At 38.8% G+C, this 72,089-nt stretch overlaps 2 protein-coding genes and 1 long non-coding RNA gene across 4 annotated transcripts; 2 read left to right on the forward strand and 1 right to left on the reverse strand.

The window, feature by feature from the left end:
* Window positions 1-9,439: 9,439 nt before the first annotated feature.
* LOC131230752 (small ribosomal subunit protein eS4z) lies at window positions 9,440-15,377 on the forward strand. The gene is made up of 5 exons (XM_058226711.1): window positions 9,440-9,576; window positions 12,960-13,037; window positions 13,131-13,311; window positions 13,433-13,530; window positions 14,711-15,377. The coding sequence occupies exons 1-5, from the start codon at window positions 9,574-9,576 to the stop codon at window positions 15,143-15,145; spliced, it is 795 nt and encodes a 264-aa protein (XP_058082694.1). The 5' UTR covers window positions 9,440-9,573; the 3' UTR covers window positions 15,146-15,377.
* A 4,689-nt stretch (window positions 15,378-20,066) lies between these two features.
* LOC131231205 (uncharacterized) lies at window positions 20,067-20,537 on the reverse strand. Its single transcript, XR_009164244.1, has 2 exons — window positions 20,276-20,537; window positions 20,067-20,228 (listed from the first exon to the last, which is right to left on the reverse strand). It is a non-coding gene; the product is annotated as an uncharacterized LOC131231205 (long non-coding RNA).
* Window positions 20,538-48,904: 28,367 nt separating this feature from the next.
* LOC131231230 (probable protein phosphatase 2C 40) lies at window positions 48,905-58,589 on the forward strand. 2 transcript variants are annotated; one of them, XM_058227363.1, is made up of 6 exons: window positions 48,905-49,065; window positions 49,227-49,287; window positions 52,289-52,513; window positions 52,786-53,971; window positions 55,434-55,698; window positions 58,219-58,589. In XM_058227363.1, exons 4-6 carry the CDS (start codon window positions 52,793-52,795, stop codon window positions 58,344-58,346), a joined length of 1,572 nt encoding a protein of 523 aa, XP_058083346.1. In that variant the 5' UTR covers window positions 48,905-49,065; window positions 49,227-49,287; window positions 52,289-52,513; window positions 52,786-52,792; the 3' UTR covers window positions 58,347-58,589. The 2 variants fall into 2 exon arrangements, with proteins under 2 accessions (XP_058083346.1, XP_058083345.1); XM_058227362.1 differs by lacking the exon at window positions 52,289-52,513.
* Window positions 58,590-72,089: the final 13,500 nt, after the last annotated feature.

The raw sequence follows: 72,089 nt of genomic DNA on the forward strand, positions 1-72,089 counted from the left end.
GAGATAGGTTTCAAGGTCTTGGGGTTCTGGTTAGTTAGGTGTGTACTATGAATGGCCAATCCATGTCCAGCTAAGGGTGTCGATCATCATGTACATAAGCATAGAAATTAGTACGAAATGGACAGGGTGTTACATCCATGCTATTAGATTTGGTATATCCACAATTGAGGATTAACCCTCATATTATGGATCTGTTGTCCATCTATGGACCCCACCATGTATATAAGCCGATTATTGATGTCGACTATGAGCTTCTACCTCGCCCTGTAGGATTACCCAAACCTTAGAGTCCACTTTGTGTTCCTACTCGACCTTTTATAGTAAATGTGGTCCATGATTTTCTCAGGTTCGATGATTGCATGGGTGACGAGCCCACTGTCTGCATGGATGAGCATCCTCGGGGCAATTATTGCATTCCATATATCCATGCACTTAATAAGACTGCATCTACTGTATTTTGGATTACCGGTATGTTTTATGCTATCCCCTTTTTAGGGCGGCGGTGTGAAATCTTGAGGGGAGATCACACTGAGCTGACTACTATTCATCAATGTTCAACCGTAAAGAGGATGTAGGTACAGGAGCTGATGAGTATGCGACAGACGTGGAGGGTGTGGCAGTCGAGGAAGAACTCTACGACGAGGAGCCGTTGCAGGAGGTGGCCGCCTATTTTGGGCTAAACCAGTAGATTAATTCTTTATTTTATTTTCAGTACATTTAAAAACTTGAGAAACTTGAGGCTATGTAATTTGGCCTCCAGCTGAGTCGGCCAGAATATTGTTCGTATGTTGGTTCAGATATATATTATGTTTCTTTTCCCACTATTTGCACTTTGATTTACTCGTCGATTTCCATTATCTTTAGCTAACTCCTGGGTTCTTGGAACTCGAGTCGTGTACTCGAGTGCTGAAAACTGGGGCGTTACAGTCAGCAAGGTTCATTTGAACCTTAGCCAGGAGAATTCAAAATCAAGACCAATGTAGTGGTTTAAAATTCTTCAATTGTCTTTTTGATTTTGGATTTTTTCCATTTTATTTATCTGCTAAAAATTTGTGTACGGAGTTCCATTAGTAGATCCTCGAATTTGCTGAACGCAGATCCACACCCAGGCTCGTTGTATCCTAGAAGTTGTTTGCCTGGAACCTTTCAACATTCTCAATCTAATTGAGAATGTGCAAATAACGCTTTAATGACAACGTTCTCATACGTGCTTCAACCTATCTTGATATTTTCGGTTTATCCATTTACAGAAAATATTATTTTTGTATTCTTTTTTTAACAATCTTAAAGCGTTATTTGATGGAAACTGAAAGCATATTATCCATCAAACCGATGAATCCAGATTTGATTCGTGTGACAAGACAATATCAAGTTTCTTCTGATGGCCTTAAGGATCTTTTACATCTTAGATCCAAATCTGCAACCGCTGCCTGAAGCTACTAACGAGGACACACCTGAAGTAATCACTGCATGCAACAAGTGAGCTAAAGATGAACTTCTGTGCCATATACAGATTCTGAATGCACTTTCCGACCGTCTGTACAATCTGGACACACAAATGTCATCTGCTAAAGAAATTTGAACTAGTTTGAAGTTCAAATACAAAGCTAAAAAAGAATGTACCAACAAGTTCCTGATAGCCAGGTACTTCGACTATAACATGGTAGATAATAAACCGATGCTGCCTCAAATCCAAGAATTGTAGCTAATAGTGAATAAAATTAAGGCCATTAAAATTGATCTTCCTGAGTCATTCCAAGTTGAGGTTATTATCGCAAAGTTGCCCCTGATGTGGAAAGATTATAAAAAGAAGTTGTTGTATAAGACTGATGACTACACATTGAAACAAATCAAAAAAATCTCTAAATTGAGGAAGAATACTGCAACTGCGATAAAAAGAATGAAAATGAAAATTCCTCGCCCAATGTATACGCAATAGAAAATACTAATAACAAGAATCCCGATAAAGGCGATTCCCTGAAATTCAATAAAGGAAAATTCAAGAAAACTCAGAAGAAGAACGAAAAATTCAAAGGCCTTTGTCATGTCTTTGGAAAAATTGGGCATTATGCTCGAGTTTATCGATATCGCAAATTGAAAAAATAAGCAAGTGAAGTAGAAGGCAATACAGTGGCAATGATTACTAAAGTGAACACAATCTAAGAAAAAGTTTCCAGTTGGTGGTATGATACTGTTGCTACTGTACATGTTTACTCCGATAGATCAACCTTTAAAACTTATGAGAAATTAACCATTAGTCAATAGGTCCAAATAGGTAATAAAGTTCGATCGAAGATTGTCAGTAAAGGAACCATTGAACTGGTTTTTACTTCTAGGAAGAAAGTGATTCTAACAAATGTACCGACGTCCCAGACATGAGGAGAAACCTAGTTTCTAAGGATCTTCGGGGTAAACTTAGAATAAGGGTTGTGTACGAGTCAGGAAAATTGATTCTGTTTAAGAATTAGAATTTTGTCGAAAATGGATATGCTTATAACGATATGATTAAGTTCTCATTAAATGAAAGTAACACTTTTGCGTATATGTTTGAATCTTTAAGACTATAGCATGATAGACTAACCCATATAGGATATAGTACCTTAAAATTCATGGTTAAAAATGGTTTAATCTCATACACAGATAATGAGAACGATAAATGTGAAGTGTACATATGATCCAAAATAACAAAGATTCCTAGTGTCAAGGGATCATCTCAAGTGTTGGATCTTGTGTATAGTGATATCTGTTAATTAAATGACATTCTTACTCGTGGAGGAAAAATGTATTTTATAAATTTTATTAATGATTGCTCTAGATATGTATATGTATACTTATTAAAGAGCAAAAACGAAATACTAAACATGTTTAAAGTATATAAAGTAGAAGTAGAAAATCAATTAAATAAAAAAATAAAGATTCTTCGTAGCGATAGAAGGGGGGAATACTTTTCAAATGAATTCACTAACTTCTGTGAAGAACATGGATTAATTCACCAATGTATTGCACTATATACACCGCAACAGAATAATATAGCATAAAGGAAGATTAAGATGTTAGCGAAGATGGTCAGCTCAATGCTAATTCATGCAAAGTTGTCACTCAGTTTATGGGGTGAGCTACTGCTTGCAGCATGTCACATATTAAACAGAATCCTCTCTAAGAAGTATAAAACATCACCATATGAAACATGGAAAGGTAGAAAACCTAACCTAAGATATTTTAAAGTGTAGGGGTGTCTTGCATATTACAGAAGTCCTGATCCCAAAAGAACCAGGTTATGACCCAAAGTTATAAGGTACGCATTCGTAGGGTATGTACAAAATAACAAAGCTTATAGACTATTAAATCTAGAGTCTAACACCATTATAGAATCTAAAGATGTTGAGTTCTTTGAGAACTCACTATCCTTTGAGTCAATGAATAATGACGCCCAAACACCTAATAAAGAACTAGTGAGTATAACTCCACGGGTAGTGGAAGCTCTAAGTGAACCTCGCGGGAGTCAAAGGATAAGAATAGAGAAGAGCCTATATGATGATCATATAGACTTTCGGTGTTCTTTTTTCATCTTGTTGAAGGAGATAGAGAAAATGTTATAAGAAAAATCCCTATCATAATGACTATAGAAGATGACTCCAAAACATATATTGAAGATATGTCTTTTAGAGACTCAGCTTTCTGGAAAGAAGCTATTAATGATGAAATGGAATCTATAGTGTTAAATTAAATATGAAAATCAGTTAACTTACCTCTAGGTTCTAGACCCATAGGTTGTAGGTGGGTATTTAGGAAGAAATATCACGCTGATGGGACTATCCAAACCTTTAAAGCTAGATTAGTAGATAAGAGTTTCAGACAAAAAGAAAGATGGTAACTGTATAATTATTATTTGTCTATATTTTGATGACATATTAATAATTAATAATAAAATAGAATGTATAACTGAAACAAAGAGGTTTCTATCTTCCGTATTCAAAATAAAGGATATTGGATATGCTTTGTGTTAATCTCATTGCATTGAGAAGATACTAAATAAGTTTAACCATCTAAATATAAAAGAAGCAAAAACCTCATTTAATCAAAATATCAAGTTGAAAGAGAATAACGGAAGAGCACTTGCACAACTAGAATATGCGAATACTATAGGCAGTCTTATGTATGCTATGTAATGCACTAAACCAGATATCACATATGCTGTGAGTAAACTTAGTAGGTTTATTAGTAACTCCAGTGTGGAACATTAGAATGCTATCAATAGAGTTCTTGATTATTTAAATGCAACAAAAAAAAGCTTATGATTATTTTAATCAGAGTTTCCTGCCGTATTGGAAGGATATATCGATATGAGTTGGATATCGAGTGCAGTGGACAACAAGTCTACTAAAGGGTAAGTATTCATCTTAGGAGGTGTAATTATATCTTGAAAATCTAAGAAACTGACCTGCATAACACACTCGACTATGAAGTCTGAATTTATAGTCTTAGCTGCAACGGGCAAAGAGGTTGAGTAGCCAATGAATATTTTATTAGAAATCTCTTTTTATACAAAGCCTATAGCGGCTGTGTCACTACATTGTGATAGTAAAGCCACATTATCTAGAGCCTATTGTGACACTTATAATGGTAAGTCTAGACATATTAGTTTACGACATGATTATGTGAAACAAATGATTCAAGACAGAATCATTGTCATTTCCTATGTGAAATGAAATAATAACTTAGCTAACCCTTTTACTAAATCTCTAACAAGAAAGGTAGTAAAAGCAACATCTAAAGGGATGTGGTTGGAATTCTTTAACAAAAGTTTCAACAATGATAGTAACCCAACCTAAAATAAGAAAATCTCTAATTTTGGGTTCAATGAGTAAAAACAAATTACTGATATGTAGAAAGTTTTCAGCACTAAAATTATATACGACTCCATTTATAATAGATAAGTGTTGAGCATTATAAATGAAGGTTGAGTCTTAGAACTTTTAACAAAATCCAGTCTAAAGAACAAGTGTCTTAATAGTAACGAAGACACTGTAAGGATTTTACCTATGTGAACGTAGTAGATATGGTGCCATCTCTCACGAGTTGGAGTTTTTATTGGAATCGTTCATGAAATAAAATGAGCACATGACCATTAATTGTGCTGAGCAAAATTGTGGAAACTCTAATAAACACAAAAGTGAATATATGTGTAGTTTCTTTGGCTTTGTTATTTAGAAATAACCGGTTTAACGCTGCGACTACCAGTAATTTTGATAAAGCTTTGAGATACTTACACTGAGGAAAGATTTAAATCGAAAGTTTTTTTTTTTTTTTTTTTTATGCATATAAGTTGTTTCCATTTTAGCATATATTTTTTTCAAAAAAATATATTTTCAATCAAGTGGGGGATTGTTGTAAAATGTTGATTAAAAAATATATTTTAATATATATATATATATATATATATATATATATGTATGTATAAATAGTTTTGCAAAAAACTATTTTTTGGTGTTTTTGAGAATAGTCTCACATTGGAAAAGAGGAAGGAAAAAAGTGGATTTATATGAGAAAGGTGGAGTACCTTAATGTTTATTTACTGCGCGTGCTCGGGCACGAGCTCTGTCTTCGTCTCGATCACGGTCGCGATCACCGGCTTGATGCGAGGGCGTGGGCATGTGAGGTAGTATGGCTGTAGAGGCGCTGGTGGCGTACTTCGCACATACGCATCGTGTCATAAAGGGTCGCTCCTTCGCGACCTTACACGAATCGGTGCGAGACGAGTCTGACAGAGAGATAGGTCAGTTGGCTGGGATGAGTACTAACGGTCTGAATGAGACCTGTGTGACTTTTATAGAGGTTGAAAAAACTAGCCGTTAGAATGAGGTATAACTTCTCATGCATATTAAGTCTGACCATGTAAAAACTGATGCATATGGCTAGTCCAACAGTTATAAACGGCTTGCCAATGTATCTAAACGGTCAACATGCAGCAATTGTTACACCACATGCACAACGGTCAAAAACTGCCAATAACGGCTAGTTTCTCACCAACAGATAGAAACAATCACATTGATTAATGACCTTGGATCGAAACGGTTAACCACCCTAGCCTATATATACAGTGCCTGAATGGGTTTACAATCCATCACAAACACTCAAACCATACTCATATGAACCACCAAGAAGAGCAACCGGCGTACTCCAGCAATCAGCTAGGTCCATTTGAACCTTAGCCAGGAGAACTCAAAATCAAGACCAGTGCAGTGGTTTAAAATTCTTTAATTCTCTTTCTGATTCTGGAATTTTTTCATTTTATTTATCTGCCAAAAATTTGTGTACAGAGTTCCATTAGTGAATCCTCGTATTTGCTGAACGCAAATCCACAACCAGGCTCGTCGTATCTTATAAGTTGTTTGCATGGAACCTTTCGGTATTCTCAATCTAATCGAGAATGGGCAAATAATGCTTTAATGACAGCATTCTCATACGTGCTTTAGCCTGTCCTAATATTTTTAGTTTATCCATTTACAAAAAATATTATTTATGTATTATTTTTTTAATAATCTTAAAGCGTTATTTGATGAAAATCGAAAGCTTATCATCCATCAAACTAATGAATCAGGATTTGATTCGTCTTAATCGGTTCGATGGAACCTACTTTACAAGGTGGCAAGACAATATCAAGTTTCTTCTAACGTCCTTAAAGATCTTTTACATCTTAGATCCAAATCTGCAACCGCTGCCTGAAGTTACTGACGAGGACACACCTGAAGTTATCGATGCCTGTAATAAGCAAGCTGAAGACGAACTTCTGTGCCGTGGATACATTCTAAATGCACTCTCCGACTATCTATACGATCTGTACACACAAAAGTCATCTGCTAAATAAATTTGGACTGGTTTGGAGTTTAAATACAAAGCTGAAGAAGAAGGTACTACTAAATTACTGATAGTTAGATATTTTGACTATAATATGGTAGATAATAAATCACTGTTGCCTCAAATTCAAGAATTGAAACTAATAATATATAAAATCAAGAACATTAAAATTGATATTTCTAAGCCATTTCAAAACGAACGTGCATACATGACAGGGAAAGGAGAAAACAAGCGCCTGCCAGCGACGGAGAGAGGAGGTTGGGCCTGGTTCGGAGGCTTCCATAAGTACCCAAGCAGCACATGAGTACGATGTGGGGACGTTCATCAAGTGGACCCCCACCATGATGTTGCCCTTGCCTAGGTCAATCAGACCTAACAAACGAGTGTGAGATGTGAACCATTCATCAGATGGATCCCATCCATCCACGCCAGCACATGCCATGCTTTTCGATTCTCACATCATCTCATCTTCACATCGCCACACGTGCTTATGTGGCATAAATACATGAGATCTAGACCGTCAATTAGGCAATCACAATCTTTTGATGCTCGGTCACAAAATTCGGGGGATCAGATTAGACCGCAATTTACAAAATAAAGAAGCAGACACAGAAACCTTAAGCAAGTTTTTCTAGGCCGTCCGATTATTTCTAATATTTTTTCGACTCCACCAATCAACGGACCATCTTACTTCCAGCCAGGCGCTTTACACGTTTGGGCCACACTATCAACGACTCGGATGTAATGCGTGGTGTCACACTTGCCACGTGTACATAAATTCACACGGGAGAAAAACTTTCACGTGTAAGTGTGCAATGGGCTCGGTGACCGTCTAGCCCATGAGCCCGACCCAACCTTGGACAGGCTTGGATCCATTAGCTGAGCCCGTGGGCCGGGTTTGGGCCTCGCATGGATGGACCACTTAAGATTTCGGTCCGGGCTTCCGTTCAAATCATCTAGCCTGGCCCACCCCGACCCAGCTTCATTTGATATGCTACTGTAATCCTTGATTAGGCAAACCATGCATCTTGACCGTAGATAGTTGATTTCATTTCTTTGTGCATGTGTGGCCCACTTGATCATGGATAGATTGGAGATATTCATGCACGATGGACATAAAATCATTTCCCATGTTAGCGATGGGATTTTTGTACCGGCACGTAAGGACATGATACAGTAGAGCGAGGAGAACCGCGGAATGGTAGAGCCATCTCCCCACAGGACACGTGGCAGAATAATGCATGGATTGGGTCCACCCATATACTCAAACCAGTATGGATGGCTTGCGATTTAAAAAAAAAAGCTCATCAGACAATCCTATCCCTTCTTTTTCTATCTTTAATTGTTTTTGTTTATCACCGTCAATTTAATGGCTTCACACTAGATGAATATGCTTGTCTAATGAGAGTTATTTTTGATACACAAACAATTCATGATAGGACCCTACATATGGACGGACCTGATTTCCAGATAACCCTCCACGTGTCTTGTGGAAAGATGGCTCTACCATAGTAACAGCAGAAATGAAGTTGGCTGAGACCGGATTTTAAACCGGTTGGGTCACGGCCCATTTAAAATGTTGAAATTACCTGCTGGGCCACCGGGCCCATTGCAAATATTTTCTGATACTCTGGCGGAGTGGGATGGTTGAGACGCAGGTACTTAAGAAAGTACATACGTGAACCAAAAAAAAATAATAATAAATCAAATAAAACCGTCCAAAATTATGGATGCCGGTATAGACATATGATCGACTAAAATTCCAGTTTATCTGATTATCTGTTAGCGTGCATGTATTGGACGGTTGAAATGAAAAGTATCCAATGGTCTTATTTTAACAAATAAGTTTTCAAAAATCAGAGATTAGAATTGTTAAATAAAATCTTAGTTTTGTATGTTAACTTAGGGAGAGTGGGTTCCACAATTTAGCCCGTTTAACGTGAGTCAATATATGCTACGTGTACGATTTCTAAGTGCCTGTGTATCAACCTCCGAGCAGCCAGAGTATCAAACATGCCTGTATATATATGTAAAGGAAGCGGATTGGCTGGTGTACCACACACCAGCAATATAGCAGGTGTATTGACGTCAGCAAGTTCTGTGGGTCAAATCATGACGTATGTATTATATCCAAACCGTCCATCCATTTGATGAGCTTGTCTTAAGGCTTGAGCCGAAAAATAATACGGATCTAAATATCAATTGGACCACACTGCAAAAAACAGTGGGGGATTGAACCTCTACCATTGAAACCCTTTTGAGGGTCACAAAGTTTAGGATCAATATGAATTTGTTTTTCCTCTTCATCCATATATTTTTAATCTTATTAATAGATTGGATGGAAAATAAACGTTATGATGAGCCCTACAAAGTTTTTAACGGTGAAAATCATTGTCGTCGCTGCTATTTTTGGTGTGGTCCAGTTGAGATTTCGATATGATACGTTTTTTTGTCTAATGCTCTAAAATGATCTCCAAAAATGGATGAACGGTGTGGATATAATAAATACTCGGAGCTCGAGGCGCGTCGGTGCTCGTCTTCGCGCGACACGTATCTACACTGCTATGTAGCTGGTGTGTGTGGTACTCCAGCGAATCCCCTTCCATATATAATGGCTCTCAGCTAGGGTTTTTGAAACCCTTAGCAGCGAGCAACCGAGAGAGAGGAGAGCCTCTTTTACGAAGGAGGAGATTTCCAGTCCAGAAAAGTAACAAGATGGTCCGTTTTCTTCCAGTTTTTCATCATCATCGTCTATCTCTCATTCCTCCAAACCCTAATTTTCTAGGGTTTTGAGTAGATCCATCTCATTTTCTTCTTCCTTTCGATTCTCTTTAATATGAACTGACTGAAATGCTCATGCGTAGATATTCATATTCCTGCTTGTAGATTAGCACGAAGAATTTAGTTTTTATAGCAAAATCTCATGTGTTGGAGATGATATAGATGTATGGTGTTTTGTGAATTAGATCGAAGGTAAAAGAGTCGCTCTTTGGAATCTTGGAGCGATTTAGAATGTGTGTAGATGACGTTGATCTGTTTAGTCGACAGATCCAACGGTGGGTCGTTATGGTTGTTTAGACATTACGCTTTGTGTGGGGCCCACCGTGATGCGTGCATGATATCTAATCCGTCCATCATGTGCGCCTCCTCATGTTCTCATTAGCGCCCAATTCGGGTGGGTCACACCCCAGGGAATGGTTGGGATGGGGACGCCTGGTATTAAAACCTTCCAGTATGTTTGTGGGGCCTACCTTGTTCTTTATTTACCATCCTATCCAGTCAGAAGATGAGCCCCGTCAGGATGAATAAACACCCTCAAAAAGTCAGGCTGATCCAAAACTTGGATGGGCTATGCCATGATTTTATCATGTCGAAAACCTTAAAAATCATGTTGGGGCCCTCAGGATGAATAAACACCCTCAAATTTGAATCTGACTGATTTTTTTTTTGGGTGCCAAGGAGAGCATTAGGAAATGCATGATGGGCAGATTGGATATCATGGCTATGTCATGGTGGGACCCATGAATTGTGCATACGTTAAGCTTTTAACAAATGAAGCTCTCTAGTAGATTGAGATTCTTGTTATCTTCGTGATTTTTTCTTTGTATGATCTAAGTTGGTTATCTAGCAGTCCGAACTTGCATATGTGGCACATTTATACAAGATCTGGACCATTCATTTATTGGGCCATAGTGTGGATGGGTTCACAGCAGATGTTGCTATCTCTAGCTGCTGATTGAGGATTTTTGCCACTGAGTGTCTAGTGTTGTATTGGACTTTTTCCTAATCGTTCATTTGTGGTCCTTGAAATTCTCCAACTGGTGGATTGATAGCTCTGTTGATTGGTGGCTTTTGGGAGACTCATACCTCATCCATGGTAGAGCCCCTCAGATAACTGGCAGCGTTTTACTAAAGATCAATATTAACTGTGCTGCTCAGTAGTTGATTGTATGATTTTGTCAAAATTGGATGAGAAGTACTTTCAAAGATCAATTTTCTTGGGTGATTTTTTAAGTTTCTCCATCTTTTTGTTATTTCTATAAGTTGCATGTTTGTTTGTCTTAGTGTGATAATGTTGTAATCCATGAGAGGCTAATCTCTTATGCTTCGAGGAGAAAATTTTGATGCACTTGCATATTGATTCCAACTCCCATCGGTCAAATAGCTCACTGCCTGATGTCCTTTGCATGGTAAGTGGTGTGGGTTTTTATTGTACTTTGACAGAGAAGGGTGGGCCATGCTTACACTCTGATTAGTTGGTCTGTTTAACCGTATTGTCCATATTTAGGTCCCCATTTTGGATGGCTATTTCTCAAAATATGCTGTTATTTGAGTTTGGACTATTGACCATCTTTAACTCTTCATTTGATGCGGATTGGTAAAATAGTATAGACTCTAGATGCCTTTCTTTGTTTGATTATTGGGACATGTCCTCTCCGCTGCTTAGCCCCCAAGTTGTTATCCCCTTTAAGCAATATTCTATTGTTGATAGAGGTGTTGTTCATGGTTCTTCTTGGTATCACGAAACTATACGTGATGGTATGCGTATGGCATACCTGGAGCCATCCTTAAGTGACATTGTTTTCCAAATGCTATGGTCTTGAGGTTGGCGGCGTGAGGCCTGTGATTCAGCAGGGCTTCATAGGAAAGTGGTGTGCCTCAAGCGTATGAGCTTTATACTGTGGAATGGAACTCACATTTCCACGAATTTCAATTCCCTTCCTTCTGGACAACTCTACCCATTCTAAGTTGATGAAACAAAAGGAGTTCTGATGGGAAATTGCATTCCTTCCCCTGATTGCTTTTGAATTTTGCATGTTACACTTAATGCTTCAGTGGTCTGTTAATTATTGTCCTTTTGTTTATTTAATCAATTCTTTTTCTTGATTTGTTGAATATTCATCATTACTTGAACCCTTTCAAGACAGGGGAGTCTTTATCTCTCTCTCTCTCTCTCTCAATGTATATGGAGTCTTTATTTACCTGTTTCATTACATACTCTGCATTCTCAACATTTTAAAGGTTTGCACTGTCTATAGTAATGTTGTCGAATCGCATATGCGATCATGTGCGATCACACACACACACACACATATATATATTGGGGAAAATTCAAAAAAAAAAATAATATAAGAAACTAAGGAGAACTTTTCCAAGTTAATATATAACTAATTTTACATATTTAAAATACATTTGAGAGAGATAAAATCAATAAAACAATGAATTAAACATCAAGTCATCCACATTTAACAATATAGTTAACAAGAAGTAACAACAAAATCAGCAAGCTATTTATTTATTATTGTAGAAAATCAACAAGCTATCTTCCTTGAAACTTGAAAGTGCTTGAATCTTGATCTACCAACTTCCAAGAGAGAGAGAGAGAGAGAGAGAGAGAGAGAGAGAGAGAGAGAGAGAGAGAGAGAGAGAGAGAGAGAGAGAGAGAGACCACTTGTAATTAAGAAATGTAAGAGGAAAATAGAGTAAGAGAGTTTTGGAGTGAGAATATTGCAAATGAAGGAGATTTGGAAGCCTTTTTATAGGCAAAATGTTATTTTTTTTGCAAAAAAATAAAAATAAAAATTCAATGTGCCATGGCCAATATGTGATTGCATATTTTCGCATATGCCACATATGCGATCGCATATGCCACATATGCGATCGCATATGTACCATGATCGCATATGCGATTTGCATATGGATATGCGCATTTGCGATCGCATATGTGCATATGCGGTCGCACATGACAACAATGGTCTATAGAGAAAGGTTTAAATTTTGGTGAAGCAGCAGCAATTCTCTAAGCAGTTAAAATTTTAGCCAATTTCAACCCCTAACCAGTCATTTTGGCTGACCTTAAGCCATCTGATAGCATCCATTAGGTATGTTCAGATTGGATTGAAAAATTGCTCTAGGTGCATGATGTTGTGTGCAAGCTGCAAGGCACAATATGCCTGCGATTTTTGAAGCCGGGTTTCATTGTGAAATATAGACATGAATTTGATATGGTGATCCATGTGTTGTATTTTTTTTTTGTCCTGGTTTTGTGGCTTTATGTTGATTTCTAAACATTTTCCCCATATTATTTGTCTGCAATTCAGGCTAGAGGACTGAAGAAACACTTGAAGAGGCTCAATGCCCCAAAGCATTGGATGCTTGACAAACTTGGTGGTGCATTTGTAAGTTCTGAAATTTCTCATGCTCTGCTCTTCTGCTTGGCCGTTTTGTCCATCTTAACTTGCGTTATTTGTGTAATCTGATGGCTTTTGCAGGCCCCCAAGCCATCATCTGGCCCTCACAAAGCTAGGGAATGCTTGCCTCTAATTCTCATCCTACGAAACAAACTGAAATACGCACTTACGTACCGTGAGGTCATATCAATTTTGATGCAAAGGCATATTTTGGTTGATGGAAAGGTTAGAACTGACAAGACGTATCCAGCTGGTTTCATGGGTATGCTCTCTAACCATTCTTTATTTTTAGTTGGTTTTGTTTAATATTCAATTTGATACCCTGGACAATGTTATCGGCCTTTTTGCTGAATCCTAACAATAACCATTTGAGTCTGTTGCAGATGTTGTCTCTATTCCCAAAACAAATGAGAACTTCCGACTGCTCTATGACACCAAGGGCCGCTTTCGTCTGCACACAATCAAGGATGAAGAGGCAAAGGTCAGTTCATGGCCTTTTAATGTGGTCTAGATATCTCTATCTCATACGTTGGAAAGAATTACTGTGTTCCATGTTTTCTTCTATTAATTCTTTTTTTTTTCAACTTTATTTCTTTTATTAATTCATTCAAACATTTATCATTCCTTCCAGACCTGATAATGATTAAGACAATCAATTCTGTAAGATTCCAAGATCATGAATTGTAGATTTTTTTTTTTTTTACAAACCTTGTATAGTGTTTGCTTATGATAAACAAATTGAATAGATTTTTTTTTTCCAAACCTCTCTTGCCCATTCACCTCTTCGATTTGGGACAGCATCCTTAGCTTGTATGACATCGACTGGGTTTATGCCCAATTCCTTTGGAGGGTTTTTTTTTTCCCCGAATCCTGGCATGTGGTTATGCCAGCTTCAGCTGTGAGAGGGAATTGGAGGAGAGCTATGCTAGCAGTTCTTTGGACAGTTTGGGAAGAGAGATGCGGTCGCTGTTTTAGGAACGAATGTGGGTCCAGTTCAAAAGTGATTAGTAGGGTTTTGTACCAAGGGATTGGGACCCTGGTTAAGGGTCTGTCAGTAGTGGACCTTCTCTGTAATTGTTCTCTCTGTTTGTAGCTGTCTTCCTCTGTTTGTATATTTCTTTTTCTTGAAATGAAATTCTTTTACTTAGAAAAGAAAAGATCACATATTAGATGCCCATCCCAACCTGTTTTATAATTGGATCTGAATCATTGGACTTGAATCTAATCTGATTATCAACCAGGTCTGAATTTGGGCCTAGATTTGATTATATTTGGAACTGTAAGTGGCTCTCCTGGTTTCCTCTGGCTAAACCATTCACAGTTCAGTGTTCTAAGAATCCAGCTACAGCCTGCCTGACTGTTGACTTTTCGAACCCATTAACTAGTTTTCATACGGCTTAAAACATTTTTAGTGGCAGAAAAGGCCAGAATTATAAGTATTTGGTCTCTCTCAAATATAGCATTGTAGCATTGATTTTTAAAAATTGAGAAGCATTTTAAAACAATATGTTTTAATTTTTGGAAAAGAAAAGGCAGGTTTTGGTCCTTTTCAAGGAGCAACTCCAATGTTTTACAAGTAGAATTTCGGTGCTTGTATTAACATTCAGTAGAACAGAGTATCGGTTGGATCAGCCTGTTATAATTGTGTTTATTCTCTGCAGTTCAAGCTTTGCAAGGTCCGGTCTGTGCAATTTGGACAGAAGGGCATTCCCTACCTCAACACCTACGATGGGCGGACCATCCGCTACCCAGACCCACTCATTAGGGCCAACGACACCATCAAGCTTGACCTTGAGACGTACAAGATTGTTGACTTTATCAAGTTTGATGTAGGGAACGTTGTCATGGTGACGGGTGGTAGGAACAGGGGACGTGTTGGCGTGATCAAGAACAGGGAGAAGCATAAGGGCACCTTTGAGACCATCCACGTTCAGGATGCCACCGGCCATGAGTTTGCTACCCGTCTGGGTAATGTGTTCACCATTGGCAAGGGGACGAAGCCATGGGTCTCTCTGCCCAAGGGCAAGGGTATCAAGCTCTCCATCATTGAAGAGGCTAGGAAACGCCTTGCAGCCGCATCAGCCACCACCGCATAGGAAAAGCTCTCCAGGTAATCCATGTTTTGTCTAGAGGGGCTGGACTTTGTTATTCGGCAATGGCTGTTTTGCTTTTTAATAGTTGAATTACGAACTCCTTAGGACTTAGATTCTGCATGTTTTGATTGAGATTCTGCACTATCTGATATGGAATTTTTGTAGTTTGGTTGTATTTTTTTTTTCAGCTATAAGACATGGTGAATTTAAGCAAGTTTTAAATTTACTTTCTTCATCCAATGTTTGGACATCTTTCTTGTTTGCTGTTTGTATTTACGGCGGTTGATCTCTGGCTGTTGATTGTCCCTTGTTGTGAGCCCCGTATTAGTTGGGTGGGAAGAGGGCTAATGCACTTATTTTCCCAGTTTGGGAACAAGTTCAAGTCAATTTTGATTTTGAGCATATATGATTGATCTATTTTGGATCGAATTGCTCTTATCTGTAGAAAAGCTCTGAACCTCTGATGGGAAAGGACCATATCTCACCACATCCAGACGGGTTTATTGAAAAGGACGACCTCGGATACTTTTCCTTGTGTCAATCTTTCATTTTCATTTGGGCCCGAAAGCGACTTGCTAAGCACCTCATCTTGATGAAACGCAGGCTGCACAAATGCAGGTAGACAGATCTGCTATGAGAGTTGGTAAATGGGCCCTCCTTTTTCTTTTCTTTTTTTTCACTTCTACACTGTAGCATGCCTGTAAATGTGGATCGTCTAACCTATTGGCGACAATCTGGATGTTATGGAATTGGATAATATATAAGAATTATGGCTTCCCTTAGATGCTCTGAAATTGCTGTGGACAATGGTGCCCGGTTGTCCATTCATTTTAGATGGTGCTTATTGAGTTGTCTACATGTAGTTGTAGAGTGCATTAATTTTCAAGTTAATGGTAGCCCTGAATTAATCTAAAACAATGAGCATTGCTAGGCCCGCACCGTGTATATCATGCAGCTCGTGTGCATGCCACACGAGTAGACTTCTCAGGTCCGTCAGGTATTCAGGTGTTCACAGTTCACAACGAACACGTGTGGTTGAATGGGTACGGCCACAGTCCACAACGAACACACATGGTTGAATGGCTGGCTACCATCTGAACGGATCTTAGTTCTTGCGGTCCAACTGATTTGAACATCATGACTACCTGTACAATGTCAGGCGAGATCTGCTGAATGGATCAGATTTATTTCTGTGAACATGTATAATTTCATACGCACCTGATGGACGACTTGGATTTTGTATCTATAGACCTCGTTGGCATATATGCTCGTGAGCAAATTAGCTGCCTCGGGTACCAGGGTACCATTGGACCCGTAAAAATACCACCTTTTGACGACATACCAAATGGCTTTTGGTTGGAGCAGTTCATGGCTCATGGCTCATTGAATTATATTCTTAATAAGATTAATATCACTAAGATTTGAAGTGTAACAAGAGAGATCTGGTTCATTTGCTAAAGTCGCGCTAGTTACGTCATTAGGAATTTTAGGCCTCTATTTTGACAGGTCAAGTTTCTAAATAAGGAGATTCTGGTCTTAGTTGAAAGTTCATTAAAATTATCTTTCTAATGATCTCAAGATCACTTTAATCCAACTTTTAACAAAAGAATTATGGGCATTTTCATGAAATTGTTGATGTTGAAAATATTAATGATTGCGATAACACAAATTAGCAATTGCAATTGTTCAGTAACTTTTCCAATATCACACAATCTTATGAAACACTATTAACTCCTTCACAAGTTGGATTTGAGTGATTTTAAGCTCGTATGGAAAAAAATAATTCAATGAGCTTTCAATTAGGATTCATTAGTCTAATTCATTAGGAGACTGTTTGACCTTTGAAAAGCATGTGGGCACCGTTGGCACAATCAAAACTGCACAACTTTAACAAACGAATCAAATCTCCCTCATTGTACCTTCAATTTGAGTGGTTTTAGACTTGTTAGAAAAGTAATTAGATTAGTTTCTAATGAGCCATATAAAGCCTTGATTAAGAATTGTTTGGTCTATCATTTCTAACTCAAATCATACCTTTGGTAGATTTAGCCACTAAACAAAGTTCTTCCCAAAGAGAGGCTCCTTCATGAATTAAAGCACAAAAAAAAACCCAAAGAGAGTAGTACGGAAACATAAAAGATGGTCAAAGAGTAGTTGAAAAACCTAAAAAATCGTTGAAGAGCACAATAAAAATAAATAATGACACACGAAGAAAGATGGTCCAATGGTACCTTGGTTGTTCATGGGGAAAAGAAGAAGAAGAAGAAGGAGAAAACTCTTTATTATATAAGCTTTGATGCATGCAATTTGAAAATGAAAATTTTCAAATGTGAATGTGCTCAAAAAATCTCAGTGCACAATGTGCTGTACAACACCCGAGATGGTGGGCCCCATGAGTTTTGTATGTGACATCTGCTCCGCTAACGAGGTTCTCACCCTTTTGCTCACCCTATCTCCTAAAATTCAGCTCAACCTAAAACTCAGGTGGGCCCCACCAAGGGGAAGAATGTAAAATCACACCTAAACCCTTGATTGAAATCCTGATTAGGCGGATTTGATGGATGGGTCTTGTGGCTATACGCACCATGTTGGGGCCAGACACAAACCTACGGTGGACGCGGATTAGCTACCGACGGCTTCATTAAAGACACTTGCTCCTGAAGTGACATCACCAAGTTCTGTGGGCCCTACCATGATCTATGTATTGTATCCACACCGTTCATCCATTTGGGGAGATCATTTTAGGGTATGAGCCAAAGAATGAGGCAGATCCAAACCTCAAGCTGATTCCACCACAGAAAAAAAAGAAAAAGAAAGTGGGGATTGAACGCCTACCATTAAAAACTATTTGGGGGCCATATAAGTTTTCGATCAAGCTGATATTTGTGTTTTCCCTTCGTCTATGCATGTGTGAACTTATTAACATGTTGGATCTCAAATAAACATCATGATGGCCCTAGGAAGGTTTCAACGGTGGGCGTCACTCTCTTCAGTAACGGGGTCCACTTGAGCTTTAGATTTGCTTCATTTTTCGGATCATCCCATAAAATAATCTTTCCAAATAGATGGACGGTGTGGATACAACATATACATCATGGTGGGGCCCACAGAGCTTGGTCACGTCACCTCAGTATTGAGTCTCGCTACTGAAGCCGTCAGTAGCTAATCTGCATCCACCTACAGTTGGCCACCTGAGTTATGGTGGGATGGACGGATCAGATGTAATAATACACACAACAGTGTGGGCCACGCAGATCTCGGTCGTTGCACCCGCTGCGTACAGCGGGTGTTGGAGAGGATTCCAGGTCCACGAACAAATAATGTAATGGCGGGCCCAGACTTCTGTAATATCGTCTGTTCATCTGGTAACCCTTGATGAATGGACCTTACTTCAAAATTTTCAGAAACAGTTCTCCTCCCACATGAGTGGTGGGCCTTTCTCATTGAATGTGCAGCGTTGATTAAAGTATCCATTTGTGGACGAAGAGTTTTTAGGGGCATGGCCTATCTATTGTAGGGCTAACCAGATGAATGGTTAGATCACCACATGGTGGCTCCACTTCTACTATTGCTGGGCCGTTCAAAAACGTTGTGTTGTTCGATCGAGCTTCATATCATACCCGAATGCAACATGGCAAGAGCAAGGTCCATAGTCCAATCTGTACGCGTTAACACCGTGAAATTTTATTAGTTGGGACCATCTGCGTCCACCTATGATCATTATGGACCGTTGGATATGAGTGGTCCATGATGGATTGCACATGGCTCTAATATCACTCTGATTGGATCATAACTGACGTACAAAAAAGGACCTACAAAATGGACGGTAACATCATTTTTGCTCCTGCCGTGCGTTTCGACGGAGATTGCGGAAACGGATTGGCTACTCCCCCTGACACCAGCCCCGTCGCTGATGGTCGGTGCTCTGTGGGCCCCACCATGATGTAAGTGTTTCATCCTTTCCGTTCATCCATTTTTACATATCATTTTATACTTAATATAAACAATTGAGAGGTATATAAATTTCAGGTAGACCACACCACATGAAAACAATAGTGATTGGATATTCATCATTAAAATCCTCCTAAGGCCCACTGTAATGTTTATTTGACATCCAATAGGTTGATTAGGTCATACAGTCCAAGATGAAGGGAAAAAAAATGATCTTGATCCAAAACTTTTATGGCCCCAAATTGTTTTTTAATGGTCGACGCTCATTCAACACTCTTTCCTGTAATGTGGTCCACTTAAGATTGGGATATATCTAATTTTTGGTCTCATACTGTAAAATGATCTCTAAAAATAGATGGACAGAATGGATGAAACACACACATCATGGTGGGGCCCACGGAGCACGGCCATCAGCCATTGGCTGGTGTCAAGGGGAGTAGCCAATCCGTTTCCGGAGATTGCCTGCACCCTGACGCAGGAAGTTCCTACGTCGGGAGCTAGGTGGGGCCCACCCTAATGTTTGTGAGAAATCTACCCTGTCCATCTGTTTCTTCAGCGCATGTTAGGACATAATCTCAAAAATGAGGCAGATCCAAAACACAAGTGGGCCACAGACTGGAAAAAAGTGGGGACGGAAATGCCTATCGTTGAGACCTTCCCAGGGTCCACCCTGATGTTTTCCCTTTTAAAACCATCCAGATTGTGTGCTGGACCCACAGTGTTTCTATATGCCATCCGATCCATTCATAAGATCAAACCCATGAGGATGAATGGATACCCTAAAAACAAGACCATTTCAAAACTCAGATGCGCCACATCACATTATTTTATAGGTTTAGGTCTGATTTAAATGGCGTGGCACACCTGAGTTTTCGATCAGCCTGATATTTAAGATCCAAGAAGACATGAGTAAGGTCCATGTGATAAACGGAGTGGATGTATCTTCTACATAACAGATGGCCCACACACGTAATTATAGAATAACCTTGTTCTATACAAGTTGTAGAGGAACCAGCCTTTTACCATACACATGATATTAAATGATACAATGAAAATAATGTGGTGTATAAACCGGGCCCACTATACAAATATTCAGACCCAAAATCCCAATCTGGCCCCACTGCATCGCCCCACCCTCCATGCTACACATCTGTATCGGTGTCCACTGTCCACCTCTACGACAATTTGCTAATACACGGTCCGGATTGGATCGGTGAGTCTTAGGTGTGGCTCCAAGGCCCTAGAAACATGACCCATCTTATAGGGTCTTCAACGGTCGGATTTGGCCGGATGAAGGATTCTTTTGAATCAGGTGGGAGGGTTGGCGATTGCCCCACATTCCCAACGAACATGATCGTCGCTGCATCGTAAAAAATCTTCAATTTCTCTCCGACCGTCGGTTTGCTTTGGCAGGTTAGTGGGCCTTGGATTTCCATATTGCCTGGCCAAGATATTGGGATGAAGGAGCGTCTAGTGAAGATATTTATAATCGTAGATTGATGAATTGGGGGAGTGAATGTGGTCCACTTGAGGTAGGCGAATCACCACATGGACGGTCAGGACGTCATGGCCTGTAAAGATAAGGTGGGCCCATCATTGCTGTGGATGCCACCTCAGCGGGAATAGATGCAATGGTGGTCCCAAGATTCTTCTTGCTCAAGTGTTATTGGGTAAGCCGACGAGGGACTTGAATATCCTACAATCACTTGCAGGAAGACCGAGAAAAATGATGTCTGTGTGACATCCACTCCGTGCATCAGTTGCATCACATTATTTTAGGATGTCAGTTAAAAATTCAGGAAGATCTAAGACTCAAGTGGGCCACACCACAGGAAACAGTAGGGAAACGGATGAGCAACCTAGAAATCTTCTTGGGGCCACTGTGATGTGTATATGCCATCCAATCTGTTTGTAAGCTGAATCTCACCAAGATTAAGGGAAAACACGAATATCAGTCTGATCTAAAACTTAAGTGGGCCCCAAGAAGATTTCAATGGTGGGCCTCTCAATCTCCACTGTTTCCTTTGGTGTGGTTTACTTAAGCTTTAAATCTGCCCTTTTTTAGCCTCACATCCTATCGTGCAACTGATGGATGGTGTGGATTTGTCACAAAGTCATCATGGTGGGGCCCACAGCTTTTTGTTGCATGGGCTCCTACAACAAGCGTTTTAGGAAATTCGTGTCCGCCCATAAACAACATACAAAAGGACACACGTGCCAAAGAGGTGATCCGGACCATCCAATCCATCTATCACATGTTTTCACACTAGATATGTAGTTTTCAAGCTGTGGCCCATCAAATGGACAATCAGCATCAGTAATGTTCTGAGCCAAGTCCAGCCCATGATATAACGAATTGGGCTCAGGCCAAGCCCATCCTACAAACCACGATACTCCCATCCACCGTGTTAATTAAGCTTGACTGGACCAGGCCTATTTGTGCGGCTTAGATCAACGCAAGCAAGCCAGCCCAATTTCCTGTTGGGCGTGAAACTCAGGTCCAAGCTCAATCAACAGACTCGAGGCCCAGGCCAAACCCAGTTAGACCTGGGCCAGAATCATGCCCGCTCAGCCCATCCCAGTCTAGCAGCCATCCTACTCAAAAAGAGAATTATCCAATGGAAAGGATAATCTCTCACATGAAAGTGGAATCATCCCAATCCTTCCAAAAACACCATCCTTGAAATCGAATCTCCTTTGAGAGATGTGATTCCAGGCAACATGGTTTCAAGATAGTGAAAATATAAAACCACTTGCATGTATATAGATGGAAGGGAATATACAGGTGTGTGGACATCCTAGCCGTATATCAAGTGGGACATGCCTTGTAGATGATCTGACTGAAAAAAAAAAAAACTTAGGCAATTAAATCATATCATACCCAAAAAAGACTAATTCATGAAATTATTACGCGAATTATTGCCAAATAATAATTCATCGCCATACCGACTTAATTCCCAAATCCGAATTTTGCAACATTTGATTAGTTAGGTGGCACTATATAATACTAGAAATCTTTTTTTTTTTTTAAATGAAAAAATATATTTCAAAATCAATTCGCTAATTTGAAAAGACCCAAGATTACACATTTGTTTATAGATTTAAGAAGAGATGATACTGAATTCTAATCAAACTCAAAAAAATATCGGATTGACATTAAGACTATAAGCTACTTATATTTGCTACTTTGTACATTAAAACTACAAGCTAACTTGATTGAGATTACCCTAATTACATAATAATATCGGATAAGAAATGAAATATCTTTCTTGAAATCTTATGAGAAGAACATTTATTGGTTGAAATCCTACTCTATAAATTAATTTCTTGATATTATATTATTGAAATCTTATTCCACTTAAGAAATTATTTCTTTGAAATCATATGCTAATGGGAACACTTATAGATCAAAATCCTACTCTATTTTAGTCATAGTTGCTTGAACTCTCCCTACCCAAGTCAACTTGGGGTTGAAACTTGTTGATGAGGATCCCTTACTCTTTACGGAGTCATTTAGGAGGATGTAATCAAGAGTAATTGCTTTGAATCAATAGAATTAGTGCATATGGGAGAGTATTTGATGCGAATTGAAGCCTAATTCACATCAAATACAATGCTCCATTTTTAAAATTATAGAAGAACCATGTGATTGCATTTTATGTGGATTTCAATTACTACCAATTCACAAGTTATAATAATCTTTCTCACACTTCATCTACCAATGTATTCTAAATATAGGTTGCCAAACACATTCACATAAAATTACAGTAAATTTGGCACTATCATAAAAATGAACAAATATTACGAACTATAGGAATATTTTGCTATCGATATAAACCATAACTATATTGCTACAACTTTAATTCATAGCTAAAAGGTACTACCCCACTAGGACTAACTAGAGACTGACAGTCCTGTAAAGAGCTTTATGAGGCCCACCACAATTTATGTGTTTTATCTACGTCGTTCAACCATTTTTACAGCTCATTTATGGCATAAGCATAAGCCCAAAAAAAAGGTAGATCCAAGGCTCAAATGGACCACATCGTAGGAAATAGTGGAGATTAAGTGCCTACCGTTCAAAATTTCTTAGAAGCAGTAGAAGTTTTGGATCAAACTGATATTTATGTTTACCCTTCATTTGGGTCTATGTGATCATATGAACGGCATGAATAAAGCACATACATCACGGTGGGCCCTACAGAGCTCCTGATAGGGCAGTCCATCTCTAGCTCTGTTAGGTAAAAAAAGTCGCCCATTCTCATTTCTCTCCTCTTGTTCCCTCCTCTTGTAAACAAAACCCTAAAAGCTTACTCCTTTTCATTTCCTTTTCGTTTCCTCTTCTTGTAAAAAAAAAAACCCTAAAAGTTCGCTTCCTCTCTCTCTTTGTGCAAAAGGGGAGAATGAAAAACATAATCTCATTTTTCTAATTAAAATTTTCAAGGGTTTGTTCTTGTCCTCAGACGTCATCCAAATATCTCATTTGAATCTCTCCATCGACTCATCCCTTTCTATGAATTTTCAAATCTAATCTTCTTTTGGTTTTTTCAAATCTTGCAATGGAGTTTTAAATCAATTTGGGAGATGTAATTATACATATTTATTTATTCCTCAGATTTCACAATTGATATTGGTTCAATTTATGTGTCTTTTGATTTTTGTTTTCTTTAATAGTCACATTTCAATTTGTGTGATTATGATAATTTTAACATGAAGAATTTTGAATTGGTTGTGAAAAGATAATAGCATCAGCAGTGGCAGTAACATTCAAAAGGATTGAAAGAGCACATCAACTCTACAAAGATGGACGACATGATGAGGTCTTGGCGTTTTACACTGAAGCGCTGGCGATGGTAAAGACAAAAGCACAGAAGCTTGTTCTTCATAGCAACTGGGCAGTGTGCTATTTGAAATTGTATGATTTAAAGAGGGTGATGATTCCAACTATTTAAAGAAATGATTAATAATATATTTGTTTCTATGAATATTTTTTTAATATTTTTTTTATCTTATCCTTTGTCTATTTAAATGAGTTAAAATGCTGATTTTATTACGCTACATCTTTTATATACAGTCCTCTAACTTACATGAGGCCCACCAGCACTTTCATCTAGTGTTTATTATGTGTGTGTAAGAATTCTATAAGGTGGGCCTTATTGATTGACGGTCTGGATTGTCCTAGGGTTGGATAGTGTGTTTGAGAATACCAATGGACCCCATTCAGTTGTGATACATTTAAAATAGTGTGAGGGGTGGTGCACTACAACTGTGTCACACACACAATGTTCTCGTGAGACTAGGATTACCAAATTTGTGTGGAGCCTTAGGGAGAGGAGTTTCGGTGGGTTTCAAACTCCTCAACCCTATAAACTATACTAACAGGGCCGAGTCCCTAATCCTATATACAACAAAAGCTTCCATTCCTATCCATATGCTTCTCTAAGGGTGCAAGGTGTGGAAGACTATAGCATCAAGCCTACAGCGATGATGTTTCAATCAAGAACCCTATTTAGTTTATTTGATCTCCATATTTGATGCATAACACGATCCTTTACAATTCTGCATAAAGTTTTTACCATTGGTATTATGGGTGCACACGGAATCGGTGGAACCGATAAACTGGATCGGAACCGACCAGACCGCATGGTTTAGTCCAGTTCTGAAACACACTGGATCCGGTTCCAAAAATCAAAGAACCGGTTAATTTGGTTCGGTTCTAAAGCGCACCGGTCAGTTCAGTTCTGGTTCTGAAAATTAAGTTTGAAATTATGGTAAAAAATCTATATGATACAAGGAGTTAATGTACAATTCCATACAATTTATCTCAAATTTGAATGAGTACTACATGCCTTTTTCAATGACTTGTAGTAATTTGTTCATAGCACATGATGCCTATTCAAATTTAATGTTACAAGTATGGGTGGATAAAAACTGTTAATATGTTCATGGATCGGATCTAGCCTATTAGCTTTCCACATTATTGGCAATGAAAGTTTAGATCTTAACTGACCATTTAGATGCTTATACAAACAAATATAGACAATCCATCAGATGTTTACTTATCTAGACTTATACCATCCATTTGGATGCTTATTGAATCATATTTGGACCATTCATCTGGACACTTGTTCTTCATAACTAGAACATTCATATAGATGCTTGTTTAACCAGATCCGAGCCATCCATCTTAATGGATTACTGAGAAAATCTAGAGCATTGATTATGGACACTAAATTTTAGACAATGTAATCTATGGTGGATGTTAATCTAATTAGATTTGGATTATCCATAAATTGAGTAGTCAATTCCAATATTAAGGACTCATGAATGATATACACGTTAGATCTGGATTATCCATTTAAGGACGTTAAACATGAGATTTGTAATGTCCAATAATAATAAGATTTAATTTATTTATTTTATAAACATGATGCATATCATATATGAGGGGATCAATTATATTTTGGACGTTTCATACAACTAGGATTTAAATATATTATTAATGATCTTCACCATCAAATGTGTAGATGGATTAAGGATTGGATTTGATAAATTCATGATCAAGCATGTGTGATCCCTGTATCAAACTATTGAATGGATGAGTCCTCTGAGACTTACATGTTCACCTATAAATTCTTCGGACACCAGTCCACTCATATGATTAAAGGATAAACTCCATAACTGTAAAATTATTTTAAGGAAATAAAATTCTTTACATAAGATATTTAGATTGGATGAATGCATACCTCAGTGTCAGTTGAACTGATCATAAACTCTAAAAAGAGAAGAAATAATTTATTCCATTGCTATCAATAATGACTTAGAATTTAAGATTTGGTATTAACGTGGTGGCCAATAAAGTGCTCGATTACTATTAAATTAAATTTTCTTTGTATTAAATTAGTGTGACTTGACACCATAATTTTAGCTACCTATTATGGAAAGAAATTATTGGCATAAAAGTGTGATTGATATATTTTAAAAAGGTGACTAACATACGGTGTTTTGATATACACCTCAACTTAGATAAGCTTATGGGCTCAAATGTTCAGTCTACTGGATCTGAAGTATATTATTAAGGTAGTCTCATAGGGTGATTAATTCGTTATCGAGTAGATAATCAATGTGTCACCATTTCTACAAAAATGAAAAATTATGATGGCACGCCAATTCGTTCTCTAAAGGTATTAGTGAAAATAGTAATTTATCATTTTAATTCTCAAATGACTGAACTATGTGAGTTATATATATAAATATATATATATATATATATTTATATATATGTATTAATTTCTGCACTAATTTTATTGCATGCGTATATGTCAAATATTTTGGTCCTTCAATAATTTAAACTTTCATTATTAGGTAAAAAATGCCTAGTTTTCATTAAGAATCCAAAGCATAGTTCTTCATTTTAGGATTAACCCCCTCCTTATGCCGTCTAATTATACAGTGCTTTATATTAGATAAAGCACTGTATAATGAGTGAGAGTAGTTGAATTATTTATATTTGATGTTTTGAAGATGACCATTGTAATGAACATTAAGAACTCAACAAATAATTTCTCTCATGAAAAGACATAGGTATGATTTAATTTAGTTGAGAAATTATTGGTAGCCACCTTCATGACCCAACTTACCACTATCAAGTATGATAAGTTCCGTGGTATTCATAGTCATATTTTAAAAATAACAAATATCGTTGCCAAATTAAATGATTGAACATGAGTATAGGTTAAAATTTATGGTTCAATTCATTATAACATCATTGTCTCCACAATTTGGTCAATATGCTTGCAAAAAAAGGTTACTTAAAACAAAAATAATAACTTTCTCTATATATGATGATTAGAGAGTTCATAAAACACAATAAAGGAAATGACAATCATCAAACAAAGCATCCTCTTCTGTTAATGATTTCCAATCAAAGAATAAGAAATGACAGCTCAAGGTGTCACTTCTGTAAAAAGATGTGAAGCATAACATTTTATGAAAAAACACAATGAATAGTTTTAAAAGAAAAATAAATATTCAACTTTCGTATGTTTCAAAACTAATCTTACCGGTATATCTTTTAATACTTTGTGATTGACTCTAGTGTCATGGTACATGTATCTAAATCCATAAAAGGATTCTTTACAATATAAAGTCTGATCAATTCTGAGTAAGCTATCCAAACGGGGAATCAAACTAGATTTAAATTAGAAGCAATATAAACTTATCAATTAATTTTGAGTATTGGATATAACTTAAATTTAGTTATTATATTTGAGTTACAACTATTTCATTTAATTTAGTTTCTATTCATAAACATAACACATAAGGTTATACATTTGGGTTTAATAATGGTATATTTCATCTTGTTAAGTATAGTTAAGTTGTTAGTTTTGACAATTCATGTGATTGTTTATGTACACTAAATCTAAATATTTAGTTTTCGTAAATCTTACTCTCTTTACTTGTGAATTATTGAGTAAAATGTGGCAGGTTAAAGAAAAAAATTCTATATAATGGTATATTATCACACTCCGAAATCTGACACCTCGATATATCCAATCCGATTCCGTACCCAAAGGCATGACTTATGTTTTGTATGTTTACATTTCATAATCCATGCAGCTATTGACAAAATGATTCTTATTTATAAAGTATAAATATCCAAAAATTAAATAATTAAACATTTATTTTGATAAGAATAAAATATTTATGTTCCAACTATTTAAGATTATCACCAAACAAATGTTATTGCCATATTAACATATTATACTTAATATTTATCATAACTTATTTAGAAAATATTAAAGAACTGAAAAATAAATCTAAATATAAAAGCAAATCTCTTTAAGCTCCTCAACGAGATCCCGATTTTGAAATTTTAAAATTTCAACAGCGTAAGCTGCGAAGTCTAGTAAGTAATCTCAACACAAGTTTCAAAAATAACATCATATAATCTAAATAAAATATGCTTAAAAGATACAATACCTATTTGGGTAAAGTAACAAATAAAGATATTAATAAATAAAAATTTTCAATGTAAATTCCATAATGAATGAATGCAATCAATATATATTATAATCCATAATAATAAGTGCAGTTTATTCTTTATAACACCAGAGCCAGTTTATACCGGTTGACCAACACCTGCGTTAATACAATACCTAGTCTGGCAATGAAAACCTTTTACATGACATGCTCACCCATCCAAAGGGCACTGGGTAAAGGACCCATTTGTGCGTTAGCTGGTCAAACTACTACCTTACTAAACCTGACAAAAGGAACTTTTTTGCAATCCTGACATGCTCACCCCCTCAAAGGGTACAATAGAGGTTTCAAAAAGTACCAGTTGGAATTCTGAGACTTTTACCTCATAGTCATGTTTTTCTTTTTTTTTTTCTTTTTTTTAAATTTTTTTTTTCAACGTGGGTTGGTCTAGTGCACCGTGCATCTCATGTGTGCCGCATGCATGTACCACTTGTGTTCATGCAACACGTGTGATAGGTGTGTGTGCATGCAATATGTGTGAGAGGTGTGTGTGCATGCAATATGTGTGAGAGGTGTGTGTCCATGCATTTGTTGTACATAGTATGAAATTTGTGATGCATGCATGGACGGATGATATAGATGGATGGGCGGATCAATGTATACATAAATGGACGAGTAGATATGTGGTTAGATGAGTTAGTGTGTGATCGGTGATTGGACTCAAAGTTGTACATATGTATAAAAGGTGGGATTGATTGGTACAATATGAGGATGAGTTAAATGAAATGGTGATCAACGGTGGTTATTGGAATAAGTGACGTGTACACCTTTAGTATGGACCTCACATTAATTATGTGGTTAAATAGAAGGGTAAGATTTTAGGTGGCCACATGACCAGCAAGATGGACGGTCAATTCAGATGCAAGGGCAACTGTTCCGATGATTTTCAACATATGGACGGTTAGATGGGTGTATCTTTAGATGTATGGTCAGATGTATGGTTAGATTTATTCTTTAATGGATGATTAGATTCAGATATGTTCAAATCAATGGTTGAGATTGAATAGGTTGATCATATAGATCAATGATTATATTGGACTAATTGAGTACGTCAATCAATTATTGAAAGTAGATGGTTAATATTAATTTGATTATTACACATATACCCCGGGATATGTTTATAAGGAAAGGATGAAGAGGTTAGTGAATGATGAAATCCTTAAATCTTGAAACTTTATTGGTTTTAGAGAGTGTGTGTGTGTGAGTGTGTTGTTAAAGAAAAATAAATCAAATATGTAAAGAAATGTGCCATAAAGAGTTTTAAGCTGTTCAAAATTATACACATAGATATATATATGGTGTTTTTATTGTAGTGAAGGACAAAGGTTCTTTACAAATTTCATATATAATTATTCATGATATGGGTACGTTTATTTATTATGCGAGAAATCTCATGCTCTTGAAGCATTTAAAGTGTTCAATGCTTGCCCTGCCCTTACTTAGGGGGAACGAGAATTTTATTTTTGTAATTGCATCAGTCCTTAAACTTCAAATGAGGCTAATTTGACTATAGCGACTAATGCTTGTAAGCCTTCACAGTCCCTTAGAGTTGTTAGTAGTATGCTTGCTTTAGAGTTGTTAGTAGTATGCTTGCCTTAGAGTTGTTTACAATCTATCTGATTTCTTCTGTTACTTACGATACCACTTTACTGACTACATTCAATCCGCTACAAAAGTAATGATCTCATAGTACTATCCAATACAAATACTAGACCTAATGTTAAAGTTGAAATTCAACTTGATTATAAGATCAAAGTTGACAGCTCGAATAGAGGTGGCGACTTTTATGGTAGATATGATAAGATCAATCGTAATTGAAGGCCGTTTGCTAGATTTTAATAAGAACATGAAATTATTGTTTAATAGAGAATGTTTAGAATACTATAGCAAAATAGTATGGTAAAAAAGTATAATAGTATATAAATGGACATAATTAGGAGCATAATTAATAATTCTACCTCAATTGATTTTGGTAGAGCATTCTCAATGGTTATGTATATCCCAAATCATATTCCAGTAAGATCGTTCATTAAACTCTTTCTGAGCTATGAATAAGTTGAATTTTGTGGTGTGTGTATATATGAAAATTATATTAACATCAATAAAAATAATCTTTTTATATTTTCTCAAGTTGTGAAGTATCAATATTGTAACGCTCGTGAAATTTATTATTATTATTATTTTTTTTTTTTGAATTTGGAAGAGAGATTTCGCATCTCATCTCTCACACTTATCCAAATCTAATCCATAATTGCTTATCTAATATCCTATCTTATCTCTATCCATTTTATCTCTCTAACTCTCTCCTTGTAGCTCTCAACCTCCCAATGAGCCTTTTCTTTTAGGGCGTGTTTGTTTTTTTTGTTTCATTAGGAAATACCGTCTCCCTGCGTATTTATTACATGCTCAGGGAAACGCTATGCGTTTGTCAGCGACCATCATAACGGTTTTCATTGTTTGAAAAAGTTGGGCGGGAGTGCAAATTTCTCTGCCCGCATTTATTTTTTGAGGATGTGGCGGTACGTTGAAAAAATCCAGCGGCAGTAGCTACTGACTCTTTTTGATGTGACGTTACCAAGTTTTGTGGACCCCACCTCCTGATGTATGTTGTGTATCCATACTGTCCATCCATATGGAAAGATCATTTTATGGGTAATATCCAAAAAATGAATCTCATCCAAATTTCTAGTGGACCCCACTATAGAAAACAGTGGGGAGGCTGACAACACCATTAAAAACTCACGTGCACCAGAAAAGTTTACGATCAAGCTGATATTTGTATTTTCCTTTATTCAGTGTCTTTTTTAACTTTTGAACAGGTTGGATTTCGAAAAAACACCAGGGTGGGCCTTAGGAAAGGTTTCAACGGTGGTCATCAATTTCAACGGTAAAAAAAAATCCAAATTTATATATTACCTCTCGTGTGACCCACTTTGGTAGCTTATCCGCCTCACTCTTGGTCACATGTCATAAAATGATCTCGCAAAACTGATGGACGGAATGGCTTTCTTACATACATTGCAGTGGACCTCACCACCGCAATGTGACCCCGCCAATTCCTGTGATGGGTCCACTTGAACGCCAAGATCTATCTTAATACTTGTCTGATTATATAAAACAATCTCTATAATGGATGGACGGTATGAATACAACACATGCATCATGGTAGGGTCCATTCATTTGTCGCATGTTGGCTTAAGCTTGAGAAGAAAAATCAGACAGAATTTCCTATCAAATGGACCACACTGCAAAATCCAGTGGGGGATTGGACGTTAGGATGGGCCCTATGAACTTTTTTAACGGTGAAAATCACCATCACCGCAACTAATTATGGTGTAGTCCAAATGATCTAAGCTTATGATTCATTTTTTTGAGAATGCTTTAAAATTATTTCTAGAGATATATGAATGGTGTAGATATAATAAATACATCACTTTGTGCCCACCTAACTATGATCTCTTTTGAGGAAGCGGATTGGCTGGGGTGTACCTCACACTATTTCTGTAAGTACGGTTCAAAGGAGATGAAAATAGCTCACCCCAAGTTATGAATTGTTAAGTAGAAAGTGAAACTATTATAATAACTACCAAACAACAAGTTGTCCTTCCAAAAGAAAAATACCAAAAAAAAAAACAACAAAAAGATAAGTTGTTCAACAATCCAAAAGACCCCGATATTCACCACATATATATCACCAATATAGAACCATCAACTGAAAAAACGTAAATATGACAACAACACGGCAGATCGTGACTCGGGTAGTAAAAACTAGACGCATCGGATACACCAAGGTTTGCCTCATTGGGCATGACTGTGATGTATGTGAAGAGACAAATTCTACTCTCATGAAGTCTCGTGTGGCCCACCTGACGATCAGATCAACCTGTATTTTGTACATGGAACATATCTTCTCTGTCCGACGTAGTGAATTGCAACAAATCTCGTACACGTTCCACGTTGGCGCGTGTGGGAAAAGAGAGAGTACAACCATTGCATTTTTTTTTTTAAAAAAGAAAACCATAAACAAAGGGACAACGGTACCACAACTCGTGGCATCGTACCATCCTTCCCTCCAACATACCACTAACAAATCAATACCATGAAAATGGTAGGCCCCACCACGAAAAACACTCATCTCGAAAATCAGACTGTCCCGATCAATAAGTCGTCCACACCTGCATATCGAGTCAATCAGAGAATATCCATTGATTCTAACGCTGTTCCCTATATAATGAAATAAATATTCTTATTTTTGTCTTAATTGATTTTCATGATAAGAAGTACCATTTCAATGGTCCTGATTCGCTATAAAGTGACACTTTATCAAGAAAGATAGCCAAGTACGGTAAGTTATGATATCTGGTATTAATAAGTTTCTGTAACAAAACAAAATACTCATCTTCTTGAAGAAAAGAACTTCATACTCTTCAAGAGTATGAAGGATGATACGCATGCATTAAAAATTATTTAGAAATTGCACACGGGGTATACGTTTGGTCAAAACAAACTGTTCAAATTATGGCAATCTAGTGTAGATGTATCATGAAAAAATTAATCTTAATTCAATTATCTGACCATTGGATTAGTGGACTCAACATCTAAAAATGAAATATATCCAATGGTCTAATTTACACAAACAATTATCCACAAATTAAAGGTTAGAATCATTCAAACAATATGAAATTCGGATCGTGAATTGGAGACAGTGAGACGCATAATTTAGTCAGTTTATTTGATTTAATAATTCCACGTGGACAATTTCGGGTATGTTTTTAGTATAGACCCGATGGAGCACCCACCTTTTTTTACTCGACCCGAACAAAACCTACTAAACCAAACTAGACCTCTACCTGTACGGACGAACCCATAAAGTCGAAATTATCCCCACTTTTTCCAGCTACTTTACCCTAAAGACCAAGGGTATTTTTGTCAATAACCCTATTTCCGTACCCTAAAAAACTCCCTTAGTAGCATCAGTTTTCGGGTGTCGAAAAAAAAAAGGTATCGTACGAAAGAGTCTACAGTGCTAATTTTTTCGCTGATATTTTTCCAAAGACGAGAATCGGACGGACTGAGCAACGTGGATTCCCGAGTAACTAATCCACACATTTTCGCTTTTGCACGAAGTTCCTGCGCTTGGAACCAACGTGGCCCCACTACGATTTTTGTGAAAAATCCACACCATCCATCCGTTATGTGAGTTCATTTTAAGACATGAGGTAAAAAATGAACCGGATCCAATGCTCAAGTGGGCCGAAAATGTAATAATTAAATGTCCACAGTTGAAATATTAGTAGTTCCATGAAAGTTTTGAATCATGCTAATATTTGTGTTTTCAGTTCATCCCAGTAGAAATGAAATTACAAACGGTGTGAATGCTATGTAAACATTATTGTTGACCCAGGGAGGTTTCAACGGTAGGAATTTCCCTACCCACCACTTCCTTTAGTAAGGCTCACTTGAGTCTTAGATCTTGCTCATTTTTTTATCTTGTATCCGAAAATGAGCTCACAAAATGGATGGACGGAGGGGATTCCTCATAAACATTATGGTAGGCCCCACCTCAGTTTGCAGCGCAGGAACTTCCTGGTAAACCCTTTCGCAGGAAATCGGTGTCCCTCATTACACTACACCGCACTATGAGCATCAGGAACGAAAAAAATTCCAGTACTCCAAGGGCACCCTAAGTTATGGTGCTCGTAGTTACAATGGGACACTTGGACAATGCAACAAAATAATCTAAGCTGTCCATCAGGTCCAAAACACATTTTATGGGCCACCTTATAAAGTATAAACCAATCAAAGAACTCTGTCCATTAAATCAATGGCATATAAAATGAACGGTTGATATTATTTGTGAAAGAAAACCTACTCGAACAATTTGAGTCATTTATTTCTTAAGGGGTCATCATAGATTGGTTATGGTCATAAATAATCGCTTATACCAGACAACTCTAACCATCCCATCCATGACTTAAAAAGTGAATGACTGTAAAAAAGAAGTCCACGTTATGGATGGATTTGGTCATCCAATTAATATGATTTTCACCTGGTAGCCGATGAAATGTATTAAAAACCTGATAGACGGTCCGGATCAAAGGGTTGGTATGTCAACGTCCTCCAATGCAACCAGGAGAGATACGACTAATAGTAATCACAGAGCACTGGATCATTTCTCAGTGATAATTAACGGATTAGAAAGAAGACAAGAGAACAATTCTCTCATCATTTTTCTTTTTTTTTTTTCTTCTCTCCAAAAGAGATCCTGAAACTTCTAAGAGGTCCCCCACAAACTCCACCTCCAAATACTAAAAGGGAAAGACCTTACGGTGGGTGTCGTCCAACCGTCCAAGCGGCCCAAAAGTATGGGTAAAGACAGGTTCCAGATATAACTACAACACTGGATCCCTCGCTTACCGCTAACCAACCTTCACAATACCGTCATCCCTTACAGACTACATAAAATGTAAGACCCGTATCCTAGTTCATACTGTCCCGTCAAATTTCAGCAACCCATGACGTATAATCAACGTTTGCGTACGACCCTAAGTCGTATCCTGTAGAATTGAGTCAGCTTTATTCGAGACTTGTACCATTGCGACCGCATCGTCGCCGCGGTTCCAACGCCGCGACTCGTGCACTGATCCGATACCCTGGCAGGGAGATGTGGGCCGGCGTTTATTTCGAGAAAACACCGGGCGTTTGTAATCCCAAGAGAATCTCTACGACATGTCAAATCAATCCCATCAATCACCTCATGTCAAGTACAAGAGCACCCATGCTTTCTTTCTCCACAAGTTAAGCAACCACCAAAGTTAACCAATCCATCACCTCACCCATCACTCACATCCATCACCCATCTCCCATCACTTCTCTCTTTACAACTCTCTCTCTCCCTCATTTCCTAAGCAACAAATCCCAAGCAAAAGAGCCTCACACGTCCAAGCTCTTCCATGAGAGAAAGTGAGTTGTGTGTCCCACTTTACCATCCCAAAATCCCTCATCCTAGCCATTCATTTCCCATCTTCCACCGTTAAAGTGAAGCACAAGGAGCTCGGCTTTCCAACGGACCGAGAAGATCGAACGGTGGGTGCTTCCATAGGCTAGATTTCCTTGTTTTGATGATGGGCCAAGTGAGTCCTACTGATCGATGGTATGGATCTCTCTTTGGACCCTAGGTGTCGCCGATGGCCCACCTTAATGCTCATGATCATTCCATGATGGGGCCATTCTCCATGGACCCCATTATGTTGTTTATTTTCTTGCTCAAATAGGGTCATGTAGACCTTTCATTTTGGTAGAGAAAGGATCACCACCATTGATTTTCAATTTGATGGGCCCACGTGCAATGGAACTCACTTGATGTAGGTTTTAAATTATGCAAGGGAGGGCCCATAGTGCCGGGGTCCCTCCATCACTCGTGTCTCACTCTTTTTCTCTCTCTCTCCCTCCCTTTTTATGTTTTTTTTAGTGATGATGATGTGGTTGTATGGCCCACTCGGTTGGACCCCACCATGAAGTATGTATTTTGTCTAAGCCATCTATAAGTGGGGCCCACTTCATATGTGTTATACCCACACCATCCATCATTGGTGGCCCACCTGAGTAGGCCCACCTTGCACGACCAAACCGTCCAGCGTCCCTGGACGCTGGACGTGGATTGGTAAACACAAATATTAGCTTGGTTCACAAGCTTCTTGGGTGGGTTGTTTGTGTAGGCCCTACCTTGATGCATGTTGTTAATCCATGCCGTCCATTCTATTCTCACGTTCATTTTAGGCGTTGAGCCAAAAATTGAAGTTGATCCGAGTATCTGGTGGGCCATAGCATAGGAAATTGTTGTGGTTACCGTTGAAAAACCACCCGCTGTTTCTATTCGCCAAAATATATTCAATATTGGGCTTGTATGGCTTATATTAAGCCATGGGACCCAACGGTTGGGTCGGATTCACCTAATACGGGCCCCACATATGTAAAACCGTGGAAAAATGGCGATTGCTAAAACAAATATATATATATATATATATATATATATATATATATATATATATATATATATATATATATAATATATACCTGATGGTGGCTGCGCTAGGGACGGACGGGCTGGGACCTAGGTCCCAGCAGTGGGCCCCACCGTGATGTGTCTTGCACATCCACATCGTGCATTGGTGGACCCCTTAGGCCAGTGGGTCCCCCTCCAAAAATCAGCCACATACACGGCTCAGGTGGCCCACATCATTGGAAACAACGGTGTTTGAACGACTGTCATTGAAACCATTTTTGTGGTCACAGAAGTTTTGGAACATTATGAAATTTGTATTTCCTATTCAGTCGGGTCCGGGCGACCTTATCAACGGATTGGATGGCACATAAACATTATGGTAGGCCCCACGTGGGACTACACCTTGGTGTTTGTGGTTGGTCCACACCGTCCAGATAGCTGGACGGTGGGCTGCACCATGAAGTATGTGTTTCAACTGCGCCTGCCTCCTCCCCCTGTACGTGTAGTGCTGGCCCCACCATTGATGTATTTGTTCTATCACCACCGTCCACACCACTGGACGGTGGGACCCCCTATGATGTATGTGTTCTCTCCACACCATCCATTTTTATGGGACCCACCATGATGCATGTGTTGCATCCAAACCGTCCAACATTTTGGCAAGGGAATTTTAAGGCTTGAGTTCAAAAATGAGACAAATCCAGTATCAAGTGGACCACCGTTATTTGGAGTACGGTCCAGTTGACCTGTTGATATGATTCATATATATACACATATGGACGTACTCGTGGCCGTCCGTTGAGGCCCATTTGATATGCATATGGCCTATGTGATGAGGCTCGTTGTGATGCATTTTAGGGCTAGGCGATGGAGCCCGTTATAATGTATGTTAGGCCCGTGTGAAAGGCTCATTATGATGTGTATTAAGCTCTTGAGTGAGGCCTATGATGTTGTATATTTAGCCCTTGTGTGAGGCCATGAGTCCACTTTACGTTAGACTCTATGTGGCCATTCTTTGGGGACAATGTTGGTTAAATATCCACATTGTCGAGGCCGATTGTTGATGCCGGTTATTGATACCGATTATGAGTATGTGACAGCATAACATCATGATACATGCCCATTCGCATCATCTGTATATTTGTTATGAGATGTGATTGACCATTGCATATGTCATTGGGCAGGATGTTATGAGACTCCCTGATAGGCGGAGGTTATCTCACATGAGTGCATGGTATGCGCAAGATTGAAGCATGACTGGATTGTATGACTCATGCATCTTGTATTGTGTGCTGCGATTACTATACGCCCCAGCGACATCAGGGTCGTAGCCTCCACAGGCATATCGTGGATGGCCAGATGGGACACCGAAAATCTGTTCTATATGGGGTGCTATAGATATCCCTGGGTGAAAGTCCATAAACTCTCTTGGTTCCAGAGGTTGCTCCAACATCTAAACCAAGTGGATGTATGAGCGCATGAGGGCCGTATACCGATAGGTCGCGTCTCCCACTGTGTCGTGGTCGGTTGAAAGGGGGTACGGCCTTACCTGCCCGAGAGGAGGGGGCAATGCTAGGCTGAGTCTGACCAGCTCGAGGAATGGGTCCACTATCGACGAGCCAGGCCCGATATTGGCAGGCGGATAGTGAGGTCTCTTTCACTCACCTTGTTGCTCGCGATGGGACGACAACCTGTTTTAGAGTGTAATAAACCCTAGTGATTTTCTCAGAGAGCAACCATACTGATATGAGGACTTATTGAGCAGGAATTGCATATCCATTCATTCATTAATTCACTATCCACTCGGGCTGCTGGTGCGTAACTATTTGTTACGTGTACCATCGCATGGTCAGGATTTTGGTTGGGCGCGCGACTAACCTGAGATCAGGAGTTTACCACATTGTGTCTGACTATCCAAATTTAGGTATGGGGCTAGTTTGGATAGAAGTCCCTTGTGATGGACCCCATAACCTGTGATACTTCGTACTATCATCCCGACTTCACATTTCAGCATGGTCATTTCATTCGCACTGCATATCACATTGCATCTGCAGTACTTAGCATTTTAGGTTACTATGTTTTTGCACTTTTATGGCCTAGATGAGGTTGATGGTATTCGTAACTCGTAAGGATTTACATGTTGCTTTGCATCCTCAGCACCTGTTATTGTCTTATTATGTTTTGCATCGTATGACCTTGGTATGGCTGATAGCACTCATGGACTTACCAGTATATTTCTGCTTACTCTGATATCGTATGATTCATGTCTTGTCAGTATTTCTACTTATTTCGATGATGTATGATTTATGGGCTTTATGGTATACTTGACACTTATCTTGTGCACACACTTTCACCACCCTCTAAGCTTTTGTAAGCTTATGCACGATAGATGCGTGCAGGTGGCGTTAGGTTGCAAGAGCGTTGAGTTTGGAGTCTGCAGTTGTCCTCTGGAGCTTTGATTTCGATATATGTATTTTCCTTTCAGCATTGTATTCAAATGTTTATATTAGTGGATATATGGTGATGATGTTGCCTTTATGATTTGGGTATACTTATGGTTATGCTTCTTATGAGACAAATGTATGTTGGAAAATCCTCCTTATAGGATCCCAAGATCGAAATCTGGCATATGAGTGCTGGAATCCGAGAATGGGGCATTACGGAGGTTGTCGATGCCGGATTTGGCGATCGAAAATTTTGTGAGCCCGGTTTCCGAGTTTGGAGCATGATATAAAATCAAGTGGTAATAGTGAACGCTCGTACCTGTGGGCCAGACGTCGAACTTGAGTTCTCGACGAAGCTTTGTGATTGATAGAAGATGAACAGTATACCTGCAAAGAGGAAGAACAAAACATCGGTTATGGCGAATCTCAGCATTATGCTAAGAAGAAACAGTGGGGATGGTGGACACTGGTACCTACGAGGAAGGCTGGAGAGGCACGGAGGCTTTCGTTTGAGAGGAGGACTGTATAGAGTTCGTAAAAACGCATCGTGTTTTCGTGGAGCATAGAACCACTGCCGTCCTTTTATAGCAGAGAAATCTCGAGAGATCGCCCGCATCCATCTGGGGATTTCTTAGGATTTCTCAGCGAAATGTAAAAGCAGCGGATTTGCATTTACCAGGCGCACCTGGATACGCCGCCTTCCCATCCGTCAAAAAGCGGGAAAGGGTCATCATGACCCTTTTCGCTGTGATTTTCCATAACACGCAAAAACAAACAGGCCCTTAAGGAACGTGTCATAAGAGGAGTTCTACTCCAATTCAAATATTAACTAAAAGACATCATGCGTATAACTGAGAAATAGAGAGAGAAATGGAAGATTTGGGAGCTCAGATCTAGTACGTAATATTTTCTTTTTCTTTGTGCGTTTAATTTATTTTTTGACTGATCTATGCAATGAACGATGTGGATCGGCCACACGTTAATCACATTGATCTATAGGTAGATCAAATGTAAAGACGATGGAAATTTAAGATTCCATGCAAGGTTTTTTATCGCAAAGATTGATTTGTGTGCATCTGGTTGAATCAAATTATATCTGTACGATTCATACAATATCTAAGGCCAAAATATACAAGTGCCTTAATTTCCAGATCGATCTAACCATTGGATGGGCCACATTAGTCAGAATTTAATTATAAACATTAAGTTATATATTTAATGTTAAGATGGATGATCGGACATATTAGATCTACTACCACCATTCAAATATATATATATATATATATATATATATATATATGAATCTATCTTGAAATCCAGAACTGTGGATGAATCTGATCATCTAGTTGTCCACAATGATCATAAGAATGGTTATTATTAATATTATCTTAGGGTTAGATAATTCATTGATTTTTTCTTTAAATTGATCAAGTGGAAGCCAATGGATGGTTTAGATCTAATCTGAAGACGTAAAAACACATTAATTTAGAATAAAAGAAAAATTTTCATAACATTAAATTAATCTTCATTCATGAACTTATTAAGAATATAAATTTTTTTTATGATTTATTGAATAGTGGCTAACCACCGAAGGTGATTAATCAAAGGTGGGCCTCACTGTGTGAGAAAATTGAATCAAACAATAATGTGGTATATATGATTGTTATGATTTCTGAATTCAAATTAATATGATCATCTTGTGAAATTTTCACTGCTAGACCCAGGTGAGTAATTCCAATATGTCTCATGTTCAAGGAAATTAAAATAAAATTGATTGTGTGGTTGATTGATTGATGTGTTGTGTCGATTTATGTATTATTTTATTGATTTAACTAATGGTAATATATGCAATTGTGACACATACTAATATATGATATCACGTTTGATTACTAGAACACAATGAAATCACGTACGTATATTGATAATAAGAGAAGAATTTATGAATAACTATGAAATGATGAAATCATACATCATTTATCGCATAAGCACTTTGTATTGTCGATCCTAGGGGACCTCTCTGGAAGAAACGTCGATCATGCTATATCATTATTAGATGTGAGCTATGCTCAAACCTACCAAAAGGTGGAAGCCTATCTAACGGGTAGATACGGGTTGACGATCTCTAACCCAAGCAGATGGACGATCACCCCATATGATGCGTTCATACATCATGTACATTCATGTTATTTCACATTCTATATTTTGTATTATTTTAATTGGTATGTACATGAACCATGCTGGGTTATTTCACTAAGCTTGGCCAGCTTACCTTTTTGTTAATAGAAAAAATCGTACAAATTGAAATATAATTGATGAAGTTTCTCAAGAACCAGAGCATGCAGTGGAACCTAAACAATGAGCCATGGGAAACGTGGTCGTACCTATTAGAAGAGAGACTGATCGCATTTGGACCATTCCTAATTATTTAATTAAAAATTTACTTGTTAGGATAGTTTGATTTATATATAATATATGATGGTGTTAGTTGTAGGATTTAAGCATTTGATCGGTTTTATTTAATTGAATTGTTTTAGGTCTGTAGCAAGTATTTATTAGTAGGTTGTATTAATTGATGAATTATGCCTAATTTATGCTAATTGAATGTTTATGAATGTTGAGAATGAACAGATGTTGGTGCTTAAATTATTTTGTGTGAATGATTGTGAATAGACTTAGTTGGAATGTAAAATGAATATTACTTTTACCTTTGAATAATCGTATAATGGAACGAGTTAAGTACACATAATGTTTGAGTTATGACTAGTAATTCAGGTTTGAGAGTGCACACTCTGTACTCGAATTTCAAGGCATGATAGAGGTTCTTCTTAGTAGATCAATGTTATGAAAGATGAATTAGAGTTTTTGAGTAAGAACGAAGTTTGGAATCTTATCGATTTTTTTAAAAGAATTATAAGGTTGTTAGTTATATATAGGCCTCTAAGATTAAACACGATTCTAAAAGCAACATTAATCATTCAATACTAAACTACTGATAAAAGAATATACCCAACATGTAGGTATTGATTATAAACAAATATTCTTTTTTATCTTTAAAAAAGATTTACTTAAAATAATCATGACATTAATGGCTCATTTTGATCTCAAGCTACATCAAATCATTTAAATGGAAAATATTGTAATATTTAAGCCTAGACCAACTTATATATATATTTTTACTTAAAATTTAGGCTTGAGCCTAGTTCATAGGCCTAACAATCAAACCCAAGATATGTCCTTAGTGAACTTAGAGTGGGAGTTCTTAATAGGTTGGACCAGTCCATTAACAACCTTGCCATATTGATGGTTATGATCGTCCTTTAAATGAGATTAAATATTTTTATTGATAGCTTATGTTGAGTTATAATTCAATTATATGTATTGGTGATCAAATTCATTTAGTCAGTACTATGAGTTTTATATTATTAATTCTAAGTATTATGTCATAGATAAGGAGCAATATCAAAAGTTAATTTGATAATATTAAAAGTTTAACTCAAATAACATGTTTAAGTTGGATCAGTCATGATCTTGTCTAGCTAGGCCAATGTTATCTTTATCGGGCTTATTTGCTATTTGTTGAAATTTGTTTCGCGTGACAAGAGTAAACATGTTTGTCGTTTACCTAAGCCTATTTAGGTCTTATTTTCTCCTTCAAAAAACTTAAAGCTCTTTGGGGCCATTAAGTTATCACGGTGAAATCCACTGTCTCATATCTACTGTGGAGGAAAAAAAAAAACTCAACTTGGCTATAAATAAGAAAACATTATGTAAAATCACGAATAAAATTCTTAAAATCGAGTGTTGTGACCTGCGTAAGTTTTCAATCATAAAAATATTTAGCATTTTCCTTCGTACTTGTGGGAGAAACCTAATTAATGGGTTAAATTCAATATTTAAACAATCTTATAAGCCTCACACACAATTTTGTATGTGTTTTTATTCCCCATGTTGCCTATTGTGACTCACTCAAAGTTGTGAATTGAGCTTATATTTAATCTAAGGGCTTAACATCATGAATGAATGTGATTAATGAATCGAATGTCATCACGCATGAATAGATGGATGGAATGAAAGAGAAGGGGAGAAAAAATTGTCCAAGTTTGCTAGGAAACTACTCCTAGAGACAAGGAGGGCCTAGCTAACCCTCGGAAAGAGATACAAGTTATCTACAATTTTCTTAAGATCCTATATAAGATATCTCTTAGTAAATGCTTGACTCATTTTTTAACTATTTGAAAAAGGTACTTATGGTTTCAATTTTTATTAGTAACAAATGACCATTAGGTGTAATAGAATTCTTTTCTCATGTACTGTTTATTGCTATTCAATATGGACGTGTGGCCACACATGTGACGAATGAACGGATTTAGTCAAACATGTACGATTAAGAATAGTGTCAAGCATACCAGAGTTGTACTCGACTTGAATGGATTAGAACGAGTATTGCATCATACCCCCACCTATCTCTAGCCATGAACGGGCAGTTCTGTGGGCAGGCCCACTGTGACATACTGCTTATCTATGCCATCGATCCATTTTCTCATATCATTTTAAGGTATGAGCAGAAAAATGAGGTAGATCCAATGCTCAAGTGGACCACAGCACAGATGGCTCTTGCATTTGATGCAACTCACATTTAATGTCTTGTGCATTTAATGTAACCAAAGCATATTATTTGGTATGGTCCACTTGAGTGTTGGATTTGCCTCATTTTGTGCACATACCTTAAAATAATCCAAGAGAATGGATGAACAATGTGGATAAACAGATACATCTTGGTGAGTCTGCCCACATAACTGTCCATTTGTGGCTAGAGACGGGCCAGGGTAGGACGCAATCCGCATCCAATGGATTAAATGCTTGTAACCCTGTATGTCAAACTAGCTGGATTAGGATCAGACCCATGATTTATATTAATCAAGTGATTTAGAATTGAAGGGTTAGTTCTTTATAATTGGATCTTTTTGTCTTGCGTTAAAGAGTTTTCTTTCAACAGTGATAACATTTTTTGATTTCTCAATAATGCAATAATTGATAAGTAAGATTAAAAATTAAGGCTGGATCGCTAATTTTATTAATCAAAGAAGATGAATAGTATAATCAACGACGGAAAAGTAAATTAAGCATAGAAACAAAATAATTACCTACAACTACCTATGTGGACAGAACAACCAAGGTGTGCAGTATGCAAGATGTGATTGGTGTGATCTGCTAAGTAAGAACTTGGTGATTGGCGAGATCTGATGATAGAAGTTGTAGATATTTAACATACTCCTAAGGGTACCATAGCAATAACGTTGGATAGTAGTAAATCTAAGCTAAACTAAGGATTCCGGGCTTGTTGTAGCATGACCGGAAAGAAGTAGAATATCTAAGTTAATAAGCTAAAAACTAAGATAGGCAATATTGCACTATAGAAATTGATCGATTATATTTGGCAAGGGGTTAGAACTCTAGAGATTAATTGATATTATGTGGCGAGGGTTCAGAACTCTCTATCAAATGCTTCTTTTATATAGGCTTTGAAGGGCGATGGCCAAGTTGAGATTTCCCAGTCAACCATTGAATGTGAATCATCCTTGTCCTAACAAGATTTAGATTCTTAATTTATGCTATCAATCCATTTTTCTTCTAATTTTGGATAAATCTTTCTTCTAACCTTTCATATTCTCTGAAAAAATATCGATCGCCTTTAGTAAGTTTTCCACTTTGATATGACTATGTAAAATGGCCTTGCCATGCATATCCTAGATTGCAAAATATCCGATATTAGTGAGGCTTTAAGTAACTTCTTATATATACTATAGGTTACACATACTACACATGCGGCAATCATGTGTCCTTCACACAATGTCCCTCTTTTCTCGACCAAAGATGTGTATATGGCTCTAAGCTGTTTTTACTTTCGGCAGGCTACATGTTGCCGAAAGACGTGGATCGAAGATTTCTCAAGGCGCGAGTATGATTTACCACCTGTTGTTCATACGTAAGTGCCGACATGTGGTGGTGTCTCATTGGGCACGTGAACTGCGCCAAGCTAAGTGTAAACATTGTTCTCGCATTCTAAGTAGGGATGTCGATGAGTTGAGTTAATTCGTGGTTCAACTGCTCAACTTGCTTTTAAGATACTAGTTTTGGACGTTTTTGCCCTTGCAATAATATTATGATATTTGGTTATTAGAGGATAATTTGTCATTAACAAATGTAATTGCTTGGCAAGGGACAATTTCAAATTTTACCATGAAAAGCTCCATGAACGACTTAGATGGATCTTCCTTTCACTTGCTTTAATGCGTATAGCCCACACTCACCTTTAATCCACACAAAACATTTAATTAGTGAGACCATGTGAAGAAGGCTCTATTGGGTCCACCCTGATGATGGTGTGACGTCCATTATGTGCAACTGTTGTTTTGACTCACATATGACGTTAGCCCAAAAATTAGGTAGATTAAGGATTTGAGCGGGTTAAAACAATAGTAGCAGTAAGGATGGATTGCCCACTATTCTCTTCTCTCCCTCTCTCTCTCTCTCTATAGGTGTAGTGCGGATTACATGTAGCCCCCACCTTTTTCACAACCTCTCTCTCCTTTTTGGTTCTCCTCTGAAATACCCGTAGTTAAGGATGCAATTTGGTTTGAAGGTCAACCCAATCTAACCTGACCTTAAGAGGACCAATCCGCAACCCGACTCGACCCGAATTCACCCGAAGTAACACAACATGACCTGACCCAACCCAATTTGGTTTATATGATTATTCCCAAACCGACCTAACTTGACCCAAATTTGCTCAAGCCAAACCCAAACCGCATGAGTTGAGTCACTGAGTTTTTGAGATTGGATTTTATTAAAATTAAGACAGGCGTGGGAGTGGGATTTGAACACTAGCCACAGCCAAACTCAACAAAACCCTTATTTATATTTATTTAATATTGTAAATATTTATTAACATTCTTGTTATTTTCAGTTTAGGATAGTTAAATAGGCAAAGCTTGAGCCTTTGAGTCAACTCAACTCGGCTGAAAACTGAGTCAGAGTTTTCGGGTTTTTAAACTAAGCAAAGAAGTAGAATACAATATAAACCACGGTTCAATTCAAGTAGGAGGAGAAGATAGAGGTCATCCAACCATGATGAATGTCAGCTAAGGACCTGTGGTTAATCAACACGGTATTCCCTCAGATCAACGGTCCTGATCACTCTATACTTGTGCCACACGTTAAAGCTGCTGAAACCAATGCAACCGGTTGTTGTTGACCGGAAGGTGTTAGACCAACTCTCCTAGCATCTATATCCAAGATAACATGCACACCAACATTTCAAATTACAAAATAAATAAATAATAAAAAAAAAAATCCAGGCAGTCGAATCCACCCGAAAGGAAAAAAAGAAGAAAATAAATAGAATGATTATGTAAAGATGATCTGGCCCGTTCATGACGGTGCCTATCCCCGTATAAAAGGAATGGACGGTTCAAAATGATTTCCATTGATCAACATTCAACATCCACGTGTGACCCACTTGATGAGCGGACTTGCCTAATTTTCATGTTAGGTCATCTTAACCGTAAGGCTAATATTATGTATGGCTCAGATGTCCCAAAAACATGGCCAGTAGGCATGTGTACCACATGTAAGGCCACGTGTTGTGAATACTGTGTTAGTGGGGCTAGCACATCTCTGTCATGTATCGGATATTGTATGTGTGGATCTCGTCCCCACATATGCTAGTGGTTGAAAAAACAGATGTTTTATTTTTGGGGTTCCTATTTTTCTAAGTGCCCCAATCTGGGCCAGACCATGGGCCCATCTGGTTCACTGACGTTGATTGGGCTTGGGCTCAGCATCAACCATTTTGGGTGGGCCCAGGGTCTGACGTTGCACGATAATACTTCCAGGTAGGCTTGGATCATTTTTCTATTGATGGACTTCCCAAGATTGGATCAAGGCCCAATGAACGGTCTCTACTTCGTGTTGAAGAAAAGATGGGCCAAGTCTCGCCAAGGTAAGGGACATGCCCAGAAGGTTGACTGCTGCAGCCCCAGATGATTTAGGGGTGGGGGTGATAATGGACTGGGTGGCCTATCTGGCCTGACTTTCGAATGGGCTTGGACATATTAGCTTGGCCCACGAGCTGTTATTGAGCCAGACTTCACACGTGTGCATGCGTTCCTTTCTACATCTATGCCGTTCTGGCTAGTTAATATATCTTCTATGTAGACAATTTAGGGGTGCATAGGGGTCGGTTCGGTTCCGTTCCGTTCCGTTCCTAACAGTTTCAGGAAAATTGGAACTGGAACCGGACCGTTTGCACCCTAGAATCGAACTGGAACCGGACCGTAAAAACTAATTTGGTCCTACGGTTATGGTCTTTTTATAATTCAGCCCAATTGCATGTTCTTTTCTAATAATCTAGCCTATGTTCATTCCTGTTGTGATCTATATAATGAATGGTTTAAATATTATGTATGATGTGCAAAAAGACATTTATGAAAACAATCAAAGAACGCATTGTAAATCATAAATTATAAGTCAACGAGATGACTAAAATAAATTGTTAACTAATAAAATAGATAATTAAAATATATTGTAAACTCGGCCTGGTTCCAGGTTCGATTCTACGGTCCGGTTCCAGGTTTGGTTCTATGAATTGGTTCTAGAGGATTGCAAACCGAGAATCGAATTGAACTAATCAGTACTTTAATTTTCAAAACTGGAAGTCTGGAACCGGTGCACTTAAAAATGGGAAAAATTGAGTGATTTGGTTGGTTTCAGTCTGGTTTACCAGTTCTACCGGTTCCATGTGCACCCCTTGTAGACATTGGTTTTCATTTTGTAAGATGTCTATTGGACTGTCCGAGCTGAGCCCAACCAATTTTGCAGAACCAGGTAGGCCCCGCTGCTGGGCTAATGTTGGCCTCGGTCCTTGGGCCTTGTAGTGCAGGCCGGCTGCCCAGCCCAACCCTTCAATGGACTGGACCGCACCTGTGGTTGTTGACCCATGGCTCTTAGGCAGGCAGATCTTTATTTTGCTAGGCCCAGGCCCAGGCCCAGGCCCATCCCATTCACAGCCTATTCCGGATTCAGGATATTTTGATATTTCAATACAAGTGGGCCTGGCCAAAAGCAGCACTGATCAAGTGGTCCTAATTGTTTCTTTTTTTTTTTTTTTTTTTTTTTTCTTTTTTGTTGAAATTGGACCACTTACGTATTTTCTCTTTGTTGGCCTTTTGGGGCCAATAATCAGATGGCTAGGATCAATCGATCATTGTAATTTTGGCCATGCCACATCAATAGAGGGACCCATGATTTGGACGGCCTGGATTGATGTACATATTTGCTATGGGTACAGAGACTACAGATTACAATGGATGGTTGCTGTATTAGCTATGGTGTAGGAGGAAGATGTTGTTACACATATCCTCTCCATCAGGAATATCGTTCTGTGATCCTGACCAATGGTCTGTAGCGTCGCACGGTGGATGGACCTTCCCCCACAAATCTTTCGGATTGGAAGATCCTGCCCATTAATATAGAAGTCATTTCAGTTGAATTAGGACCGTTGATGTATTTCTCTTTCTATTCACATCAACAGTGTGTGGCGGCATACCAATGGTCTGGATTTCTAAAACGTGGGCCCCACTTATCAGAACTGAAAACCCGGATTACGGTGCAAAGACATGGGGCGTGGATTCGGTCAGGACAGTACCTGACCGCGTTTGGTCAGGTCGTGACCGTGGGGCCCATATTGATGTATATCTTGGATATCTAAGCCGTCCATACATTTTTAAAGTTCTTTTTACGATGTAGTCCCAAAAATGAAGAAGATCCAATTCTTAAGTGGACCACACCACAGGAAATAGTGGTGACTCCCCATTAAAAACTTTTTGTGGGCCAAAAAAGTTTTGGATCAAACTGATATTTGTATTTTCCATTCATAAAGATCCATTCGACCTCATCAACAGGTTGGATGGTAAACAAAAATTACGGTGGGCCATAGGAATTTTTTAATGGCATTCAATCACCATTGTTTCCTATGGTGTGGTCCACCTAACATTTGGGTCTTCTTCATTTTTTCGTAGAAGTCATAAAATGATCTGAAAAAACGTATAGACGGAGTGGATATACAATACATACATCAAGGTGGGTCACACGGTCACGACCCGACTGTATCCGCGCCCAAAAACATGCAGGTCGCTTATCAGATAATTCCTCTTAAAGACGCCCGCCAAAATCTCTCCACCAGTCGCTTTTTACGTTGCACTGTTTGACACGCCTCAAAAATCCAAAAATCCTAACTTATCTCCAAAAATCCAATTTTTCCATCTCTCTCTCTCTCTCTCTGTACACAAAAAGTGAAGAATTTCATTGCATTTGTGAAGGGAAAGGGGTTTAAGTTGCGTTACCTCTCTCTGTCTATAACAGATAAGAGTTATTTACAAGAAGTGAGAATTTTCAGTGCATTGGTTGAAGGAAAGAAAAAGGTGAGTTGGGTTCCCATTTTCTTAGGATTTTTTTTTTAAATTTTTGTTTAATGTTTGTAGTTGATTTTTGGGTCTTCCTTTCTTTTCTAGATTTTCTTTGGGGTATTTAGATTATAGCATTTTGGGTAGAAAATTCAATAGATTTTCAATGTTATTTGCAGACCCAAGAGCTATTTACAAGAAGTGAGAATTTTCAGTGCATTGGTTGAAGGAAAGAAAAAGGTTAGTTGGGTTCCCGTTTTCTTTAGGATTTTATTTTATTTAAATTTTTTTCTAACTTTAATGTTTGTAGTTGATTTTTGGGTCTTCCTTTCTTTACTAGATTTTTTGGGGGTTTAGATTATAACATTTGGGTAGAAAATTCAGTAGATTTTCAATGTTATTTTCAGACCCAACAGCATCTTTCTTAGCTCTCTTCTTCTTCTTTTTGGAGCCTTTATTTACACCCCATCCTTTTGACTGGCACCCCCACTGGCTCTCTCTCTCTCTCTCTCATTACTTCACTTTAATACTATTTCAATGGAGAATGGATTTAGGCAAATAAGTCAGCGTGGGTGCAGATATCAATTCCCCCCTTTTAATGTCTTGTTTGTGATGGGAAATACTCCAATAACTAAGTTGAGATCGATGCCGTTACCCCATTTCTCTTCCTATTTCTGAGTCTCTCATCATAAAGAACGGAATTTTAGTTAAGGTGGGATTACTTGACTCTCTGCGGCAATAAGACGGTGATGCGTGTACCTCTCAATCCAAACTGCCCAAATTTTGATTGGAATGGTGCAAGTACTAGTGTAGCAGGTGATCTGGAAGTGATGTAGAGCAGGTCACGGACACTTTCATGGCAAAGATGGACCAAAAAAGGCCCGATCGGAGGTGAAGGTGATCAAGACCGTCAGAACCTTAAAACAGTCTTATCTCGCAAACTGGAATGAGTTTTTCGACATATCATATATGATTTTGGGGTAGGAGAAGCCACTTTAGCCAACCAACCCTGTTATGCCAGGTTTCCCAAGCCAGATTTGCGAGATTCCATCAGATCAACTGTCAAGAGTCCATTTTATTTTCGTTTTTACTATAAATACTAAGTTTTAGTTCAATCATAACTTTTGATCCTTTGAGTTGTAAGAGTCGTGCCCAACATAAAAAGGGCTTAGAAAAATTAGAGAATAACGTGGTTGGGCTAAATTGGACACTTACTATTTTTGGCCAAAAACCATGAAGTCTAGTGGGAATGGTGATCGTCTATAAATAGATAGTAAGTCACGTTTTTAAGGAGTTTGAGTATAAAACTTCATCATAGGGTTGAGCTCGTTATTTAAAGGATTGTAATTTCGTTTTTATTCATCAATTAATTTATTTCAAATTTATTAGAAATTTTTTCTATTTTTTTTTTTATCCCTTGTGGATTCAAGGAATATCTATGAGGAGTCCAGAGAGCTCTGTGGATTCAGAGTAGTTATTCTCTGAGGAAAACGGTGATCGACCTCATCATGTCTCTCCCTGCGTGACTGATGTAGAGCGGGTCGTAGACACTGTCATTGCAAAGATGGACCAGAGAAAGCCCGATCAGAGGCGGAAGTGATCAGGACCGTCAGAACCTTAAAACAATTGTATCTTGCAAACCGGAATGAGTTTTTCGACATATTATATATGATTTTGGGGTAGGAGAAGCTGCTTTAGCCAACCAATCCTGCTATGTCGGGTTGCCAATACCAGATTTGCGAGATTCCATCAGATTGACAATCAAGAGTCCATTTTATTTTCGTTTTTACTATAAATAGTAAGTTTTTGTTCAATCATAAATAGGAGTCGTGCCCAACATGAAATGGGCTTACGAAAATTAGGAGAATAACGTTGTTACACCAAATTGGACACCTGCTATTTTTGGCTAAAAACCATGTAGTCTAGTAGGAATGGTGACCGTCTATAAATAGTAAGTTTACTATTTATAGTAAGTCACATTTTTAGGGATTTTGAGTCTAAAACTTTGTCCTAGGGTTGAGCTCATTAATTTTAAAGGATTGTAATTTCGTTTTTATTCATCAATTAATTTATTTCGAATTTATTAGAAATTATTACTATTTTTATCCCTCCTGGATTCGAGGAATCTCTGTGAGGAGTCCAGAGTGCTCCGTGGATTTGGAGTAGTTATTCTCTGAGGAAGACGGTGATCGACCTCATCACGTCTCTCCCTGCGTCAGGAAGGGGGGAAGGAAGAGATCTCCATCTTCTTCTTCCTCTATGATAAACCTTGAATCCACGAGGAACCTTGAATCCACAAGGTAAAAAATCTCTAAAAGAGAAAATATTATTGACTGTGCCCTTCACATTGGCTAGGATGTACCCTAAAACTAGCAAAAACCAAAATTTAACCTTAAACTCAAAATTAACTCCAAAAACAACCTTATTTTGGAAAACCGTTCAATGGCCAATTGCCCTTCACATTGGCTACGATGTAGAGCTCGTCAATAGCTTAATATGCGTGATTCCAGTAAACAATCGCAAAGTTATGGCTATTGGAAGCTATAGTGCATGTTTGACCCTTGTCAAACTTCTTGACTGATTTCTTTCGATTTTGACTGTCCAAGATATTGACTTTGACTTTGACCTACATCAAGAACAATAATGATCCTGACCATCTGATGGATGGCCTCAATCAATAGATGAATTGAGTCAATGAATCATGATTGATCGTCCAACTTGAAGAAATAAGTGGAGATGGTTCCAATCATGAAACTGCCCTTGAAAACAGAACAGAAAAGCTTAGTTTTGACTATTTCTATGGACTAAGGACTCTTTATTAATGTATTCATATGGCGACTGTCTTTGTTTCTACAATATATGTAGCTTTTGTATTTGAATGAGAAACAATCACATGCAATGATGTACAATACAGCAAAGAATCTTCCCATGAGATATTTAAGCCTTTCGCAAGTAGGATGTTTTCAATGGAAATAACTGCCATTTGAATTATGGCGTGTGCCGAAGATCACATCTTTAGCATTATCTTTACAATGGGATTTTGGAGTTTGTACTTTCTTAGAACTTTGTATTTGGCAATTGTAGAACAAAGTAGCCAACTTGAACATATTTGAGAATCTTATGGAAGATTTTCTTCTTCTTCTTCTTCTTCTTCTTCTTTTTTTTTTTTTTGTATTGGCATTTTAGCAAATTATCGACACCTTTTTTCATTAGACAACTAATTTTGTAACTATTTTTGAAGCATACAACATGCAAATCTGTCATCTGCAAAAGATAATATGGATGTTTCGGGTCATAACTACTCCAAACAAGAAGAATGATTTGAAAGACCAAGAAGCAGCCATTGTGACTACTCACCAGTTTTGCTAGGCACTGACTCACCTCTACACACAAAGCTATGCAAGAGGCCAGTGGGGCCCACCATGTAGATAACATGGTCCAAGAAACAGCACAATCCACGCATCAGGTGGACTGCACATGTACATAATGGCAATTTCTTCTAAAACATTCTTTGTTTTTCCCTGATGAGTTGAGAGGCCTAATTTTCAGGCCAAGTTGTTTCTATGGCAGTACTCATCTCATGCAAAACTTGGATGCCCCAGCTCTTAGTTTTACTTCTTAGATTTACTTTCAGCAATTTCAATGGATAGATGCTCATGCACATTTAGTGTAAGAGGTGATTCAAATTCTCTCCAACAAGAACATTGCAGATTTACCAATGCATTTATTCCCTTTCAGACAAAAGATGCTCGGCAAGACACTCGCTGAGCCTGGTGGAGAACTTAATGTTAGCTTCGGCTACCAATTCAATGGCAAGAAGTCGAGCTTCTCTGAGGCATCTGATGGATTTGAAGCCCCACCAGAAGTTTACGATGGAGATGCAAAGATTCGAAGGAGAAGCAGCTCATTTTCTTGCTTATCAGGGGCTGCTCTCAGCGCTAATGCCACTTTGGCAAATACTAACATTTGCAATGGTTTGATTGGAGCTGGAATCCTGCCTGGTTTGGATTCTCCGACATCATTCCGGAGGGTCCCTTCATCGCCATCCATCTCAAGGCTGGATATGTTATCGTCTTCTCTTCAAAGTAATATTTCTACCTTGAGTGGCAGCTTATCTACTCACAGTGAGTCCTTTGAATGTGATTCAAGTGTATTGAAATCAATGAGCGCTCCTTCAAGGAGTGAAGGCTTTCTAAATGCCGTGGAAGTAGAAATGGCTGGTGGGGCAGCTGGTGAAGACAGAGTCCAAGCTATCTGTTCCGAAGAAGATGGATGGGTCTTTTGTGCAATCTATGATGGATTCAATGGGAGGGATGCAGCTGATTTTTTGGCTGGAACGCTATATGAGAACATCGGATTTTACCTGAATCTACTGGACCGGCAAAAGAAGCAGCAAAATTCCATCGCTTCAGATGACTTGGGTTCAGACGGGTCCCTTCTATATTTTCTGGAAGATGGTAGTTTTGAAGAAAAATCACCCAGCAAGGATTTGTTGGATATTGTTTGGAAAGAGGATGGCCCTCCTGATCCATTGAAAGATGGGGTGGTTGATAGTCTCCGGCGTGCTCTGTCTCAAGCCGAGAGTGAGTTTCTTAATATGGTCGAGCAGGAAATGGATGACCGTCCCGATTTAGTATCCGTTGGATCTTGTGTTTTGGTGGTGCTTCTTTATGGGAAGGATCTGTATACACTCAATTTGGGTGACAGCAGGGCTGTACTGGCAACAATGAATGAAGGTGTTGATGTGGACGGAACCGAGCCTTTGGAAGCTGTTCAACTTACAGAGAGTCATTCGGTTGATAATGAAACGGAGCGGATGCAGCTCTTGCATGATCATCCTGATGATCCTTCAACAATTGTGGCTGGAAGAGTGAAAGGAAAACTGAAGCTGACTCGTGCATTTGGAGTTGGTTATCTGAAGAAGGTACAAAGTTGTTGATTATTTTAAGTTAATTGTAAATATGGGGTCCATGCTTAGGTAATCTGGACCATTGATCTCATGGGTTCCATGATAGGGATGCTCCCAAAGCTTCCCAAATCAGAAGACTCCAGCAAATAGCAATCCAATCTTATGTGCTTTTCCCACTGAATGTGGACAGTTGCTATATATATATTTTTTTGTGATCATCTATTTGCAATTCACTGATTGAAGGGTGGGGATCTTCCCGTATTTGATATTTTGGGGGCATCCCCCATCTAAAGGTGAGGCCCATCATATCAATGTTCTGGCTTGGTTATCTGAATAAGGTACAATCAGTGTTTTAAGTATCGATGATATCGGCCGATATATCCCACGATATATCTTGTATCCCACCTGTGCGATACGAAACACACAAGTAGTGGGATATATCCCACATGTTCGATATGGCAAGCATTTTCAATTTTCGATCCTTTTTTTTTCCCCCTATAAATCATGTTAAATCAGTGTTAAATTGTTACAAATCACTTATCCTTCATATTTTGGATGAAAAATCATGGATTGAGAACTTCGATTTTGAGATTTGGAGGAAATTGGCCGAGTTGCGGAAAATTGAAAAAAAAAATAATAATAATCAAAATTTCTCAATTTCTTGCAAATCGATTGCAACTTTTGTGTCTAAACATAAAATCAAACATGTGTTATGTAATGTGATCTAGTGATTCTTCCATTGCTTTTGAATGTATTGCTTGTGTTTCCACATGTCATCTTACATTTATAAATTATATGAATATAATTTGAATATACTTGAATCAATTCAATTAGACAACGCATAGATTAGGACCCCATACAAAGAAAACCTATCATGTGCACTTGCTTTTTGTAATGTTTTGATTTATAAGTGTGTATTGATGTCTTTTTTAACAATCATCATTGAAAAATTCGACCAATTTCCCGATGTTTCCAACAACAGCGATACATTACACGATACAACTGATATATCCCATGCGATAACCGATATGTATCCGTATCCCAAGGGTGCGATATGTAACGCGATACCGATATTTCGAACATTGGGTACAATATTGTCAATTGTTTCCAAGTTAAGAGGAATTTTAGGGTCCTCAGCCTCCTTAAATGTGGGGTCCATGGTTATGTGATATGCGCCACTGATGTGATGGGCCCCACCATGTTGAAGCTCCTAAAGCTTCCCAAATTGGATGACTAGCCATCCAAACTTTCACCCTTTTCCTGTTGAATCTGGATAGTGGCTGTATTTTTCGTAACCATCTATCTGTAGTTCACTGATTGAAAGTCAAGGAACTTCCAATCTTGGAGATTTTTGGGCTGTCCTCCATGAAATTTGGGGCCCATATGATCAATGCCATGTGTCATGAAATCATGAATCTCTGCTTCATCAATATATAGTTTTTCTCCTGAATCTCTACCATATGCTCGATTTCTACAGAGGAAAATGAACGATGCTCTAATGGGCATTCTTCAAGTGCGGAACCTTTTGAGTCCTCCATATATCTCCACCAAACCATCATTAAGCGCTAGAAGAGTTTCAAATGGTGATTGCTTTGTAATCGCTGCCAGCGATGGTCTGTTTGACTTCTTCAGCAATGACGAGGCTGTACAGCTAGTACATTCTTATATCAAGAGCAGTCCTCATGGAGATCCAGCCAAGTTCCTGCTAGAGCAGCTCCTATTAAAAGCGGCAGACAATGCAGGTACAATTACAAGAAAGTTTTATGCTTAAAAAATGGAAGGATTTATTTTATACTTCTCTATTAGTTTATTAGCAATCCTAATGTAACAAGGACACTCACACATCAATTTGATTGGACCACCGATACTGAGTCGACTTGGTGATGGACACATTTTTGTCCATGTTCAAATCTAAGGGCTCATTTGGGAGGTTGTAAATGGAAATGGAATTGGAGGTAAATTAATTGGGAGCAAATGGCTTACTCGGTTGTGTTTGGAAGGGAGTAGATGAAATACATTTGCAGTCCAAGTATTCTGTTTGAATAGGAGTCAATGGGAGGAATTGGAATGCATTGGAATTTTTCAATATATTCACAGGAACATATGTGATATCCCAAATAAGCTTAAATATCTTAAATTAATGTACATATGTGATATCCCAAATAAGCTTAAATATCTTAAATTAGTGTACATATGTGATATTTAACAGTCCCCATGGATTGCCCGATGCACTTGGTTGGCGGGTGATTGTGTGCATCTGCAGGGAATATTCTCGCCTTAAGGGCGTGTTTGATTTTGTGTATCAGGAAAATAACCTTGAAAAAGGTCATTATTACCTTTTCACCGTGTTTGAAATTTCAAATGCATTTTCGTCTCGAAAATTGGTCCAAAAAATTTGACTTACATTTGTGGACCCCACTATGATGTGCATGACATATCCACACCGTCCATCTGTTTTATCAGAAGATTTTAGGGCCAAGTCCAAAATGGAGACAAATGCAATGCTCAAGTGGCCCATACCACAAGAAACAATAGCCTTAAAAGTCCGCCATTGAAAGTTATTTTGTTTATTGGGCCCACATTAATGTTTATTTGTCATCTAATCTGTTCATGAAGTCATAAAAACATTGATAAGGGTTAAACACAAATATCAGCTTCATCCAAAACATCTGAGGGCCACATAAATTTTTATACGGCAAGCATCCAATTCCCACTGTTTCCTATGGTGTGGTCCACTGGAGCTTTGGATCTGCCTCATTTTTGGGTTCATGGCCTAAATGAGGCTGACATATAGGATGAACGGTGTTGATACATCACGTACATCACAGTGGGCCCTGTATTCATTTGGCAGCCATCCTCAGTTTTAACGCCGAAAAGTTAAGCCGTCAACGTCGGCGCAAGAAACGATGCGGTAATTACCTGGTAAGTAATTATTACTTATTTACTAGGTAATTACCTCTTCCCTCAAAAATCAAATAGGCCCTAAAGGGGTTGTGACACCCCGTCATCATTAAAAAAAAGGTGATATTTAACAGAATGATTGTAATAAGTCCATTGAAATATATATACTTTAGTCAAAAATGAGGAAACTTCGAGCCTTGGGTGATCCACGAATGTAAGGATCACAAACAAGCAACTTGCCAACATTTTTTAACCATCTATATAGATGGCCAACCTTTGAACAGTTTGGATCATTCTATTGGTGTGATTGTAGTGATGTACCTGATAATTGGATTATTTCGGAGTATAATTAGTGTGCCACATATATGGCAGACATGTTTGTAGTGCCACCTTTGTTTACTCATGCGACTCTCCAAGGGCGCTCAAAAAGGCATTTCACCCAATTTACTTCCAAATCCTCTCTCAGAAAGAGGATTTCATTTATAGGCCCGTTTACTCCCATTTCATTTCATTTCCATGCATTTACTCTCATCCAAACACACCTCAAATGCCATTTACCTCCATTTACTCCCGATTCCCCCAATTTAGCTCCCTTTACCTCCAGTTACTCCCATCCAAAAATTCCCACTTCGGCAAAAATCGTGATGATTTATTAGGTACACATAGTTCTCCTCCCTCATTCAGTAGAAGAAAGTGAAAATTTTCTCTTGTACTTCTCTATTAGTTCATTAGCAATTCTAATGTAACAAGAAGAAACACACCAATTCTGAGTTGACTTGGTGTTGAATACATTGAGCATGTTTGGATTGATCGTATACCACCGTAAAGTGATCTAACATGTAATGATTACAAATTACAATACCTGTCGATGGAAATAAGGTAATTTGACTAAGGATTCTTGTGTTTGGATAGGTGTGGTAAACTTGTAATGATGATACTTCTACATTAGTGTAATGTCAAATCAACAAGAAAAGATGTCAAATCACTATGGTAAAATGCAACTGATGCGTGTGTTTGGATAGGGGATTTCCACTACAATGCGATGTAAAATTGTAATTAGTGCATGTCTTTTATTCCAACTGGATAAACAAACATCGTAAACCTGTAATGATGACACTTTTTACATTACTCTATGCCGGTATATGATCGATCCAAACACACCTTTAAGACCATGTTTAAATCTAAAAGTAAATGGAAATTCCCCCATTGCCAAAAATCATCTGAGTCAACCTGGTGTCATACACATTTAAGATCATGTTCAAATCTAAAAGGAAATGGAAATTCCTATTTTGCAAAAAATCATGATGGTTTATTGGGTAAACAAAGTTCCCATCCCTCATTTGATGGTGGCTTTCTTGCAGGCCTTACTATGGAAGAGTTGATGAGAATCCCTGCTGGTTGTAGAAGGAAATATCACGATGACGTCACTGTGATCGTGATTCTCCTTGGTAGTGACCAGCGCATGTTGAAGGCATCAACATGTCTGTAAGTATACAGTCATTTCACTAGATGTTTTACAAATTGCAGCCATGTTATCCTGTTATCGCTGCATTTTCTCATTCTCATACTTTGTACAGATTATGAGAAAAATAGCCTAACAAATTTCTGTATATCCTGTCTTTGAATTTCATTGAAATTACAAAATTGTCTTGATTGGTAGACGGAAGGGTATTGTATAGTGTCAATGAATAAATACTATTTTGTGTGTTAATGTACATGGCATTGTTCATATTTTTTAGATCTTATAAATGGAAATTGGACATGTCCCACCAGTATCAATGGCTGTGGATATCTTTTGGTAAATTGATAATTGTTACTCTTTCTCATAAAGACAAGTAGTTGAAAAGATCCCATGAATGAAAATTTGAATCAGTAATCTTAATCTTGCCCGTATGTGCTGATCATGGTCCCTTGGACTGCTACAATCAGTCCGATCATAGGCCCCACACAATTCAAATTTTGGCAGGAATTGGATATTGGCACTGATATTAAGGCATCAAGGGATCTGTTTACACCATGATTCTGATTACCATCTCGATAATCGGATTGAGCACATACCTCTTTTTGAGAAATCACTTTGCTGAGTTTTAGAAAATCTCTCCCTCAAAAGAACATCATTCTTCTGCTCTACCTGCAACAACATCATAGATGGTCATCAAGAGATTCAAGACACTTGACAAGTACCGAATCCTAATGTTCAAAATCTGTTTAACCTTTCAAGCAATCCTACTAATTGATATGGCCTGGCTTACTTTTGGAATAGAAAATACAATAGCCTAGTTTATGTATGATTAGGTTTTAGGGAGTACAATAGCCTTGTTTCAGTAGGAATAGCCTACTTGTCCTTTTCTGCATAGCAAAAACTCTCTAATCTTCTCCCATGGACCCCTTCTGGTCTTCTCCTTCTGGTCTTCCAGTTTTTTTCAAGGGCTGTCTGTTTCTTGTTTGCATTTCACAACGATAACCGTGCAAATCATATTTGCAAACACTACTTGTGCACGAGACACCAATCCAGAAAAGATGCAAAAGAACCATAGTAAGAAGGTAGCAGTGAAAAAGTCATGCAATCAATATGCTGCCCCAAAATAAAATAAACTATTTTACTACATTAGCTAGAGCCTATATATTCCTATGCTCTGTTATAGCTAGCAACCCACAACTCAAACCTTTTGACCACTTATCTACTTGCAACTTACCACCAGTTAGAGGTGACAAGATGCTGGGTTGGGGCCAGGCCGAGCTCTGTCCAAGCCCAGCCTGCCCGAATCTCACACACACACACACGTGTGCACGGTCCAACCTACCCTAATTGAAAAGGGGGCTTAAATTTTGAGCCCGAGCCTGGCCCTTGGGCCTGATACTCCAGCTCGAGCCTGTTGACAGTCCTACCACCAATAAACTAGAACTCGAATTTAAACTTAGCTATCTTGTATGATTCCCCAACTGAGAATTGACAAACAGAGCCCCCCTAACACTAATGAACTTGTAATCCCTAGCTGCCTTTCTCTAATTGTGAGAAGGAAATGTGTTAGTTTCTTATTTTAGTTAGGTTCTCTACCCCTATTCCATCACACACAAAGTTTGTATGTGCCACAAGGGTGGCATTCGTGGCATGACACCCTGGCAATGTGTTCAAGTTGGCACTGACTCTAACACTCTCCTCAGGTTTGACTCTATGTGATGAGGACATCGTGCACACGCACTCCCGCACACTACCACCCCTACGCACATACGTACGCAGAAGGAGGATCCCAACATCGATCTGACTCGATGATGACGTCCAGGGAGGGTTTCCTAGTTAGAAGTCAAGTTTTGGTTCAAAAAAGTGGGCTCGATAGTCAAGAAAAGCCCATCATGGGATCTCATGATCGTGGCCCACTCGTCGAATTGATTTCATATTTTAGGTTTTGCTTATTGTTATTATTTAGAACATTGTGAACGCTTTAGATTTCTCTGTTTGGTTTTTATTTTAGTTTACTTCATCGCCAAGTAATAGGTTGCGCACATGATGCGAGTTTTGGGGTATAGGATTTTTCCTATAAATAGGCACCCCTTGTAGTTCTTTTGATTCATTGAAGTTAATAAAAAAAACTCCTGCTTTATTTTTCTGCTCTCTTCGTAAGTTGTGGAAGAATTCAAAAGTGGGTGCGAAGCCCTCCCTTTTCGAAAGGCTAACTACCGTGGTGCGAAGCCACATCGATCTCGATTCACTCCAATCCTCCATCATCTTTTTTTCCATCTTCCCCCACCATCCGTACTTTAAATTCTTCCTTTTGTTGCATCAGATTTCTTCATTACAGCAGGTTTTCAGATTTTGGCCCGTAGGCCAGCTGAAACTTCGGCGGAGCACCATGCACAAACCGTACATCGGATCGAGCTGAGATTTGGGGGTTTTGGAGATCATCCCTGGCCGACTAGGGCCAAGGTGGCCTTTTTCTGAATAATGGGCCCCACACACGTGCGGCTGGGATCACACGCACGTCCGTCTGGACCATTGTTGCTGTCTACATGCGGGATCGTCTTTTGGCTAAGTTTTTTATCCTTTTTTATCCTCTCATAGCCGTTTTTCATGAATCATATCCCTAGATTACATTTTCCCTAAGTTATTTGCCAATTTTCTTACCCTAGGGTTCCCCGAATTGGAATTTTTGGATCTCTTGGATTAGGGACTGATTACTATGCATGCGTAGATGATTATTTCTTATCTTTGAGTATCGTTTGGTTCATAATTTTTATTGATCCAGCCCTATCATGTGTAAGCCTAGACCCGCATAGATTCCCTTTAATTGAATGTTTAGACTTTCATGTGGGATATGAAATTTGTGTAATTGTTTCTGAACTAACATGATCTTAAGCCTGAAATCTCGCATATCATATTTAATTTTCATGTCCTGCATCAAATTTGGTATCAAAACTTAGGGTTCTTGTAGGGGAATTCACTACATATTTAGGGTTTAGTTTGTTTGAGTCCTTCATGCATTTAGTCCATCATATATAGTTGAATTTTAGTAACAGTGTGTAGTCTCTTTCATATAGAGTCTCGTAGGGTCATTTAGTTTTTTAGACACATATAGTTGCCATAGCAGGTCCTTAGGATTGAGTTAGCCTGTGTATGCCCACACGTACGGGTCGCGGTTTTGGTTTGCACCCTACTCTAAACATGGAGCAACTACAAGAATCAATGGCCCAGTTAGCCCAGCAGGTTGAGTCTATGTCTAAGCGCTTGGAACAACGCATAGATCAACGCCTTAACCAATTTGATGATCGCGTTACTCAAATAGAGGCCTCCCTCAGGGCAAACCCCACCATTGGGGAAGATGCCCATTCTCAGGCAGGTGGTCAGGAGATTAGACCAAGGAATGGAGGCGGCCAAGGAGTTGGTCATGGGCGCGCACCTGTGCACCCACCCCGTGAGGGACATCATGACCAATATGACCCAGATGCGCAACTCCTCAAGGGAGTTAGAGTAGATGCCCCTACTTTTGATGGCCACTTAGACCCTAAAGCTTTTTTAGATTGGTTGGCGGATATGGACCACTATTTTGAGTGGTATGATATGTCGGATGCTCGACGAGTCCGATTCGCCAAGATGAAGCTTGTGGGTCAAGCAAAGAGGTTTTGGGCGACGGTTGAGCGAAAAAAAGAAAGAGCGAGGGAACTCCCAATAGTCCATTGGGGAGAAATGAAAGAAACGCTGAAAGAGAAGTACCTCCCTTTCTCTTATCGCCTGCGGTTGATTGAGGAGTGGCAGTCTCTTCGACAGGGTTCCATGAGTGTTGCTGACTATATTGAGAAATTCGAAGAGTACTTGACCCGTTGTGAGGTTGATGAGGACCCCGTACTCACCCTTGCTCATTTTAAAACGGGCCTCCGTCCTGACATTAGGAGAGAATTGCTCGCCAAAGACATAGACACTATCGAACAGTTGTACCAAGTAGTGTTAGATGTCGAGCAATACCTTAAAGCATCTGTGGGAAGGCGGTTTGACTTTCGCGAATCCGGTGCTAAGGCCAACCCCTCTGGGGCTAGACCTAACACGGGATTCCAAAACAAACCTTCCCCTAATGTTCAGCCCAGACCTAAGGATGATAAGGGTAAAGAGATTGTCGGGTCTAGTTCACGTGGAAGTGGGGCCACTAGGTGTTTTAGGTGTCAGGGGTTTGGTCATTTTGCTCACTAGTGCGGCACGAGAGAGGGCACCAAAGTACTCCTTATTGATGGGCAAGTAGAAGTAGTGCCCCCAGAGAGTGATAGTGAGGAGGAGGAATATGAGCCAGTCGGAACCCCTAGTGATGAGGAAGAGGGAGCACAAGAGTCTGTGACCCTCGCAATTGTGCGTTGCGCCCTGGCTCAAGCCAAGAACACTGATGACTGGCGCCGCAACACGATCTTCTACACTTATGCAAAATGTTAAGAAAATAGCTGTAAGATGATCGTGAATAGTGGTAGTTGTGCTAACGTGGCATCAACTAGCACCGTGAGTCATTTGGGCTTGAAGCTGGAAGTCCATCCTCAACCCTATAGTCTCCTAGGTTGATGAAACATCCATTCCAGTCACGCACCGCTGTCTTGTCCCTATTCAGTTCGGATCTTATAAAGACACAATTTGGTGTGATGTTGTTCCTATGGATGTGGGCCATGTCATTCTGGGTAGGCCGTGGCTCTATGACAGGGATGTTACCATATTTGGTCGTTCAAATGTGTGTACATTCTGGTTTGAGGGCAAGAAGGTCAAGCTAAATCCTCTGCCACCCAAGAATACAACTGGAAAAGAGTTCACCACACAGAGTGGTGTGAGCGGCCCAAAAGAAGTGAAGGAGTCGAAGTCCAAGTCCAAACCGCTTCATATTTTGAATGCCAAAGACTTTGAGCGAGAGACGGAGGCGGACTCGATGATATACGCCCTTGTGGCTAGGGAGAGTGTACCAGAGACTAGCGTAGAGTTACCCACTGAGGCCATTCAGATAGTACATGAGTTTCGTGATGTCTTTCCTGATGATTTACCGAATTAGCTTCCCCCTATGAGGGATATACAGCATGCCATTGATTTAATCCCTGGGGCAACTCTACCAAACCTCCCGCATTACAGAATGAACCCGAAGGAGCACGCTGAGTTGAAGAGGTAGATTGATGAACTCCTAGAGAAGGGTTTCATTTGAGAGAGCATGAGTCCGTGTGCCGTGCCCGCCCTTCTTACACATAAGAAGGATGGCACATGGAGGATGTGTGTTGATAATAGGGTCATCAACAAAATCACAATCAAGTATCGGTTTCCCATACCGCGTCTTGATGACATGCTAGATATGATAGCCAATACTACTATCTTCTCAAAAATTGACCTCAAAAGTTGGTATTACCAAATCCGTATATGCCCTGGTGATAAGTGGAAGACAGTCTTCAAGACGAAAAATGAGCTATATGAGTGGCTAGTTATGCCTTTTGGCTTAACTAATGCCCTAAACACTTTCATCCGTGTGATGACCCAAGTGTTGAGACCATTCATGGGGAAGTTCCTGGTCGTATACTTTGATGATATCTTGATTTATAGCATGACTAAGGAGCAACACCTCAACCATTTGAGGTAGATTTGTGGGATCCTTAGGGCCGAGAAGTTGTACGCCAACCTAAAGAAGTGCGTGTTCTTGTCTAGTAGTGTGATCTTCTTAGGTTTTATTGTGTCAGCTGAGGGCGTATCGGTGGATCCCGAGAAGGTCAAGGTCATCGTTAATTGGCCTGAACCCCGCAATATTCATGAGGTGCGCAGCTTTCATGGCTTAGCCACTTTTTATGGGCGGATTACATTGTGGCTCCCATCACAGACTGCATAAAAAAGGGAGAGTTTCAATGGATAAAGGCCGCCTCGAAGGCTTTCAAGGAGATAAAGGTCAAGATGATCGAAGCTCCAGTCACGCGACTTCCAGATTTTTCAAAAACTTTTGAAGTCGCATGTGATGCATCAGGAATCGGCATAGGAAGAGTACTTAACCAAGAAGGGCACCCTGTCGCCTTTTTTAGTGAGAAACTGAATGAGGCGAAGCAAAGATATTTCACCTATGACAAGGAATTCTATGCGGTAGTGCAATCACTACGCCATTGGCGACATTACCTGTTACCGCAAGAATTCGTCTTGTTCTCAGATCACGAGGCCTTAAGATACTTGAACTCTCAGAAGAAATTGAGCCCCAGGCACACAAAGTGGGTTCAATTCCTTCAAGAGTACACTTTTGTGCTTAAGCACAAGGCCGGTGTAGAGAATAAGTCTGCCGACGCGTTGAGTCATCGAGTCACATTACTCAACTTCATGAGCGTTGAAGTTACGGACCTTGAGCGCATCAAAGAAGAGTATTCTGAGTGTCTAGATTTTGGGGTTATGTATACGTCTTTATTAGAGAGTCCGTCAATAGCTAACAGTGAGTATCTAGTTTTGGATGGATATTTGTTTAGGAGTGGCCGCTTGTGCATACCACGCACCTCTTTTCATGATTTTCTTGTCTGGGAGTTACATTCAAGGGGGCCGCGGGTCATTTCGGTCGTGACAAGACCATTGCACAAGTGAATGATAGATTTCATTGGCCAAGCCTCAAGCGAGACGTGACCAAAATTATAGGGCAATGTCGTACTTGTCAACTAGCAAAGCAGAGGAAACAGAATACAAGTTATATACACCTTTGCCAGTCCCATTCATCCCTTGGCAGGACATCAATATGGATTTCATGCTTGGATTTCCCAAGACTATTGAAAGCATGACTCCATATTTATTGTCGTCCGTTTCTCTAAAATGGCCCACTTCATTCCTTTTTATAAGACCTCCGACGCCTCTCATGTTGCCAAGGTTCTTTAGTGAGGTCGTCAACCGCATGGGTTACTAAAAACCATAGTGTTTGACCGTGACGTGAGATTCATGAGTTACTTTTGGAAGACACTATGGCACATGATGAATACTAGGCTCCAATTTTCTTATACCTACCACTGGCCAGACGGAGGTGGTTAATAGGAGCCTGGAGTTTACTTCGATGTTTAGTGGGGAGCATACCGACATGGGGCCGTACTACCCATAACCAGTTTGCATACAATAGTTCCGATAGATCTACGGTATAAGTCCTTTTGAAGTCGTTTCTGGTTATAGCCTAGAAAGCCTATTGATCTTATCCCCATGTCATTGTCTCTAGGCCATCAGTCCGGAGTCTTTTGCGCATCCATACATTCATTGATCAAGAAATCGCGAAAGATCACTACTAGTAATGAACATTACAAATTTTTCAACCAACATAGACGTTTCAAAGAGTTCAATATTGGGGACTCGGTGATGGTCCGCATCAGTCGAGCGATACCCTCCAGGGGTCGTTCGTAAGTTACACACGCGTAGCACCCTTTAAAATTATAAAGCGAAACAATCTCAATGCGTATGAGGTAGATCTTCCACCTTCCATGGGAATTAGTTCCACATTCAATGTGGAGGATCTGGTTGCTTTTCAAGGATCCACTGATACTTTGTCCGGCCCTTCTCCCACCTATCTTGATTCCCCAGATTTGCCCCTTGATCCATGGCCTCCTCCCGACCTTTCATCCCAGCCTTTGCCTCACATACCTAGCCTTCACACACCCAGAGAGGAAATAGAGGATATCCTGAACCATGAGATAATTTCCACGTCGGATGGCGGGTTTCAGAAATACCTAGTTAAATGGAAGTCACGCCCAACTTCGGACAGCGGCTTTAGAGACTTGATCTCGACATCCTAGAGCGGTTCAGGAGTTTTATTCCGCCAGTGACATCGCAGCCAGGGAGAGTTGATGAGGACATCATCCACACGCACTCCTGCACACTACCACCCCTACGCACATACGTATGCAGAAGGAGGACCCCACCATCGATCTGGCTCGATGACGACGTTCAGGGAGGGCCTCCTAGTTAGAAGACAAGTTTTTGTTCAAAAACAGTGGGCCCGATAGTTAAGAAAAGCCCAGTATGGGATCTCATGATCGTGGCCCACTCGTCGGATTGATTTCATATTTTAGGTGTTGCTTATTGTTATTATTTAGAACATTGTGAACGCTTTAGATTTCTCTATTTAATTTTTATTTTAGTTTACTCCATCGCCAAGTAATAGGTTGCGCACATGGTGCGAGTTTTGGGGTATAGGATTTTCTCTATAAATAGGCACCCATTGTAGTTCTTTTGATTTATTGAAGTTAATAAAAAAAATTCATACTTTATTTTTCTGCTCTCTTCGTGAGTTGTGGAAGGATTCAAAAGTGGGTGCGAAGCCCTCTTATTTCGAAGGGCTAACTATCATGGTGCGAAGCTACATCGATCCCAATTCACCCCTATCCTCCATCTTCTTTTTTTCCATCTTCCCCCACCATCCGTACTTTGAGTTCGTCCTTTTGTTGCATCAGATTTCTTCATTACTGTAGGTTTCCAGATTTCGGCTTGCAGGCTAGCTGAAACTTCGGCGGAGCACCACGCATAAACCGTACATCGGATCGAACTGAGATTTGGAGATTTTGGAGACCATCCCTGGCCGACCAGGGCCAAGGTAGCTTTTTTCTGAATAGTGAGCTCCACACACGTGCGGCCGGAATCACACTCACGTCCGTCTAGGCCATTGTTGCTGTCCACACGCGGGATCGTCTTTTGGCTCAGTTTTTTATCCTCTTTTATCCTCTCATAGCCGTTTTTCATGAATCCTATCCATAGATTACGTTTTCCCTAAGTTATTTGCCAATTTTCTTATCCTAGGGTTCCCCGAATTGAAATTTCTGAATTCCTTGGATTAGGGACTGATTACTATGCATGCGTGGATGATTATTTCTTATCTTTGTCGTTTGGTTCATAATTTTTATTGATCCAGCCCTATCATGTGTAGGCTTGGACCCGCATAGATTCCCCTTAATTGAATGTTTGGACTTTCATGTGGGATATGAAATTTGTGTAATTGTTTCTGAACTAACGTGATCTTAAGCCTGAAATCTCACATATCATATTTAATTTTCATGTCCTGCATCACTATGCCTATCACACTGAATTTCCCTCTGAACTTAGAGAAAGTCAGAAAATGTGACCCATTTATAACTCCTTCGTAACCTTATTTCATGTACTTCAGGTTCGACTTCCAAATACATGTTTTTTTTTTGTCTGCTTTGATATCAGTCACATTGCTCTCAAACTCATCCAACTGTTGGGGCGCTTGTCCAAGGTATTTCATAATGGCAATGGTCTTTACGATACGGGTTGTAATGGCTGTTGCAGCCCGTAACGGCTGCTACAGTCTCTCTCTCTCTCTCTCTCTCTCTATGTCTCTCTCTGTTTTGTTTTGTTTCATTTTGTTTTGTTTTTTTTTTTTTTATGAAAAACATGAAAGACCTATATCGGTCCCATAATGGACTGTTACGGTGACGTTACGAACTTTATGGGGCGCGTAAGAGGCTATTATGGTGGTTGTAATGGCCATTATGGATCATTTTTTTCATAATGGCCATTACGGCCTCTACAACCCCGTAACGTGTTACAGTTGCCACCCTTACCTTTATATAAAGGCCTTCACAGCCCTATAACGGCTATTACGACACACCACGCGCTTGTCCTTTGCTGTATAGTCTTGCAGTGTATTAACATAAGTTCTCTTAGTGTGACAAATATTGCCGAGATTTTGAAAATCTTGTGATAATATCATGAGAAATACCCCAAAAGATATTATTGCAAGATTTTCAAATTCTCATAAAATTTTATAGGTATCACATTTTTATTCCGATATTATTGCAATATTAACCCAAAAATAGTAAAAACATTAATGAATTTCATATAAATATATATTTAAAATTTAAGTTTATTTAATAATTTACAATAAATGTTTTAAAATTTTTATGTTCAGTGAGTTTCCCAATAATATCCCAAGAGAAACATCAAATTCTCCCTAGAAATTTCCGAGAAAAGGGTTGAATTTAGGCACCTTCACCCTTTTCTTTGAGCATTTTATCCTCCGAAGGTACACCTTAGTGCTCTCTTGTTGAGTTTAGCTCATCAATACTCTGTAAAGAGTAACAAATGCAACCAAACACTTGAAGGTGTTTCACTATCTCGCTTCCACGTAATTTCCCTCAAGAAGAAGCAAATCCTAAGGATTTAGTAATCGATTAATCACATATATTCATGCTCCGACATGTCTGCTTGAGATGCCAGCTTTTCCTATTTTGCTGAGGTGAATTGTTAGAGTATGGCAAATTTATCCATTTATCTCATAGCCGAGGCCCCACATTTCATGGGTTAGGACATCGGCCGAACCCCCCCATGGGCCCCAAATCACCTGGGCCACCCACCTCGAATGTGTCCTCGCATCCCATGGGCTACCCCACTCGAGTCCAGTGTGAAATGCGCATTAATCACCCTCGGTGAGGAGTCTCGAACACAAGACCTCCCCTGTGGGCCCCAAATCACATGGGTCACCCACCCCTAGTGTGTCCCTGCATCCCACGGGCTACCCCACTCGAGCCCAGTGTGAAAATGCCCCTGCATTAATCACCCTCAGTGTGGAGTCTTAAACACGAGACCTCCTGCTCTAATAACAATTTGATGTAGAATAATTAACCATTTGCTCTGAAAGCTCGAACTGTTAGAGTATGACGAATTTATCCTTTTATCTCATAGCTCAGGCTCCACATCTCATAGGTTAAAACCTCGGTCGAACCCCCCTCGTGGACCCCAAATCACATGGGCCGCCCATCCCGAGTGTGTTTCGAAAAGGGAGGGCTTCGCACTCACTTTTGAATTCTTCCACAACTCACGAAGAGAGCAGAAAAATAAAGCAGGAATTTTTTATTAACTTCAATCAATGAAAAGAACTACAAGGGGTGCCTATTTATAGGGAGAACCTTATACCCAAAAACTCGCACCATGTGCGACGCCTATTACTTGGTAATGAAGTAAACTAAAATAAAAACCAAACAAGGAAATCTAAAGCGTTCACGATGTTTTAAATAATAACAATAAGCAAAACCTAAAATATAAAACCAATCCGACGAGTGGGCCATGATCATGAGATCCCATGGTGGCCTTTTCTTGACTATCAGGCCACTTTTCTAAACCAAAACTTGACTTCTAGCTAGGAGGCCGTCTCTGGACGTCGTCATCTAGCCAGATCGATGGTGGGGTCCTCCTTCTACGTACGTACGTGCGTAGGGGGGCAGCGTGAGTGCACGTGATGTCCCCATCAACCCCACTGTGATGCACATGACATATCCACACCATCCATCTGTTTTATCAGAAGATTTTAGGGCGAAGTCCAAAATTGAGACAAATGCAATGCTCAAGTGACCCATACCACAGGAAACAATAGCCTTAAAAGTCCGCCATTGAAAGTTATTTTGTTTATTGGGCCCACATTAATGTTTATTTGTCATCTAATTTGTTCATGAAGTCATAAAAACATTGATAAGGGTTAAACACAAATATCAGGTTCATCTAAAACATCTGAGGGCCACATAAATTTTTATATGGCAAGCATCCAATTTCCACTGTTTCCTATGGTGTGGTCCACTGGAGCTTTGGATCTGCCTCATTTTTGGGTTCATTGCCTAAATGAGGCTGACATATATGATGAACGGTGTTGATACATCACGTACATCACAGTGGGCCCTGTATTCATTTGGCAGCCATCCTCGGTTTTAACGCCGAAAAGTTAAGCCGTCAACGTCGATGCAAGAAACGATGCGGTAATTACCTGATAAGTAATTATTACTTATTTACTAGGTAATTACCTCTTCCCTCAAAAATCAAATAGGCCCTAAAGGGGTTGTGACACCCCGTCATCATTAAAAAAAAAAGGTGATATTTAACAGAATGATTGTAATAAGTCCATTGAAATATATATACTTTAGTCAAAAATGAGGAAATTTCGAGCCTTGGGTGATCCACGAATGTAAGGATCACAAACAAGCAACTTGCCAACATTTTTTAACCATCTATATAGATGGCCAACCTTTGAACAGTTTGGATCATTCTATTGGTGTGATTGTAGTGATGTACCTGATAATTGGATTATTTCGGAGTATAATTAGTGTGCCACATATATGGCAGACATGTTTGTAGTGCCACCTTTGTTTACTCATGCGACTCTCCAAGGGCGCTCAAAAAGGCATTTCACCCAATTTACTTCCAAATCCTCTCTCAGAAAGAGGATTTCATTTATAGGCCCGTTTACTCCCATTTCATTTCATCTTCATGCATTTACTCTCATCCAAACACACCTCAAATGCCATTTACCTCCATTTACTCCCGATTCCCCCAGTTTAGCTCCCTTTACCTCCAGTTACTCCCATCCAAAAATTCCCGCTTCGGCAAAAATCGTGATGATTTATTAGGTACACATAGTTCTCCTCCCTCATTCGGTAGAAGAAAGTGAAAATTTTCTCTTGTACTTCTCTATTAGTTCATTAGCAATTCTAATGTAACAAGAGAAACACACCAATTCTGAGTTGACTTGGTGTTGAATACATTGAGCATGTTTGGATTGATTGTATACCACCGTAAAGTGATCTAACATGTAATGATTACAAATTACAATACCTGTCGATGGAAATCAGGTAATTTGACTAAGGATTCTTGTGTTTGGATAGGTGTGGTAAACTCGTAATGATGATACTTCTACATTAATGTAATGTCAAATCAACAAGAAAAGATGTCAAATCACTATGGTAAAATGCAACTGATGCGTGTGTTTGGATAGGGGATTTCCACTACAATGCGATGTAAAATTGTAATTAGTGCATGTCTTTTATTCCACCTGGATAAACAAACATCGTAAAACTGTAATGATGACACTTTTTACATTACTTTATGCCGGTATATGATCGATCCAAACACACCTTTAAGACCATGTTTAAATCTAAAAGTAAATGGAAATTCCCCCATTGCCAAAAATCATCTGAGTCAACCTGGCGTCATACACATTTAAGATCATGTTTAAATCTAAAAGGAAATGGAAATTCCTATTTTGCAAAAAATCATGATGGTTTATTGGGTAAACAAAGTTCCCATCCCTCATTTGATGGTGGCTTTCTTGCAGGCGTTACTATGGAAGAGTTGATGAGAATCCCTGCTGGTTGTAGAAGGAAATATCACGATGACGTCACTGTGATCGTGATTCTCCTTGGTAGTAACCAGCGCATGTTGAAGGCATCAACATGTCTGTAAGTATACAGTCATTTCACTAGATGTTTTACAAATTGCAGCCATGTTATCCTGTTATCGCTGCATTTTCTCATTCTCATACTTTGTACAGATTATGAGAAAAATAGCCTAACAAATTTCTGTATATCCTGTCTTTGAATTTCATTGAAATTACAAAATTGTCTTGATTGGTAGACGGAAGGGTATTGTATAGTGTCAATGAATAAATACTATTTTGTGTGTTAATGTACATGGCATTGTTCATATTTTTTAGATCTTATAGACGGAAATTGGACATGTCCCACCAGTATCAATGGCTGTGGATATCTTTTGGTAAATTGATAATTGTTACTCTTTCTCATAAAGACAAGTAGTTGAAAAGATCCCATGAATGAAAATTTGAATCAGTAATCTTAATCTTGCCAGTATGTGCTGATCATGGTCCCTTGGACTGCTACAATCAGTCCGATCTTAGGCCCCACACAATTCAAATTTTGGCAGGAATTGGATATTGGCACTGATATTAAGGCATCAAGGGATCTGTTTACGCCATGATTCTGATTACCA

Source organism: Magnolia sinica, chromosome 17 (genome assembly GCF_029962835.1).
Source record: "Magnolia sinica isolate HGM2019 chromosome 17, MsV1, whole genome shotgun sequence".
Lineage (NCBI taxonomy): Eukaryota > Viridiplantae > Streptophyta > Magnoliopsida > Magnoliales > Magnoliaceae > Magnolia > Magnolia sinica.

Coding starts and splice junctions, on each gene's coding strand:
- LOC131230752 (XM_058226711.1), top strand. Junction 13,312..13,432: donor GTATCCAGCTGGTTTCATGG/GTATGCTCTCTA, acceptor AGTCTGTTGCAG/ATGTTGTCTCTATTCCCAAA. Junction 13,531..14,710: donor TCAAGGATGAAGAGGCAAAG/GTCAGTTCATGG, acceptor TATTCTCTGCAG/TTCAAGCTTTGCAAGGTCCG.
- LOC131231230 (XM_058227363.1), top strand. CDS start 52,793: ATGCTCGGCAAGACACTCGCTGAGCCTGGTGGAGAACTTAATGTTAGC. Junction 53,972..55,433: donor GAGTTGGTTATCTGAAGAAG/GTACAAAGTTGT, acceptor CGATTTCTACAG/AGGAAAATGAACGATGCTCT. Junction 55,699..58,218: donor AAAAGCGGCAGACAATGCAG/GTACAATTACAA, acceptor GCTTTCTTGCAG/GCCTTACTATGGAAGAGTTG.